This window comes from Magnolia sinica, chromosome 9 (genome assembly GCF_029962835.1).
Source record: "Magnolia sinica isolate HGM2019 chromosome 9, MsV1, whole genome shotgun sequence".
NCBI lineage: Eukaryota > Viridiplantae > Streptophyta > Magnoliopsida > Magnoliales > Magnoliaceae > Magnolia > Magnolia sinica.
This window is the reverse complement of record NC_080581.1, coordinates 19,661,578-19,733,666: the sequence shown is the minus strand read 5'-3', so window position 1 is coordinate 19,733,666 and position 72,089 is coordinate 19,661,578. Positions and strand designations below refer to the sequence as shown.

Genomic DNA, 72,089 nt, shown 5'->3' with positions numbered 1-72,089 from the left:
TCGGACCATCTGATGGACATGATTATTCAAAAATAAGCCATCCATGGTAAGGCCCACCATATGGACAGCCTTCATTGGTTAGTAACCCTTCCACGTGTACCGTACAGATATCTCTACCGTATCATCCCAGCTACTCTTTTTTATGTAGTGCCGGCAGGTTGCAGCGCTTGAGCTCTCACGTGCCGCACACGGATATGTAAGAGACAAAATTCCGTACTCTGACAGAGTGTTGTGGATGATACACAAGCACTTAGAAAACTTTAATAGATAGAATGAATGGCATATGAATTATTTAAATCAAACGGTCCAAATGATCCTTCCCAGTTTAGATGTATTATGGTGCAAATATTACATTTATTGTACTATCTGAGAATCGATTTGGTGGACACCTGTTGTACGGTTGAAAATGAAAATTATCCAACGGTCCTACTTCATCAAATAAGTGTCCACGGATCAGAGGTTGGATGTACTCAACCAATTTTATCTTCTGACCACTAAGTAAAAACAATGAAAGCCACAATTTAGTCGGATTAACATGAGTTAGTATAAGCCACGTGTGCAATTTCTGAGTGCTTGTATATCAATTGTCAGCCAGAGTATCAAATAAAAACACTGCATTTAAACTTTTGAATGGAATTTCTCGGGGAAAACGGATATGTTAGAGACGTAAGACCGGAACATTTAAGTCTTGAAACGCTCAAGATATCTTCGTTGGTGGAGGTTGAATAGATGATTCGCTCCACACGTGCCAAATTGTCTGTAATGTGGAAGATCTAGACCATGAATAGGTGAGAAAAAATATAGAAATGCCGTTTCTCAGGAATAATCCGACTAACAAATCGCTTACCATTCGCATGTACATCGAATATATACCATTGGTGATTGTGTTCCTGTAATTTTCCATTATATAATAAATTAGTGGATAGAATATACGTATTAGGAATTAAATTGATCTAAAAAATATGATTAACGGTTCAGATCTTATAATATTTAGGTATATCGTCGTTTATACCGCGATTCATTTCTTCACTCTCTTCTCATGCGAGTCGTTATGGAACTTCAAATTTAAAGGGCGGGAAGATGATGTGGTTGCCTGACCAACCGTGCTCTGTTAGGGGACGTTGATTATATACACGTACACATTCTCACACGCACGTTTCGTACCTTCACTTAATCTTAACCGTCCAAAATATCAGATCCAGTAAGAATTAGGTACATCCCATAAATCGATTCGTAGCCGTTTGATTAATGGTCATTTCCCATTGAAATGTGAATGTTGGTTTTTTTTTCTTCTTTCAAGCTACGCGTTTGATGAACGGCTGGAGAGTGGTCTGCGAATACGAAGGAGGTCCGCACACCCATCTCCGCATCTATACACGCTGCACGTGACGCATGTGTGGAAGATCCCATCCGTGCGTCGGGTAGGTCACGTTGTGGACATGATCTATCATGAATGAAAAATCAGACTGGTCCACTGATCGAGCAGGTAGTACTTGTACGAAAACCTTGGACGGTTTAAAAGACTTGCTAAAGTTCCACGAAACGAACCGCGCTAGCTCGGCTAGCTCGCTCGACTGGAATCGAGCATCGTCGTCTAGCTCGACTGGAATCGAGCATCGTCGTTTCAACTCGGTTCCATGCTGAGTTCGTGAGAAGTCGAGCTGATTTTTTGAGCTCGAAGATGTGTTAGAGCCGTGTTCAAGCTAGCCCTAGCTCAACTCAGTTGGGATCGAACGGGATCAAACCAATTCAGTGACTCAATTACTTTGATATTGATGTTGCTCACCAAGTGTTAGATGCAATGACTCAACAAAGTGTGGCCGATGGCAAGAAAGGAATTAAGAAATTTTACCCATGTTAGCTTACATAGTCAATCCATCTGGAAGCTATCTTCTCCTACACCATATTACACAGCTAATTGGGAATGAACGAATGGATATTCAACATGTATTTGGCGATCCAAACAATTAAGTTAGTAAATGAATCTTGCAGCTCTCTATCATAAAAATTAGTCATCTCTAATGCTGGCAACAAAAAAACTCCCTCTACCCTCTTTCTTGGTTTTTATGTTGCTCAAAAGGTGTTTGATAAAATACTTGTAAAACTATTATTGTTATTTTACAAAAAGTGAGATTTTAAAAGTGTAGTCCAGGTATTTGTGGAAATGTTGTAAAGGCGAACTCGGCTCGAATTTGGCTCGAGTTGATGAGCGAACCGAGCCGAGCTGACCAATCAAGCTCGAGTATCGAGCCGAGTCGAGTTCGAGCTGAGGTTAGCTAGTGGCCAAGCTGAGTCGAGCTGAGGCCAGCTCAACTCAGTTCAACTCGATGTACACCCCTATCCACGGTTAGGTCAGAGGGATATGAAATCAAAGGTGAAAGTTGGATTACATCTAAAATACTTTTAAGAGTTCATAATTAACATGTGTAGATTATTGATTTATTGGGCACATGGCACACTGATGATGTCTCAAAACAATTAGATTATCAATTGCGTCACTATAATTACTTTAATAAGATGATCTCCAAACAAACATTCCATGTAATTCAATAGTTAAAAATACATGGTTAATTACTCAGATGTGATCTTGTGCTTGTGCCCATCCGAAACTTGGAATTTTATCATTTTAGGGCAGACTATATATTTCAACAGGCTTATTACAATTATTATGTCAAATATTATATACATACACTTATTAGAGATATTAAAACTAATTTAGTAATTAATTCGAACCCCCTTGAATGTACCATGCATAACTACTTTTGGATTACAGTAAATTTTGAATCCTAGGGATTCCAAATACACACTCCCAAATAGGCCTATCCGACCCACCTTCATGATTTATTTATTTTTGCATACCCACACAACAATGAGGCAATCCAAATCTCCGTGGGGTGAATGATCATTAAAAACTTTTTGGATCTAGCTAATAGGTAGGACCTACACCTCTTGTTGCTTTTTTCAAACACACTCACGTGCTCACAATACAATGGGATTCGATAATAATGGGTACTTGAACACATGGACTTGTGTTGAAACTTTTGTGAGTCTACCATTAAAGCATGAGTATCACGTGGACGGCAATGTATTAATCTTCTATCCAGGTCAGTTTTACCTAATCAGCAGTAGATGGCAAATAAACATTATGGTTAGCTTTAGGAAGCTTTCAAGGGTGAGCGTCCAATCACTATCATTTCCTAAGACGTGGTTCCCTTTAGTTTTGGATCTGCTTCAATTTTTGGGAACACCTTCTAAAATGGGCTGGAAAAATGGATGGACGCTTGGAGATATGATAAATCATTAAGGTGGGCCATGCAGTAAGGGTAACACCTAATCCAATCCCAATCGAAGTCCAACGGCACATGCCACGTGTGGACAGCAACCAGCCGATTCTGGAGTGAGTTTTCACTAGCAAGGCTCGCTGCCTACAAGCTCGCACAATCTGCTCGCCCGTTCTGCCCCCACCGTGGGACGATCCAGATCTTTCATATAAAAGATCCCCCAATGTATGGTCCAGATGACAAAGTTCTCACTGATCATATACCCTCGCCATACATAGGCAGGCGAGTTAGAATTTAGAAACCACTTTTCTGGACCGTTGTTTCTATTTTACTTTTAATTTGTCGGTTTGATCGTCGATGAGTGGTATTTTTGCTTCGTGGCCCATCAATGGTGTGATCTTACAGATGAACGGTCTAGATCAGATACGGAGAGGCAGGAGAGGCGAGCCTCTGGGGGCGTGCCCTGCTAGCATCTCTCGGTGAATTGTCTAGTCCGGGAAATAGAAATCTCGGACCAACCTTATCTTGTTCTCCGTGCACCGACCATGAGTGACTTTGGAAGCTCCATTGATAAAGGTTTGATTTTCCACCAACATGACGTGGACATGATCCAGACCTTTTTAAGGCATGGTGGGTCCACCTACAAGATGCGGGCATGACCCACCTTGTTAGCGTAGGACGCGGTTTGGCTAGTGACTCCAGCACCAGCCAGCAAGCTGGTGTCAAAGCTCCGTGGACCCACCACCATGTATGTGTTTTATACACACGGTCCATCTGTTTTGCCAGCTGATTTTAACGTATGAGCCAAAAAAAATGAGGCAGATTCAAATCTCGGGTGAACCACATCACGGGAGAAGTAGGGGATTGAACTTACCTTGAAAACTTTTTGGGAGCTATAGAAGTTTTGGATCAAGTTGATAGTTGTGTTTTTCCTTTATTCAGATTTACTTGACCTTATTAACAAGTTAGATGGCGAATAAATATTATGTTAGATGATCTTATTAACAAGTTTTGAATGGTAGACATTCATTCAACATTGGTTTCGTATGCTTTATTCCACTTCAGATTTACATTTGCCTTATTTTTGGGCTCTTGACCTAAAGTGAGCTGGCAAATTTGTTGGATGGATAATTAAACAAATAGATCATAGTGGGGCCACTTTGACACCAGCTAGCTGGCTGTGGTGAAGTCACTGGCCAACACCATGCCAGTGACTCAAACACATGTTGGTGTGTATGAAATTTAGTTTTTGTGAAATTGTGTTGGAAGCTATGAAGTCTAATCATGGGAGGAAACATAAAAAGTAAGGTGCAAGGAAAGATTGTCCATGTAGGTTTTTATTATTGGGAGGATAACTAGGTGCCGATGCTAGATTACACTCACAAGTGTTTTTTCAAGCTTTCGTGTGTGTTTGTAACTTGGGATATTGCATGTTTGATTTACGGTCATTGCTAGCTAATTACTCATATTTTCTTCATCAAGTAAACCTTAAGAGAATTAATTGGAAGCGATTTCCTGTAATGCCGCAGTTTGCATAATCCAACTCTGTTACTCATTTTCTGAAATCCCTGAGAATTAATCTTTAAACATAGTCTAAATTTCGCACATATTTTTTTAATCCTTTTTCAAGAGTGAACATTTCAACATAAGATAAATAAATAAAACATAAAAGAAAATTTGCACACACATTTAAAATACACGAGCGGCTACCACAGGGCTTGTACAAACCAATGTTTCATTACTAACATTTACGGGAATGAAACAATTTAATGCATGAAAGAAAATAAAATGCAATTAGACTTGAGCTGCAAGATTGCGCAACTTCTTTTGGGCGTAGATACAGTCATACCTCCCTAATATCTATGTTATGCTCCTTATTAATATGAACATCAAGTATCTTTCAAATCATCTGTATCATCTATATGGTTGTGTATTCAAGCATGAGTAGTTAGCTCGTTGAAAATTTTTATCAATATTTCACACCACCGCATTAGTTGAGTATAGTTTAAACAATAAAACATACAAAACAATTCACGATGCGATATTATTAAAACGAATGGATGCATGAATGCACATCAATTTGGAGATGCTTATCCAAGTAACTTTTGGGCAAAACCTACAAATAGGGCGAAACACACATACAAGTGGCTAGTCACTAGCAAAAATACACTAAGTACATGCTAAAAGTAATTAGCTCACACAAATTGGGTCGATTGTTAGTAATGTAGGAGCTAGCGAAGCATACCGTAACATATGATACATGCTACATCATTCAAAATTAGCCACCCATCATCGCCTGTATGTCATGAATGTATGATTAACCCAATCGTTATTATTGAAATTACGAACAACCATTTTTAAAAAGCTCAAAGGTCACTCACTATGAGAGACTTGTCACCTAGCATAAGCCGATAGATCGGGCGTATTGTCCATACCACCATTCCCGACTCACGAGACTCCAATACTAAGATGTTTAATGGTAACTTCTTCACCTAGTGGCCAATCATACTTCAACAAAGTGAAACTTAACATCGTGAGGTTATACGAAAATAATTCATCAAAGCCACGTAGGACAAATATTCCATCAAAGTCACACATGGCAAATAGTCCATCAAATGATGCGATAAAAAATGAATTATCCCTAAAAGCCACATAAGCACAAATGATCTACAAGATGGTAAGTCCACAACAAAATTTCATTTAATTCATTAGACAAAAATGGTCACTAATTCAATGGTCTAGTGTAATCACAATCAATCAAGTTTACATCCCAAATATGAATATGTGCGTGTGCGTGTGTGTGGAGATTTCTACTGATTGATATGGCAATTCAAGCTTCATAAACAATCCTTAAGTATGAAAAATATTCATGTGCAATCATACAAGATAAATGTTGAGCATATGATTTAAGAATCTATTCCAATAACTAACACAAGTAATCATGAAATTAAATTATCAATTATCAATCAAAATTAAAAGAAAAACTATCACTTAAACTAACATGAAAACTGAAAGTTTAAGGAGAAAGATCATCACCTTATGTGTTGAATCGCTTACATTGTCGGTTGGAAGTGTGTGTGCCCTTATTATCAAATCCTATTACGAATTATGAAATTATATGGTTAGATTCAAACTCTACACACTATTTATGGTTAAGATCATAACTTATGGTTTGTATTATTTATATTTAAGGTTTTGATGTATATATTTACAGTAACATATATGATATTCAAATTAGCTTTAATATATCAAATTAGTGTACATATGAGATATTTAATAGATTAATTGTAATAAAATCATTGAAATATATAATTTAACCAAAAATAAAATAAAATTTTGAGCCTTAGGTAGGCTACAAACATAAGGATCACAAACAAGCAACTTGCCAATACTTTTTAACTGTCCACTTAGATGGTCAACCTTTATAGGATTTGGATCATTTTATTGGCATGATTTTAATAATGTAGTTGATATTTGAATAGTTTTGAAGCATCACTAACACGTCATGTATATGGTGGACATGTGTGTAGCGCCACCTTCATTTACTTGTGCTACTCTCAAATGGAGCTTAAAAAGACATCGCTTACAATACCATTATTGGGGGGAAAATATGACAAGTCAGATGAATCGGCTTATGGAGTGAACCAACTATATTGACATGGCTAGAACTCCTCAAGCGCCGACCCCGACTGATGCCCACATGTCTAGAACGCCGAAAAGAGAGACATGGCCAGGACTTACCAGGCGCTGAGCTTACCCGAGACCTACATGTCCCGAGCCAAAGGGCGAGACCTCCACGGAGGCCAATACACCTTTACAGATACTCAAGAGGTCTTTCAGAGGTGACTTCAGACAGACTCTGTACATCGATCGGCTACAAACTGGGCCTTGGCCCTACGTCAGCCTGAACTATCTTGTAGGTGGTCGGCCGTTAGTCAGACGCCCAGTGTAAGCCATCCAAATATATTGATATTCAAGATTAGTGAACGGTCGGCCAAGCCGATCTCGACTATTATTACCTCTTATGGAATTAGAGCCGAGCCAAGAAGGTGATTCAATCTCCCTTCAAGATCTTCGGAGGATAAACTCCAATCCCGAAAATCTAGGGGATTAAAGATCTTAAAATCCTTAAAAGATATCGATCAATCCCTTCATGGAAAGTTCTACATGTCACGTGATTACACTACCTCTATAAATAGAGGATCTACCCACGGTAAAAGGGACGGATACATATCCACTTCTCACCCCAAAATCTTTACCATTAGACCTATATTACAGGCCTAACTTAGGCATCGGTGGGTCCCCTAAACTAGCCAGGGTCTCCTTTATCATCTTCTTGTGCAGGCACCAGGTATTCAAGTGCTGAAAGGGGGGGTGAGTCAAAAACTACATCAACAGTTTGGCGCCGTCTGTGGGAATGACATTGCAAGTCGTGTTCCGCTTTATCAAAGCACTACAACTTGTCATGACAAGAGGAAAGAAGAAAGCCCAAACCCATCCAGAGGCAGTTCCAATCACAACCTTGCCGCCGACAGAACGCGACCCACAAACCGTGGATCGGCCAGAACGACAAGAGAGCTGTCAAGGTTCTCCGGCTCAAAGAGCCACCTCTGGCCCGTCCAGGTATGGACAGCGGGACACCGGAGGGAGCAGGCGATGTGATTCACTGGAAAGAGAAGTCGGAGATATGAGGGCCGATATGAATTACATGAAGCAGATGTTGGAACGAATGCAGCTTCCACAAATGCGGTAGCCCAATTCAGGGGAAGAGCGGTCGAGCGACATCCGACAGTTCGCCAATCCTCAACTGTCTGCTCCCCGGGCCACTCCCCATCTGAGCCAACATCAAGGGCCTCCCAAGCCTGTTTCGACTAACGTCTCAGAAACGGCTCCGCTGCACGCTTCTGACCTTCGACATGAGATAAACTGGAGGAGACTCAACCGATCCCTGGCCGAGGGGACGGCGGATAGCGAAGCACCCTGGAAGGCAGCATTCCTGGCTCTGAAGAAGGAAATTACGGACATGAAGCAAAATCGGACGAACAATGCATCCGGGCTAAAAGAGAAGGAATCACCATTCGTGGCTGATATAATGTGCCCTCGGCTCCCTGATCAATTTTGCTTACCTCAAATTGCCTCTTACAGCGGGAAAGCCGACCCTACTAAACATATAGAGTCCTTCCAGACTTATATGAAGTTACATGATGCCTCGGATGAGGTAAAGTGTCGCGCCTTCTTGCTCACCTTAACCGATGCTGCCCGACTCTGGTTCAAGCAATTGAAACCGAGGTCCATTAGTTTATTCGACGAGCTCAGCGAGGCCTTCGTCGTGAACTTCACAGGGGGCAAGAAAAGACTTAAAGCCTCGGCCCATCTCAACAATGTGGTCTAGAAGGACAGAGAGCTCATCAAAGACTACATTCAACATTTCAACCTTGAGTCATTACAGGTCCGAAAACATTTGGACAAAACGACCCTGAATTCCATTGTGCAGGGGGTAAGAGACAAGCCGTTTCTCTCTTCCCAAGATAAAAATCCTCCATCCACTTTGACCGACTTCATGGCCCGATCGCAGAAGTACTTCAATGTTGAGAAAACTAGAATCTTACGAGAAGTGGCTCAGAACAGAAGCTCCTTGGCTAAGGGGTTGACAAAGAAGGACGTTGAATCAGCTGAAGCAGACAAAAAGTGCAAGGAAGATCGACCTCGAGATGAGCAAAGGTCGAACAAATGACCCGATAGCAAGTTCACCAACTACACGCCTCTCAATAAGCCCAAGGAACAAGTCATGATGGAGATAAAAGGTGAACAATTTATTAACTGGTTGAATAAGCTGCGAGGCAATCCTGACCGACGCAACAAAAATAAATACTGCCACTTCCATCACGATCATGGATACAACATGAGTGACTGCTACACTCTGAAGCAGGAAATCGAAATGCTCATTCGTGAAGGCCATCTCAGTGAACACGTAGACCAAGGAGCCAATAGGACCACCACACCAGAAGAACACCCGAGTGAAAACCGACCAATAGAAGAAATTCGAACCATTGTCGGTGGTCACGAGGGCGGAGGCGACTTAAACAACGCTCGAAAAACCCATGCGAGAAATTTGATCCGACTCGAGTCTGAGATCATGGCCCTGGCTTGGCCCTCGAAGGAAAGGAAACCGGAGAGGTATAGCGTGACCTTTACCGAGGCAGACGCCCGAGGCATCCATCATCCACATGACGATGCTTTGGTCGTCACCGTCACTGTTGCTAATCGCAAACTCTTCAGGGTCTTCGTCGACATAGGGTCGTCTGCTGATGTGCTATTCACCCAAGCATTCAATAAAATGAGCATCGTATGGTCCACATTGCGGCCTGTCCGAACTCCTTTGATTGGATTATTGGGCGGACAAGTCTTGCTTGATGGAATCATTTAGCTCCCACTCACTGCCAGGGACGCGCCGAACCAAGCGACAAATATGATTGACTTCCTGATAGTCGACTAATCTTCGATCTATAACGGTATTCTTAGCCGTCCTTTGCTTTGTCTTCTCCAAGCCATAGTTTCAACATACTACCTTTCTATGAAGTTCCCGACCGAGTCAGGAGTTGGAATCATCAAGGGAGATCTGCACGACGTCCGGAGTTGCTATGCCACCACCCTAAAAGTTCCATCCAAAATAGCAACAATTGAGTCCCTGGACCCGCGCAATGAAACTCCCGAACGAGACTAGCCGATGAAGGACCTCGTCCAGGTCCCTTTGGATGAGTTTGACCTCTCCAGAACCGTTCGAGTTGGCTCGTCCTTGACTCCGCCGCTGAAAGAGAAGTTAGTGGCCTTGCTGCGCCGATATGCCAACGTCTTCGCATGGTCACACGAAGACATGCCTAGGATCGTTCCTTCGATCATCACTCATCGCCTCAACATCGATTCGATCTACAAACCGATCCGACAGAAGTGGCGTGCCCTCGGCCTTGAAAGGTCTGCCATCATCGAGGAGGAGGTCAGCAAGCTCCTCAAGGCTAAATTTGTCGAAGAAGTGTACTACCCTGACTGGGTAGCTAACATCGTATTAGTCGAAAAGGCCAATGGGAAGTGGCGAGTTTGCGTAAATTATACCGACCTTAACAAAACCTGCCCAAAGGATAGTTTTTCTCTTCCTAGGATCGATCAGTTAGTCGACAGTACTGCGAGGTACGAATTACTTAGTTTTATGGATGCCTACTCAGGACATAACCAAATTGTAATGCACCCCTCTGATAAATCGAAAACGACCTTTGTCACCGACAAAGGTCTTTATTATTACCAAGTGATGTCATTTGGTTTAAAGAGTGCAGGAGCGACCTACCAAAGGTTGGACAATAAAATGTTCGCCTAACAAATAGGGTGGATGATGGAAGTATATATTGACGGCATGCTCGTCAAAAGCATCAAAGCAGCCAAGCACATTGTCGACTTTGAAGAGATGTTCCTCATCATCCAGAAATACTAGATGAAGCTGAAGTTAAGCAAGTGTGCCTTCAGCGTAGGCTCGGGTAAGTTTCTCGGCTTTCTGGTCAGCCAACGAGGAATCGAGGCAAATCCAGAGAAGATCCGGGCTCTGCTTGACATGAACTCACCGAAGATGATCAAAGACATTCAGAGGCTGACTGGAAGAGTTGCTGCGCTCAATCGCTTCGTGTCCCGGGCCACAGATAAATGTCTCCCCTTCTTCAAACAGTTGAAGGGTCGGCAGATGGTGAACTAGATAGAAGAATACGAGACAACCTTCCAGCAGTTGAAACAGTACCTGGGATCGCCACTGCTGCTCTCCAAGCCCGAGCCGGGCGAAATACTGCTAATCTACTTGGCAGTATCTGACGCAGCTGTAAGCTCAGCTCTGATTCGTGAGTATGAGGGGAAGCAGTTTCCAGTTTACTGCGTTAGCAAAGCACTTGTCGTGGCAGAAACATGATATCCGACCTTGGAAAAAATGGCCCTAGCGCTGGTTATCTCTTCCTGACGCTTGCGGCCATACTTCCAAGCTCATTTGATTATTGTTCTGACCGACCAACCATTACGGCAGATACTCTAGAAACTAGAAGCATCTGGACGCCTCACCAAATGAGTGATCGAGCTAAGTGAACTCGACATTCAGTACAAGCCCCGAGTCGCAATCAAAGGCCAAGCAGTAGCCGACTTTATCGTTGAAGTCACATAGCAGTCCGAGCCAATCGTGACCGATCCTCACCAAGTCGATCCACCTGAAAGCTCGGCCGATGCTCAGAATTCGGAACAGTCTGATTACCGTGAAACTATATGGTTATGACCGTCTTACTAGGCTTGACAACCATCTCGAAAATCAAGTCCCAATAGTATCCATAAACGCACAACTTGAGCCCGGAGCGAAGTGTGTGAGAAACGCGAATATCTTTAGAAAATGAACTCAAACTTAAGTGAATTGGGCCGTTCACTTGCAGGCCAATTTTAAGGTTTCAGACCGTTAGATTCTGACCCAACTTCACCCTCAGATCAGGAAAGTTTCCGTACACATGTCAGTGCACTTGTGGCCCTGATCGAGAGACGATGACCGTTGAACTGAAACTGATCCTCCGCGGTCGATTTACAAACCCGATCGGATTGAAACTTTAGCTTGACATAAATCCATTGTCAGGGGACTTCCTCTTGACCGTATGCAAAAAATGGGCCTTCAGATGAACTCCGTTGGACCGAAACAACCACTCTTTAGCTATAACCTAAGTATACCATGGCCTTGAGGCCATTTTCATCAGTTCTGGGCCTATATAAGGACCTTTACCCACCTCTCTCTCATTCCATACGAAATTTCTAAACCCTAGGAGAGAGAAGAGAGAAAAGAGGAGAAAAAGGTGAAGAGAAGAAAGAGAGAGTGAGGGATAATTGCTGGGATTCGATCCCACCGCTCTACGTGCTGAATCGCCTCTCCCGTATCGCTATACTAGCGAATCCGATTCCGTTGTTGGGTAAGAAATCCTAACCGTAAGCTGTTCTAGGCATCCAAATTGAGTAAATGGAGCAATAGCTAACCTATTTCATACTATAGATTGCCGTTGTACCGTGGACGAAGACTTAGTGTTCGAACTGAGTTCGATACGAGTTTACCGGCGAAAGGTGCGGACTATAAACGTTTAGGTTATGGTTTTCAAGACTTTCAATGTCAGTTAATGATTTATGACTGACTTGATTGCTATCACATATGCTTAGATGCGATGTTTTCTGCGTATTACATATATATATATGAACTATGTTGAAATTAATGCATTCCATGTGTTTGTTTAAATGTTTGTATGAATGTGAAATTATGATTTGTGCTTGCAATGATTGTTGTTTGGGAATACATGATTGTTGTATACATGACAACTCCCTTGTGAAAGGATTTACTATAAAATATGTTTTAACTAATTTATTACATGCATGTGATATATATAGTCTAAGTGTTTGATTAAATGCCTGAATGAGAAAATGTTTGTTGAAATGTATTTAACGAGGGTGTTGAGATAGGATTCTCAATTCCCTTATCTATAGTTACAGTTTCCTTCATGTAACATATCTTACTACTACATAATGTATGGATGAAATGTCTATGTATAATAACATGTGCACTATGTGTTTGTTGAAATGCTCAAATGAAATTTATATTTAAATTGGTTGTCACATGTTGTCTTTGACTTTCACATGTGAATGCTATTGTTTTGGAGTATGATTGAGGCTACGATGTAGTCTAGACAGTCGGTAATGACTTCCGATCGAGTGGCTGAATTAGTTTAGCCACCATGGACACGTTTGATGAATCCGACTCATACGGTAATTATCGATAGTGGTTAGGCCACAAGGAGTGCGTATGCGCTCCATGCCGATTAATTCAACGTGCGCTCATACCAGTCGAGCTTGTCAAGCAACCTGATTGCCCTAATATATGTTCACCGTGTATGGACATTACTGCTTGAATCTAAGGTACCAACTTACCAATGATAAGCTCGTCTAACCTTGGTACCACAATCCGCTAAGACTCATGAGCCGGACATGACGATATGGGACACCGTGGTTGAGCTATCGGTCTACGTTGGGGCAACGAGCCTCCCCGTAGTGACCAGTGAGCAAATCCAAACTCGTGAGCCAAATACGATGGTATGGGACACTGTATTCGAGCTGTCGGCCTACGATCAGGTGACGAGCCTCTCATAGTGACCTCGAGTATACACTAGGACTACGCTAAGGTGACTAGCCTTTCCTTAGTAACCTCGAGTATAAACTAGGCCTGCGATAATGGTGACGAGCCTCTTAGTAGCGACCTATAACTGCCTATCATATGTGATTAACTACAATTGACGACCCTAGATGGATCATTGTTTGGGTCAATGATATAAAGGGAGGTACCTTAGCTTTCCAAACCTGCTGTATGAATAGGTCTAATTAAGAACTTGACTAATCACGTACATGCACCGCATTGCATGTGCTTTGGCTAGGAAGCACACGTTTACTGGGAGTGTTGCATGCCCGATCATGATATGATGTTGCAGAAGGAGTGCAGACGAGGGCATACATCATTAATACATATCATCCTTACATCAAGCAGAGTACTTGGGAATGCTTGTTATATTGCTTTATCATTACTGCCTGACTGAATTGATAACATGTTAACCTTTATCTTATATCTCCACTGAGTTAATCACTCACTCCCACTATGAGACGGTGTTTTAAAACACTAACCAGACTATATTGTAGTTTTAGGTGATGTCGAGGCCTATAAGGCGGAGCCCGACTTCTACGACGACGAGGAGGAGTTCTCCTATTTGCAACTCTCTTACGGGTCTATGTAGACCTGGAGTTACGTCACCGAGGCTAAAGGGATATGGATTAGATGACATTACACTTTATCATTTTGTATATTTTGAAACCAAACATATAATTATTTAACCTGGTATCATGTTCATACTTTAGGGACTTATAACCACTTACATGTTTTATATACTTATCACAGTCTTCCGCTTGCGTAATTTAACTGTCTCTGGAGTATAATATGCTGATTTAGTGTAATCCCATTCTTGTTTAATGTGCTAATATAGTCAATATTTAATCATCATTATCTATGTTACATAAGTGATGCGTTGGAACTCGGGAGTTGGGCTCCTGCTCAACCCCCGATTTTCAGGGCATTACATCAAGCTTCCAACAATACGACGAAATATGAAGCACTACTCCTCGGACTCCGTTTAGCGGCCAACTTGGGGGTCACTCACCTTGACGTATACAACGACTCACAATTGGTCGTTAATCAGATAACCGATGTCTACCAGACCAGGAAAGAGCGGCTAAAAGCTTACCTCTAAAAAGCAAAGGAACTCGTCAACGGTTTTCAACACTGTACTGTCACTCAGATCCCACGAGTCGAAACGCCAAAGCTGACTTACTGGCTAAGCTCGCAACAGCTGACGAAGATGAGATCCCTAGGTCCGTTTCGATCGAGTACGTCACTAAACCAATCATCGATGAGATTGAGGATGCAACCGTACTCCCAATTGACTCGGGACCCTATTGGGTTGATCTTATCATTCGTTACCTCGAAGCAGACGGGCTACCGGAAGACCGGGTCGAAGCCCAATGACTTAAGATCTGAGTCGCTCGTTACACCTTGCTCACGGGATACTATACAAGAAAGGATATTACGTGCCTCTGCTGAGGTGCTTGCGACCAGACGAGGCCAGCTACGTCCTAAGGGAAATATACAAAGGCATCTACGAAAATCACTCTAGAGGACGATCCTTGGCTCATAAGGTGATACCATGAGGATATTACTGGCCAACCATGCAGCATGATGCGCGGAAGCTCGTCCAGAGTTGTGACAAATGCCAAAGGTTCTCAGCTGTCTCTCGGCAATCACTCGAAGAACTCACCCCTATGGCCGGCCCATGGCCTTTTGCTCAGTGGATGATCGACATCATCGGACCTTTTCCTGCGGGAAAGGGTCAGACAAAGTTCACCGTTGTTGACATAGACTACTTCACCAAGTGGGCAAAAGCTAAACCATTGGTCGAGATAACCAAGCAAAAAAACACTGACTTTGTTTGGAAAAACATCATCTGTCAATTTGGTGTGCCTCAAACTGCGCCATCCTTTGGCGAACGAGCGGGTCGAAGCTGTCAACAGGATCATCAAACAACATCTCCGAACTATGCTCAACCGAGCCAAAGGAGCGTGGGCCGAGAAACTTCCTAAAGTTTTATGGGCCTACCAGACTACAACCCGGACCGCAACAGGGGAGACCCCATTCTCCTTAGCATATGTGTCAAAAGCCATCACCCCGGTTGAGATCGAACTGCCGACTGCCAGAGTAAGCTCGTTCGATGAACAAGACAACGAAGACCTCCTGGAGCCCGACCTCGATCTCTTGGAAGAACGTAGGGAACAAGCTCAGCTTCGGACAATCTTCTGTTAATAGCAAGTGTCACGAGTCTACAATGCCCAAGTTAAAGTAAGAAGATTCCGAGTCAGAGACTTGATCCTTTGAAAGACATTCCAGAACACTAAGGAGGTCAGTGCAGGCACTTTGGGGCCCATTTGGGAAGGACCTTATGTGATTGCAAAGACCATCCGACATGGCACACATTGACTGGAAGACTTAACCAGCCAACTACTGCCTCATCCTTAGAATGTCAAGCATCTCAAGATCTACTAACCCTAAATCGGTCAATAGACAAAGCATCGCTCAAGTTCTATTGATATACATGTAAAAAATTCTCAACCATGTAAGTCAGAAAATTGAATGTGAGAAAAAGTGTATTTATTGATCAGAATAAGATTTACATCGGGAACGCATCATTATATACATCGGTATTACATTAATAGAGAAAGAAAGGCACAAAATGCATAAGTGTCGAGGGTTGGTGACGCCCATGGTTGCAGATGCTCTCGAGCTCGACGTGCTTGAAGTGCTTGAAGTTAAAAAGGAAAGCAGAAATGAATTTTGCTCCGCAAATTCAACTTCATGGCTCGGCCGCCTCATCAAGAGCCAACTCAGGAGCACCCTCGGAAGTTGCCTCGGGATCAACCACGACCACCGAAGGACCAGATGAGGCCGATTCAGCCTCGGGATTAGCATCCCCCTCGGCGGGTCACCGGATCCTGACCCGCTCTTGTCGAAGCCGGAGAGGTCGAGCTGAGGAAAGCTCTCCCTCATCAACTTCACGCACTCATCGTAACCGTCTCGGTAGAGACAATCCCACTCCTCTGCGAAAGATTGGGACGAGAGAAAGGCTTCCACAGCCTCCACCCGTCCCTCCTCCAGCGCCTTATCTTGCGCAATGACAAGAATGGCTTTGGTCTCCGTTTTGATTCGGTTGGCCACCTCACAGACTCGGACGTACTCGGTGTGGCATTTATCGTATGCCGCCCTAGCCTCTTCCAATTGCGAGGCCAGACAAGTATTCTCCGTCGCGGCCTCATCTAGGGACGCCATTGCCGATGCCAGATCGACCGTTACAGTGGCAACACGAGCCTCTACATTATCCGCGCGCTTGTTGGCCTTGGACAGCTCGGCGCGGGCCCTCAGCGCACACGACGTGAACTGCATAAAACAATAACAAAAATAAATTACCATCGGGTAGAGAAGCAGAACGAAGAACAGAAGATTTTGCTCTTACCTCGAGGAGCATCCTCGTCATCTTGGCGAGCGTTCACTCCATGGAGGACTCTAAGAGGCCAGCGAAATCCTCCTCGGTCCTCTGGTAACTCGCCCAATGGAGGATCCCTTCGATGCTCCGAAGGAAGCCCATCCTTTCTCCACTGGGGGGCTTATCCCCTTCCCCTTCCTCTCTCCTCTCAGGGACCTGTTCTACAACAGGTCCTGGATCGGAAACCTCCAGAGGCTCGGTGGAACCGCCTCCGCCACCTCTGCACCCTCATCCGCGACTTATATGACAATCGGAGGAGGAGGGGTAGCCTTCCCCTGACTCTTGGAGACTGTCTTCTGCCTCTTTGAGGGCTGAGTATCGGCCCGAGGTTCGCCACGAGGAGGAGCCTTCATCTTGGAAGGGGGATGAATGATCGACCGAGTCTCAGACATCTCTATGTCAGAAGCATGATAGAACAAGTGTCAGTAAACGAAACAAAAAAAAAAATATGCCAAGTACTAATGCTCAGCTATGGGTCATACCCGTCGGAACCAAGTCCAAGCCTGCCTAAAAAAGGCGCTTTGGTTGGAGAAGTCTTTTACAAGACATCGTCTCCGGATCCAGTGCTCTTAGATCCCTGATTCGAGCCTCCGAGCTCGGTCCAACTCCTGGACGATGCCGGAGGATGACTGAAGGAGCATAAACGGTCAGAGGATACATTAAAGAGGTTCAACTAACTAAGAAGGAAAAATAATAAACGCTAAGTCACCTGACTTAAAAAAAGCCCGGGGAACAAAAGGTATGAATGACTCCGACCCGGCCATCTCCCAGCGACCGTAGGCCCAGAACCACCAATCCCTCTAGTGTTTGTTGGAGGAAAGAGGGTCGGTTATAAGAACTCCTCCTTTCTTCTGCCAAGAGCAGAAGTAATACCAGCTGGGCTGCTGAGGATTTGGCCTCACTTGGTATAGATAGAGGAACTCGTTAATGGTTAGCGTTGGCTGATCCGTCTCAGCCCACAGGACTGCACAACCGAACAAGTCCCTCCACCCGTTCGGAACTATCTGCCCTGGAGCCAAACCAAGAGAGCCTAGAAGATGCTGAGCGATCTCCTGCAGCGGTGAAAGGAGGCCGCACTGCATTGCGACCTGAAAAATCGCGACCGCCCCAAGAGGGGGTCGGTCGGGCAGTTCATTCGGCCAAGGCTGATAAGTCAGGGATATAATATCCAACCCGGATCCAAAGTAAGCCGTCCTTAGTCAAAACTGAGGGTACTGGCCCCTCGATCCTTCCTCAGCAGCGGCTTTTTCAGCCGTGGTTTCATCGGCCTCCTCAGCTTCGTCATCCTCGTCCACGGCAGGAGGGTTGGGCCTGCCTGGAGCAGTTTTTATCACTGCCCCCCGCCCAAAGACGAGTCAGATGCTCTAGCAGATGCCACCGGCCTCTGTGCCGGGGACTCCATCACCCTCTACGAATGCTGGAATGTGGCGTCAGCATCGACCACCGTCTTCGCTATCAACGTGGGTGGTTCTCAAGCGGCCCAGAAGCTGCTCATTCCACCCTCGTCATTGTACACTCCCTCCCAAGGGCTTACGGAGCCTAACATTGTTTAAAATTAAATGAAATGGAGGGAGAAAAATGCTCACTAGAGTTTGTAACGACGGTCGGAAAACGCAAAGAGGGCAGAGAAAGGAAAGGTAGAGAGCAGGAAAAAAGGTGCATGAAAATGGAGTCGATTCGGAGGCTAAGGCATTCCTTTTATAGCTGCGCCATGTAACGCACACATTAAATGAGAAGCCGACTCAACACCTTTTTGGACTCCCCAGTTTGATACGTGGCATCACGCCACACGCCGTACGAATCCGTCATCAGATGCCCTGCCACGCGTCCAACGCTCATTTGCCTCGCCGTTGAGATGACGACCTCTCGCTCGTGCGGCCTCAAAAACTGAACTGACGTGTGTTCAAGACGAGGTAGTCCACTTCGGTATTCGAGCTAGTCGTCATACCAGCAATAAACGCTTCATCATAAGCTTGGACCACGCATAATCCGACCTAACACCGATCTACTCCTCAACCTCTATATGTCGGCACAAGGAGTAGGGGGGCTCACTGTTAGGGGAAAAATATGACAAGTCAGATGAGTTGGCTTATGGAGTGAACCAACTATATTGACATGGCTCGGACTCCTCAGGCGTCGAGCCTAACCGATGCTCACATGTTCAGAACGCCGAAAGGAGAGACATGACCCGGACTTACCAGGCGCCGAGCCTGCCCGGGGCCTACATGTCCGATCTTGCCCGGGGCCTACTGTCCTGAGCCAAAGGGCAAGACCTCCACGGAGGCCAATACACCTTTACAGACGCTCAAGAGGTCTTTTCAGAGGTGACTTCAGGCCGACTCTGTACATCGATCGTCTATAAACCCGGCCTTGGCCCTACGTCAGCCCGAGCTATCTTGTAGGTCGGCTATGGGTCGACCGTCAGTCAGACGCCTAGCGTAAGCCATCCAAATATGTTGATATTCAAGATTAGTGAACGGTCGGCCAAACCGATCTCGACTATTATTACCTCCTATGGAATTAGAGCCGAGATAAGAAGGCGGTTCAATGTCCCTCTAAGATCTTCGGAGGATAAACTCCGATCCCGAAAATCTAGGGGATCAAAGATCTTAAAATCCTTAAAAGATATCGATCAATCCCTTCAGGGAAATTTCTACACGTCACGGGATTACTCTACTTTTATAAATAGAGGATCTACCCATGGTAAAAGGGACGGATACACATCTACTTCTCACCCTAAATCTTTACCATTAGACCCAGATTCCAAGCCTAACTTAGGCATCGAATGGTCCCCTGAACTAGCCAAGGTCTCTTTCACCAGGTATTTGAATGCTGAAAGGGGGGTGAGTCGAAAACTGCATCAACAACCATCTACTTTAATTTCATTTATATACATTTACTTTAATCCAAATACACTTTAAATACCATTCCCCAACTCTCTCCATTTACTTTTATTTACATCTATCATGAAAGAATATCAATCCCATCAAATTTAAGTTTTTAAATAATTCACGAGGCTTAAAAAGAGTCGGGATCCTCTGTTATCAGGTCAACAGAGAATTCCTGTTACCCTAATGGTTTGGCGTCCGAAGCTGTTTTATATTGTTTTTTATGTTTTTAGTGAGCGGTGACATGGACCAATGAGAATTTGGGTATCAGGAATTCCCTGTTGACCAGATAACAGAGGATCCCGACTCGCTTAAAAATAGCCCAACAATAATTAATTCATGCTGCAGAAATAATGACCGGATTAAAATGGTACCATTGTTATCTTACAAGCTTCATTTTAACAAGGTCGAGCGGGGATTGGATATTACCTCTGTAAGAGCCAGACCGTCCTGTCAAGTGATCTATAGGGTCCCGGTAATGTATATTTCATCCACGCTGGTCATCCATTTTTACAGGTTATTTTAGGTAACGAGCCCTTAAATGAGGTAGATCGAAGGCTTAAGTGTACCCCACCATAGGAAGAAGTGGAGATTGAATTCCTACATTTGAAAACTACTTAAAGCCCACCATGACCATGATGGTTGTTTGCCATCCAAACTGTTCATAAGGCCACACAGACCTGTGTCCTTGAAAACATATATCAACTTCATGGAAAACTTCTGTGCCCCAAAAGTTTTCAACGGTATGCTTTTAGTTCTCACTACTTTCTCTGGTGTGGTTCACTTGAGCCTTTAATCTGCCTCTGTTTTTGGCTCATGCCATAGAATAATCTTTCAAACTGGATGGACGGTGAACATATACATATATGTGGGCCCCACAGAACCCTCCTAGATCCGGACCTGGAGGATGACCATCCATGCACGTGTGCCTCGATTCTCGGCGGCACCTCTTCCCCAGTCCACCTCGTTCCCTCGGACGCGACGTGCCTGTGGCTCCGCACACAAGTTCCTATGGTCGGAAGCTATGTGTGGCCCATAGAGATGCCCGTGACAAATCCACTCCGTCCATCAGTTTCAAAACACCCAAATAGGAACGAACCCAAAAATTAGGCACATCCAAGACTCAGGTGGGCCACACCATACTAAACAGCGAGAATAAAAATGTCCACCGTTCAAACCTTCCTTGAGCCGACCATGATGTTGACATACCATCCAAACCGTTCAAATGGTAAATATGACTCAGATAAACCGTAGACGCAAAGATCATCCTGAGAAAGAGCTTCTATGGCGCCTGCAAAGTTTACAATGGTGGGTGTTCAATCCTCACTGGTTAGTGTTGTGGAGCCCACCTGAATCTTGAATCTTCCTGATTTTTATAATTCTGTCCTATTGTGATCTTGAGAAACTGATGGACGGAAGAGATTCGTCATAGTCATCTCTGTGGGCCCCACATAGATTCTGGCCACATGCATTTCTGTGGGCCGAGGGCACAGGCAATTCACGTCCCCTTCCCTCCTAAAACCTAACAAGTCCAAGGCCATCTCCTTCCTCCCCAAAACCCAAAACCCCACCAGATGGCGCTGCAGCTCCGCTCCGGTTGCAGAAAAACCGTACAAATACAAAACCCTAGCCTCTGCCATCTCTTCTCTTCTTCTTCCTCCTCCAATGGCGGAGAAGACGATAAACCTCCATCCGCTTCTTCCTATTTAAGCAGCATCAAAGCCAGCCTCCGCCAATCTCCTCCTCCTCAATCTCGATTTCGAAGCCCTTATCCTCCTCTTCCCCCTCCCAAACCCTCGAAGGTCGCCTCCCTTGAAGAAATCCGCAAAAACCTCTCCGAATTCCGCCGTCGATCCGCTGCCCCACCCCCTTCCGACGGCCGTTATTCCTCCTCCCCTCCCACCATCTCTTTCCAGGATCTCTACAAGAGCAACGTCATCGGCAAGGGCCCCAATGCCAATGCGGACTCTGCCAAGCTGTCCTTCCAGTCGATCCGCGAGAGCATCCGCCAGCTCCGGTCGTCGAATCCGACGGCTGGGACCGATCGGTCGAGGGGGATGCAGGGGGAGATCCGGAGCCCACTGTCTCTGAAGGCCTTGAAGGAGAGCTTGAAGCTGAAGCCGCCGGAGGATTCTGGGATCGGCTCTGGGTCGCTGCCGACGTCGATCTTCGGGCGGGAGATGGGGGAGGTGAAGACGGAGGCGGAATCGCAGGCGGCGAGGATGGAGTTCGTGAGGATGTATAGTTATGGGGAGTTGGGAGAGAAGCTGAAGAAGCTGAGGCCAGCGGAGGCTGGAAGTAAGAAGAAAAAGGAGTGGTTTTCACTGGGGGAGTTGAATGAGAGGCTGAAGAAGCTGAGGGAGATTGACGAGAAGGAGACAGAAGCAGGGATAGGAGGGGTGACGTTTAAAGACCTGAGGGATAGCTTGGTCAGGTTGCAGAATTCCGATGCCAGCACTAAGAGGTCTTCAAGTAAGCTTCATCTCCCCCAATGATTGCAATGTATGAGACATCTCAGATGGGAGATGGCCTGATGATGTGCCCCATTGGATGATCCTAACTATCCAATTGGAGCCCATGAAATGCAGGCCATTGTCTGTAATTGTCTATTTTGCAAGCCACCAATTGGATGGGCTAGGATTATTTGAGAGGGAATAATGCACCTAGAATTACATCAAGGGAGATATTGGGGTATGGCCCATCTTATGAACAGCTTAGATTACTGGAAGAAGGTACCCACCTGTGCCATTGCTGGTACAAGAAAAAATGCCACTCCTTCTATTGCGCATCATGTAATACTTTTCTTCCCTCATTTCTTTTCATTTTTTGAGGCATTTTCATAGATAAACTATGGTTTCTGATGGATTTTTTTTTTCGGTGCTTGGCCCTAATTACCACATTTCTGTTCAGGCATCATTTTGTATTACCTGCACTATTTGGTCCCATCTTTCAGTTGCCCATCTTGTTCATTTCCTTGGCTCCACTGTAGTTGGGCGATGAGCCAAAGATATCGGCTATGGAACAAGTCACCTATCCAATCTATGGATTTTCCATGCTGCATAAGGACTGTTGGCTGCATCTATTTTTCTTCTTCTTTAACTATCCTTTTCAGGCAACCATCCACGACTTCAGTTGTCGGATGAGGGGCTACTTGATGCAAACCCAAAAGGGAAAGCAAATAAATCAATAAGAAAAAGAGATCGTGGGAAAAAGACCCAACAATCCTCTAGCCAAATGCTAGAGATCACGAATGCAAGACCATGAGCAAGCTCAACAGTCCTCTAGTCCCGAACAGCTACCGTAGAGAATAAGAAAATTTCATAAAGAGAATATTAATCAGCTTTTTTTAAAAAAATTCCATAGGACATAGGTCTTATTTATAATCAACATAACAATCTGCAATAAAAGATATGAAATCTAAAAATCTATGAAATAGGAAAGCACCTAAGTAACAAAGCATTCTATAATTAAGAAATTCCTAAATAAGAAGATACTTAGATAAGCAAATATTTAAAATTATTCCCTGCCTAAAAATAAAGATATGAAAGAAAGAGCAGATTTCCTAATTTAGAGATTTGAAAAAAACGGAAAGTGATGATCGCTAAAAAAGGAAGGTGTGCATTTTCTTGTGCACACGTGCGGAGCGTGCTCGCGTGAGATGCGGGCCTTTTCTTCAAATCTTGATCAATCGGCACGTGTGGCCATTTGGCTGCATCACTTCTTCTTAGCATTTGCTCTCTAGTATTGGAATGAATTTAACTACCAGTTTTGGAGTTGGACATGCCTGGGATCTGAAACCGCTTTGACTCACCCTGACTAGGTCTTGTTTGGTCTCAACTTGATCTTGTTTTGGTCCCATATCAATGTGGTGATTTGTATCATTTTGGACTGAAACTGAAACCGCTATGACTCACCCTGACTTGGTCCGATTCGGTTTGACTCGATCTCGTTTTCGTCCCATATCAGTGTGGTGATTTGTATCGTTTTGGACCGGAACTGATATGACTCGGAAGATATTTAGAAGGGAAATTTTCTGTCAAACATCTATATTTGTGGTGTAATTACAGTTATCCACCTCTTAATCATCTAATTACAGTTATGCTCGAAGAATTTTATAATATTTTCTTTTATACACTTTGCTAAAGAGCCATCTATGGAAATTCATTGAAATGACTAAAATATCCTTTTTAATAAAAACTTATTGTGTATAGGGGATTGAAATTGTCTACAATGTGTGTTTTATGTAGCATGTAGAGCACCAAAGCTCTTTGGGGCCAACATTTTGTATATGTGAAATCCACTCTGTACATTAGGTGTTAGCCATTATGTTCACCGTACAAACAAAAGATCAACCGGATAAAAAACTAAGATGGGTGTAACAATGTGGACAATGTAAAATTGCACCTAAGCTCTAAATTAACAGGTTGTGTCCCTCCTGAGTTTTGGACCAGGCTGATTTTTGTATATTCCTTTCATCTTTGTGAGTCACACCTGATGAACAGGTTTGATGACATATAGACACCATGGTGGCCCCACACAAACCTATGGTTGGTGTTCCATACCTATTGTTTCCTATGGTATGGCTTACCTGAGTCTTGGATCTGACTGATTTTTTTTTTTTCGCTCGAGGGCTTAACAATTGAAGAGCACACCTGAATCCTGATGAGCGGAGTGGATTTCATATATACAACAAGGTGGCCCCAAAGAGCACAAGTCAAGTTTTATACATGATTCCTATCGGTTGTGTGAGCGCATTCCGTGTAGGGATTGAAATCATCTGCAAGACGTCAAAACTCCAACTGTTTCGTATAGTTAAAACTCTTGCATGACTTGTGGAGTTATGGGGCGTGCCTTTTCGAACCATTCATTTCGATGAGATCCACACCATCCATCAGGTGCACCATTGTGGGTTTCAAATGAGCCCAAAGATCAGGCCGATTCAAAACTCAAGTGGGCTACACCATGGCAAGCAGTTGAGATAGGGACGCTCCTCCAATCTAATTCATCTGACACAAACCATTGGGATGAAGAAGATGCTCCGAAAATCAGGACATTCCAATGCTCATGTGGGCCACACCACATGAATTTAGAGGTTAGGACATGATTTGACAGCGCTCTTTATGGTGTCGCCCACCTAAGTCCTGGATGGGACTGATTTTCAGGATCATAATGAAAATCTAGTGGCACATCCGATGGACTAGGTGGACTTGATTGCATGTTCCTCCCACGCACCAGTCATCCATTGCAATTCACGCCCACCCTAGGATTGCATAGTCGGGCTAGTGTAATCGTACAACACCCAAGCTCCGTGGGCCTACCATGCTGTCTGTTAGATATCCACTGGGCATAAGGTATGCCCCTCAAAACTTGGCCATGTGGTAAAAAACCAACGGGATCTAGAACTTAGGTGGGCCACACCATAGAGAACAATGGTATAGGACGCCAACCATAGGTATGTTTGTGGGGCTACCTTGGCGTGTATTTCATCTAACCCTTTCATTAGGTGTGTGACCTGTCATGGTTAATGGAAAATACAAAAATTCAGCATAGCGTAAAACTTAGATGGGCCACACGGATTGGATGTTTTAGGCTTCAAATTGAAGGGAATCTAGGTGAGGTTAAGCAATATTTTATTAAAAATGGCATTTTGGCCATTTACATGAATTTCCTTTGTTGGCTTTGATCAAGTCAAGTGTACAAAAGAAAGTATTATGAAATTCTTCGGGTATAACTGTAATTAGATGATGGATAAGTTGATAACTGTATTTGTAACATAAATATAGGGGGGATTTTCTCTATATAAAACCGGGCATAGGTCAGTAAAAGATGGCTCCTACGTGCATGGAGTTTTGGCTGAGGAAGAAAAATAGTGTTGGCTTGAGCTGAGCATCGTGCATTTCCTCATGAGTATATTGATTAATTAGACTCCAAATCGAAGGGAGACTTGAACATGAACAAACTTAAAGAAAACAAAGAGCTCGTAAGAGGAAGGAGGCATTGTTGGTTAGTCTAATTGAAGTGGTGGTAGTGCCAGCGGGGCTCATTTCACTTGAGATCTTGGTAGCAAACCCACCTTCAGGATTTTCTGTAATTAATAATTTGGACTAATTGAACTCCAAATTGAATGGAGAGACTTTAACACAACAAATAGAAAACAAAGAGCTTGTAGAAGGAAGGAGGCAATGTTCATTAGTCCAATTGAAGTGGTGGCAATTGCTGGTGGGGCTAAATTCACTTAAACTACATCTCGGTAGCAAACCCACCTTTAGGATTTTCTCTAATTCACACCCTTGCTTGCTGCTTCTTTGGCTCCGTTGATTCCATCATCAACTCACTAATATTGTACTATTTTTAGGGCCTGTTTGTTAAATCTAAAATCCAAAGTCTGGATTTGAAATCTGAATTTGAAGTCGGAAAACTAATAGTGAATTTAGAAATAACTTGTTTGTTAACTAACGTTTGAAATGTTTGAAATATATTAATTTGACACATTTACCTAGATTGGGGAGGCAGATTGGCTAGTTACCTTGCCACTAGCCAATGTCTATTGGTCAGTGTTCTGTGGGCCCACTATTGTTTTCCTTTGTTGTGGTCCACCTGATATTTAAATGATCTGGAAAAATGGATGAATGGCGTAGATGAAACACATACATCATGGTGGGCCCATAGAGCACTGACCACTAGCCACTGGCCAAACCATGTCCCTAGGTGTGAGCAAGATTTCATGGGAAAGCCTTTCCCAGGAAGTCCACCGCTGGAAATCTAGGTGGGGCCCACCGTGATGTTTGTGTGAAATCCACCCCGTCCATCCATTTTGTGAGATCATTTTAGGACATAGTGCTAAAAATGAGCTGTATGCAATACTCAAATGGGCCGAAAATGTGAGGATTGGACACCCATAATTAAAATATTCGTGCGGCCACAGAAGTTTTCAATTATGCTAATATTTGTGGTTTGAGTTCATCTTATTAGGAATGACAGTATGAACGGTATTGATGGCATGTAAACATCACTGTCGACTAGGGATTTTCCTACCCAACCTTTTCTTTTCCTTTAGTGCAGCCCACTTAAGTCTTGTATCCTCATTTTTTGGTCTCAAGTCTTAAAATGATCTCAAAACACGGATGGACAGATTAGATTTATCACAAACATAACGGTGGGCTCCACCTAAGATTCCAGCGCAGGAACTTCCTGCGAAAGGAATTTGCACATAATTCGCACTCCAAATCTGGGAGGGGATTGCGTATTATCCCATCAAGATCTACCTAAATATGGACAATTAAGGGCTTTGTGAGGCCTACCATGATATATATGTTTTGTCCATATCGTCCATTCATTTTTTTTTTTTTAGAAATTAAGACAAAAAACAAGACAAATCTAAGGCTTAAGTGGGCCACAGTACAAGAAATTGTGGGAATTGCGTGCCTATCATTGAAAACTTCTTTGGGCCACATAAGTCTCTAATCAAGCAGATTTTTGTGTTTTTCCTTCATCCAGGTCTTTGTGACCTTATAAAGAGATTTGATGGCAAATAAGCTTCATGGTGGACATCAGGAAGGTTTTAACTGTAGTCATTCCTGTCCCACTACTTTATGTGGTGTGGTTGACTTGAGCTTTGAATGTGCATATTTTTTCGGATCATGCTTTAGAATGATATAGAAAAGTTGATGGACGGTGTGGATCTAACACATAAATCATGTGAGCTCAGAGAAGTGCCCCATGTTAAAAGTTGGGATGTGTATAACACAAGGGAGAAAATCTTTGTTGCAAAGGACAATTTTGGATTTAAAAAAATAATCACGGAGTGCATTCTTGATTCCCCATTAAGCTAGACTCCTATCATGGAAAAATTTCGGCATAAAATGGTGGAATGCTTTCCTTCTTCCGCATTAACAAACACCACTAAACATGGAACATTTTCCAAAGTATAAAAATTCAGCATTAACAAACAGGCCCTTAGTCTTGTCACTCTTTTATCTAAAGGAGTCATTGCAACCAACATTCTGGAACACAATCACAGAGTTGTCTCTAAATGGTATAGAACCTTTATGATTGATATTATGCTATACTATTTTTAGATGGTTTATAAATCCTAGGTGCTCTTGCATCTATATGTTGTTGAGAATTGTTGGTCACCTATTTCATCTTTCACTCAGAGTCTTGCAGTCTTGCTTTCTACTACAATGCAGTGATCTCGTAAACCTGTTTAGCAATCATTTGTTAAAAAAAGAAAAAGAAAAAGAAAGTAGCCATATGATTCAATGTTGGTGGGATGTAATGGAGCCTTGAGGGTGAGTATAATAGTAGGGTTAATGGGAGGATTGACTACTGGTGCAACCCGGATATTGAGCCAATGAGATCTCGATACCAAAAATATACCCACAAGAATAATGGAGTAGTGAGGGAGATTACTTTATCGATTTAACCCTCTCTTACAAAAACTTTAAGATCCTAAATGGATCTTTAGTTAAAATCCCCTCAACTAAGAGAATAATTTTAAATCAATCAATCATAATTTATTTCAAACCAATCTAATCCTCTTTAATATGGTAAAAGCCTGATAATAAAAAGCAAACACGGAAAGTAATCGTGTTTCTAAATTTAGCCTATATCTTCAATCATATCAATTACATCCCCTTCATATCTTCAATTACATATTTAAATTACCCCCCCCCCCCCCCCCCCAAATATCTTCCAAAAATAGTAAATTATAATCGTTGATTTAGGCCTCCAAATATGTAAATAAATAACACATGTAGCACCTACGATGGGTTATCAGCTTACGTCATGTAGGGCTATACAATGGGCCTAAGTGGGTTGGGGCCTATAGTGGGTCTCGTGGGCCAACATCATTCCTTCCAGGTTGGAAAGAACTTGACTCTGATGAGTTAGACGCTTAATACAAGTAGTAGAGGTTCGGATATAATCTTTTCAATTCATCACCCATGATTCATGTGCATTTAGAATAGGGCTTGTTCTTTCATTTCACCAAGTATTGCCTGTATTGGCTCCGTTCAGTGTTCGTAGTTTTCATTCGCAAAACTTGTTCAACTTTTTCCTTCTTTTTCTTTGGGTGTTGTTTATCCATATCGGTAATGGCTTCATCTTGCACATTAGATGCCTTGCCATAGTACTCGAATAAATCTGCCACATTGAGTGTTCTAGTAACTCAATTTTCTATTTTTTTTTAGAGAGAACAAAATTTATTGAAAAACCGGCCAAAAGACACGAAAAGAATACAACGCCAACAGGAAGCACAAACAAAAGAGGCAGCCGAACACTGCCATAGAAGCAATCACCTCGCGAGTGGATGAACTCTTGATATGAAAACACCGCGCATTCCTCTCTTTCCAAACTACCCAGAACATTGCCATAGCAATGAGCCTTCACAAAACTTTATCAGTCTTCCCACTTCCTCCCCCATGCCAAGCCAGATTTTTTTTTTTTTGAAAATTATCAAAAGATTTCATCAAAACTTGCGAGGAGCGAGCAAAAAAGAAAAGAACAAAAGCACTAAACAATTAAAAATGAAACAGAGAATGAAGCTGCGTAGTGACTATCATATTTACATAATTAGCCCATCCCAAAACAGACAGATTGACATCGAAAGCTCCCTATTGTTAAAACAACGATCATTTCGAGCTTTCCATATAACCTAAAATATCGCCATGATAAGTAATCGCCACGTTGCCTTTGTTGATTTACCCATCCCACCACCATGCCAAGCCAAAAGAAGAGCAAAGACAGAACTGGGCATTACCCATTCCATACCAGGAACGACAAAATAATGTTCCCAGATTCGTCTTGCATAAATATAGTGGATGAATAAATGATCGATTGATTTTGCATCCCCCATACACATCAAACATACGTTTGGAATAATGAGAGATCATCTTTGTAAGTCGTCCACTGTTAAAATCCACTTTTTACCCACCAACCAGACAAAAGCGGCCACTCGAGGAGGGGGGGCACCATAATACCATAAGTGAGAAGGGAAGCCTGATTGGTGAACACATGATGGATCTTATAACATTGTATAGGAGGAGTGAACCGAAAATTGTCCCGACGTGTGAGTGGACCAAACCATTATTGAATCACAGTGAGAAGGGAAGCCAGATTGGTGAACACATGATGGATCTTATAACATTGTATAGGAGTGAACTGAAAATCGTCCCGACGTGTGAGCGGACCAAACCATTATTGAATCACAATCCATAGGAGTGGGAACTGCAGTATCAAGGCGAGAGATTAATAATGCCTATTCTTCAGTCTCATCATCCTTTAAATTCTGTCGACAAGGAGGTGCCCAAACCGCCTGAACGTTTATAGAGGAATAACATCGATCCACTGTAATATATCCATCCACCACTACCTGAGCCAATCTAGGAAAATCTTCAGTAAGAGGTCGTTTGCTACACCACTTATCATCTCAGAAATGAATTCTAGAATCTAAACCAAGGGAAAAAGAAACTCCTTGATGAAACAAGTGCTCGATCGAACTGATTGCTTTCCAAATGCGAGAAGCCCGATATTGCGTTGAATGTTTATCACCCCATCCACCTGTTTGAAGACCATATTTGCTAATGACAAGGGTCCACCATAGTGTTCCCTCTTCACATCCTAGACACCATTACCATTTACCAATAAGAGCTATATTCATGAGACTCAATTTCCTAACCCAAGCCACATTAGAAGCCGTGAGAAAGAAATCCCACACTTCCTGAACAAATGCGCAGTGGATTTCATATGCATTGTTACCCAACTTCCTCTTGACTCGTCATAGACCAATTTTCTTGGACTTGAGCTTCCCCTTGGAAACCTTTCTTTGCGTAGATAGACTATAACCAAGTCCCCTTCTTAATACATCATCTCACGCCAAGTCACTCATTGCTTCTTGGTACCTGGCATTGCTGTCTTCGATCTTCTTATTTATTTGAGCTTACAAGTCTTGGACGTGCTTGGCGAAAGCATCAACATCTTCGCTCGCTTGATCTTGTACTGGTAATGGTACTCAGTCAAATACGTGATGTGGACTTCTTTCATTTACGATCTCAAATGGAGATTTTCAGGTAGTACAATTTATTGAGTTGTTGTAGGCAAACTCGACTTGAGATAAAACGATAAAACCAACCACGCCCCCCCCCCCCCCCCACACACACACACACACAAAAGGTTGCAGCATTTGCATGGTTGGTGGGGAGGAACCTGGTGCTAACAATTGATAATCTCCAAAAGAGATTGATGGTTTCCTTATTGTTATGTGATGTGCATATGAGAAGTGGAGATGGTGGACCATTTGTCTATTCATTGCTCTCAGAAGGTGTGGTAGAGAGTTTTGGCGGCTCTGGGAATGTCATGGGTCTTGCCGGGGACCATGGCAAGCCTCTTGTTTGCATGGCACGAGGGAAGGGATGGGAAGAAGGAGAGAGTGATTTGCAGAGTTCATGGAACAAATGTGAGTCGGAATGGGATGTGTCTATAAGAGAGCTAGACTTGATGTAAGTTGGGCTTCCTGTCTTAAGGACTTTGGCCAATAAGATTGGCCCATGCTTTTTGGTCTTAAAAAGTGATATTTAGAGTCAAAATCTCAAAAAGAAAAGCTTTTTTTAAAAAAAAAAAAAAAGAAGCAAAAGCCACACAGGCCCTGATTCTTTGTTGATGTTTCTCAAAACATTTCTCACAAAGTCGGTAGGTCTAAAATCTCTAGGATTGTCAGTCCCTTTTTGGCCACCTACATAACAGAAAGATATGCCTTTTATGGAACTGCAACAACGCACCCACTAGCAGTGTTTGAGTTGGTGTGGAAAGGCCAGTGTGGGACTATTCTTGTTAGGGTCCTTATTTCAAGCTACACCAAAAACCGCCTCTCCGAGTCTTCTTTGCAGAAACTTCACTCTAAAATCCCGTCCCTATCTTCCAATATTTGTCAAACGGTAAGCCATTTAGTGTGAGCTTCTACCATGTATTGATTAAAAAAAGGCTTTATGGCATGTCTGGTTCCGTAGTCCGTGTAAAAGTGGAAGGTTGATATCTGGGGGGCAGCTGGTCATAAAACTTTTGCCAATTTACATTTAAAAGCTGATCCCAAATTTGTAGGAGAAGGCCGCGATGATGGCGGTGGTGTTGGTGATGTTTCAAACACTTTTCTAAGTGAATTATATGGTTGGAAACATAATTCATTCCTGCTAGGTGTTCTTGCTAGCGAGTCTAATGATGTTGCTGAGTCTTTTTCTAGATATGTAAGGATGACAACTTTATGAACTTCTGCTGATATAATCTGTACAGTTAAATTAACAAGGAGGAAATGATTCAGTACTGCATTGAGATGTTGGAAAGCACAGCGGTTTTGTATGAACAAGTGGCCAACAAAATTTTAACGGTGAACAACCTTAGGAAGTGAAATTTTATATTACTGAATAGATGCATGAAAGAAGAAACAATCGACTACCTTTTTATTCATTTTGTTACAGCTAAATAGATCTGGACGTTTCTCGTGAAGTTTGATATTCATTGGGTTCTTTAACACATCAGTCGGATAGGTGCTGCTGGAATGGATTGATTGACCTTTTTAAAGGTCATAAAAATGGTCATGGATTCTTATTTTCTTCAGGATTCTATGGGGGATTTGAAAGGAAATAAATGACAGGATTTGCAATAGTAAACTTGTGTTTGGCGCTGCTTTAAGAAGCAAATTAATGTCCATGATCATCGGTTGGGCACTTGCAAGGCCAGATTTCAGTAGCCTCCTTTTTCTACTTTCTCATGGATTTGGATTTCAGCCATCCGGGCTAGTCTGTCCAGTTTCTGCGTCCTCTTTTATTTCCTAGCTTCTACTGAGGAGGTGACAAGAGGTTCACCCCTTGCCTTGCTGATATTGTTGTATCCTTTTGTTCTTGTATTTCCTAGCTTCTACGGAGGAGGTAATGAGAGGTTCACCTCCGGGCTAGTCTGTCCAGTTTCTACGCCCTCTTTTATTTCCTAGCTTCTACTGAGGAGGTGACAAGGGGTTCACCTCTTGCCTTGCTGATATTGCTGTATCCTTTTGTCCTTTTATTTCCTAGCTTCTACCGAGGAGGTAATGAGAGGTTCCAACCACCCCCCCCCCCAACACACACACAGAAAAAAAAGGTCTTTCAGGTATTGTTTCTCACATGTATAAAACCTAGTGTAATCTTTTGTTTTATAAATTTGTCTTTGGACTGATTGCATTACCTCCCTCCCCTTTATCTTGTTTGTTCTCCACATAGATTAAATATTTTTGTGCTGCATGATAGTGCATGCAAAATTTGGGTTTCTGATTTAGTTTGTTTTATTTTTTCTGTTAGCTGTGCAGAGATTGGCTATTTTGGGCCAGCTTGGTGGGCAAGTTACCTCAACCTTTATGTTATCACCTCCTAAGGAACAATTGGTTGAAAAAGTAAGCGATCTTTGATTTGTTTCCATATGCTATTTCTTTTGTATGAACATTTGACTTTTTATTTCCATATTGGTACTTCTGCATTGCTTTAAGACCTAGTGATGCTTAATTCAAGGGCTAGCTAGGTACATTGATATAATATTTAGATGGGAAGTTCAGAGTTGTGGTTATCTATGTAGTTTTGTGGGAAGATTGAAGTGCCGACCATAGTGACAAATCTCGTTCTCGGCAGTTTCTCAGCATGGGAATTTCTTGGGACATTTTCAGATTTTGATGTTTCTCTTTTGATATTATCATGAAAATATAGGTGAAAATAAAATATTAAAAATATTTAGTATAAATTATAAATTAATAAATACTTTTAAATTTTAAAATAAATGTGAAAATATTGTTCTATGAATTTTCTTGATAATATTGTTTGATGAATTTTCTGCGAAAGTATCGCAAGATTTTTTAAATCTCGGCGATATTTGTCACAGTGGTTCTGACTGGATAAAAGTAGAAAACTCTCTCTCTAGATTCACAGCAAGTCTGCAAACTTTTGTAAGGTTTACATTGTCTTTCAGAGGATAAGGCATCTACAGTTCAGTTGCTAATGCTTATTGTATGATATTTGTGGTGGTTTTCCCTCTTATTACAGAATACATTAATTTGATCAACCTCATAATGAGCTGTTATAATTATTCTAAGTCTGGATTTTTCAGTATTTCCACCCAGATAACATGTCTTCAGCAGAAAAGCTGAAGCTGGAGCTTAAAAGGGTTAGAGATGAGTTTAAAATGTCAGAATCAGATTGTGGATCTTCACGTGTTCAAGGTAAAGACCTTTTGTCTTCCATCTCTTTCTGTTTTCCCATCATTGGGTAGATTTCTTAATTAATTAATTTTTTACTCATGCTAATAATTGAAGAGAATGCTTAACAGATGGTTTTCCTTTTTCCATCTGATATGCTGTTTTGATTGTATCCTACCTGCATCTAAATTTTCCATCTCTATGTTTGTTTTACTATGTTGGTTTGTTTCCTAGGAATAAATAATTAAGATCATCAGGCAACTAAAATTGGATCTGTTGTCCTTAAGCTGGTCCTTCGTCTAATAAGAGGATTGTGAGGTTTTTTCCCCCTCCCCATAAGGCGTAGTTAAAAACGTTCTTTTCCAAGTATAAGTATACACAAAACTTATTAAATGAAAAATTCCCAAGCAAGTCCAAACTGATTAAGTTCAAGAGCTATTATACAAGGGATATATGGTGCCAACCCCTTCATGAATTATGACCTACTCTGGACCTTGCAAATTAATTTGCCTGACAATTGGCTTCTTGATAACATTCAGAAGAAAAAAAAAGCGATGATTGGCTACTTAATTATTGCTTCGAATATGCCCTGATGAATGGTCGAGGGCATGCTTTCCCTCCCAAAATCTAAGTAAACAAATGTTGACAAGTGTTCCCCGTTAATGATCTGATTGTATTTTAAGAGTCACACATGACCCAAATTCTAGCTTGATAGAGACGGGCAAGTCCAAATTGTTCTCAAGTAAATAAATAATTGTGGGTGAGTAACTTTGCTCGAAATATTTTGAGGACTGATATTCAGTCCATTGTCTGCATCGCTTGTTGGTGGTGGATCTACAAGCCATTTCCTCAAGCAATTTTGCAGCCATTGCTTGCTTTGAAACATCCTACCCTGCTGTCATCATCATTGATCGGTGGCATATTTAAGGCCTCCTGACTACTACTTTTCTTCTCCAGTTTGTTTTCCTAGTTTTGCTGCTTCAATGTGTTTTCTCGTTATCTCCTATATTTGTTTGAGGACGACATCATCTGCTAGGAACCCTTTTACCATGGTTCTGAATGACGGTATCGGCCCTGTGGAAAAATGATACGATACGACATTGCGTATCGGTATTGGGGCCATATCGGTTTGCATTGGTCAGAAATTTTTTTTTTTTTGAAGCCAAAAAATATAAAAATATATCAAAAATAGGAAAAAAAAATGAGATATTCATGAATCTATCAATTTATTATTATTATTTTTTTTAATTTTTAATTTTGTGTTTTGACTATGTATTCAATGGTGTATCGGACCATTCTTTGGTAAAAATTTTGTCCTGACAGGTTGAACTACTATAAGGTGTGGTGTTGATTTTTTTTTTATTTTTATTATTACATATATATATATATATATATATATATATATATATATATATATATATGTTAGAAATTGATATTATATATTGCTGATACAATTATCTATCAATTAATATAATTTTAAAAAAAAATTATTTTAAAAACTGAAAATGTCCAAAAATTAACTTGAAAATAGAAAAAATAGAAAATATTTTTTTTTAATCAATGCATGTCTAAAATCATTAAATCCATAGTCTTTTAATACTTCTCAAACATCATAACAAGAATTAAAAAAACAATTTTCAAATTTTCTTATGATTTTTTAGAAAATACATTGAGGACAATTAACCACTTGCTCTAAAAGCTCGAACTGATAGAGCATGACGAATTAATCCATTTATCTCATAGCCCAGGTCCTACATCGCATGGGTTAGGACCTCGGCCGAACTCCCCTCGTGGGCCCCACATCACATGGGTACCGCCTCACACGAGCCACCCGCTTTACATGGGTGGGGCACGTCTCATACGAGCCACCCTCCCCGAGTGTATCCCTGCATCCCATAGGCAACCCCACTCGAGCCCGGTGTGAAGATGCCCCTGCATTAATCACCCCTGGTGAGGAGTCTTGAACACAAGACCTCCCGCTCTAATACCACTTTGATGTAGGACAATTAACCACTTGCTCTAAAAGTTCGAACTGATAGAGCATGGCGAATTAATCCCCACACGAGCAACCCACCTTATACGGGTCGCCCACCTCGAGTGTGTCCTTGCATCCCACAGGCAACCTCACTCGAGCTCATAGCCTAGGCCCCACATCGCATGGGTTAGGACATAGGTTGAACTCCCATTGTGGGCTCCACATCACATGAGTACCGCCTCACATGAGCCACCTGCCTCACACGGGTGGGGCCTGCCTCACACAAGCCACCCGCCTCACATGGGCCGCTTACCTCGAGTGTGTCCCTGCATCCCATAGGCAACCCCACATCACATGGGTACTGCCTCACATGAGCCACCCGCCTCACACGGGTGGGGCCCGCCTCTCACGAGCCACCCACCCCAAGTGTGTCCCCGTATCCTATAGGCAACCCCACTTGAGCTAGGTATGAAAATGCCCCTGCATTAATCACCCTTGGTGAGGAGTCTCAAACATGAGACCTCCCACTTTGATACTAATTTGATGCAGGACAATTAACCACTTGCTCTAAAAGCTCGAACTGTTAGAGCATGGTGAATCAATCCCTTTAACTCATAGCCCAGGCCCCACATCTCATGGGTTAGGACCTCGGCCGAACCCTCTCGTGGGCCCCAAATCACATGAATACCACCTCACACGAGCCACCAGCCTCACATGGGCCGCCCACCCCGAGTGTGTCCCTGCATCCCACAGGCAACCCCACTTGAGCCCGGTGTGAAAATCCCCCTGCATTTTACATGTGTAAATAAAAAAGAAATAAAAAACCCAAATTTCAACAAATTAATAGATGCACATTCTAATACTCCTTAAGAATCATAAAAATATAAAAGAAAACTAATTTAAAATTATTTTTGAAAATTTCAGAAAATACCTGCGTAAATAAAAAAAACCCCTAAAAATCTTCAACAAACCAGTAAATCCATAGTCTTTTACTACTCAAGCATCATGACAAAAATCAATAAAAAAAATTAATTGAAAAGCTTTTTCCTAAAAATGTCAGAAAATACTTGTGTAAATAAATAAAAAAAAAAAAAAAAAAAAGAAAACACCCCAAATCTAGATCAAATCAACCAAGATCTGATTGAAATAGTTTATATTGTTGTTTTGATGGGATTCCAGATCGAACCAGCAAAAAGAAATATTTTTTTACCATTTTTTTTTCCCCGATTTTTGCAAAACCGGACCTGAGAGCTTTGATTCTTCGATTTGATGCAAAAAACAAGTTTCGATCTTCAAATCTGATCTAGATCTAGTTGGAAATGCATTTAAAACAGTCCCTCTCCACAAAGAAATTAAAAGGAGGAGAAAAACTAGCCGTATCGGTTGAAACCGATATGTGCCTAAGAAATATTAGTACCGATACGGTACTGATTTTTCATAACGGGCCGATACTGACCCTATCGTGTATCGTATCTGGCTGATATGGATGCAATACAGTCATATCGGCCGATACAATATCGATATTCTGGTCCATGCCTTTCCCCCCGCCTTTTCTTAGGTAACTTTCCAAAAACCAGGGTCCTGCAACACTTATTGTTATTACACTTTACATTTGGCTAACATTCCCAAAACATGGTCTGGACTGATTATTACGCTGTACACAATGCTTCTCACTTCTCAATCATTTCCATTAATGCAATCACTAGTTTTCAATGACAACCGAGAGAAAAAAAAAAAAAGTTGTGAGTTGTGACTGCATGCTTAGAAACATGCAAAACTATGCAAGACAGAGATGCATCAAGTTGTCTTTTGTCCTTTTGTGGCAATGGGCTCAAGTGTACAACATTGAGTCTTGGTGTCTACCTCCAGCCCAATAAGATTAGGTTTTTTCTTTTTTTTTTCAACTTAGACATTGTCATGGGGATGTTCTTCTGTTTTATGGTTCTCCGTGTTCGAAGGAGTGAGGGGTTCTTCCTTTTGAAAAACAGACTGATAATACTGGGTCAAACAGGTACTGGGTTCTTTTTTCTTTTTTCCTTTTTCTTGAAAGGTTCTGAACATTGTTTTATGGAGTTGTAAGCACATAGCTGCAATCAGACTGATAATGCTGGGTCAAACAGGCACTAGGTTCTTTTCTTTTTCTTTTTCCCCGAAAGGTTCTGAACATTGTTTTTTGAGGAGTTAGGGCGCATTTATTTTTAATCATTGGTGGTTGATGACATTTTGGTTTGTGGATGACACTCGTGAGAAATGCCTTGGTTTATCAGATGGACAGTTAACCATGCTTTGGATGTTTGTTCATAATTCATGTCATGTTTGCTATCATCTCTAAGCTTTTCTTTTTTTTTTTTTTTTTTTATTTTTTCTTTTTTTAATTAAATAAATGGCATTAGGGTTCAATCATACCTTTCTTTTCTTCATTTTGCAGTGGCACAACTTACAACAAAAATCAAGCATCTGTCATCACATCTGCATAAAAAGGTAACCACGGCCCCATTTAGATTATCTTGATGTTCTGTCATAAAAAGGTACTCACCTTTCCTGTTGACGTGGATTTTCAGAAGCAAATCACTTGGCTGATTCATTGTGTTTCTAGAGTCCCACTTTGTAGGGAAATTTTGCCTCCATTTTAATTTGCTGCTCGTCTTTAGTAGTGTTACTAATTATCAGAAGGGAAAAAGTCCTAGAAGTTGGCAGATCAAGTTAAATATCTTGAGCAACTTTATGAGTTTTTGATTTGTTGCTCAGGTCATGTAGCACGAAGAACAAACTTGGATCAAGATAAACTAGAACCCTAAACAACGAATTGACTCCTTACCCTCAAAACCATTAGCTTTGTTGAAGTTCAAATCGGATTCCATGATAGAGTTGGACTAGATTCAATTACTCAGTTATTTAATTCCTTTACAGATACAGAAGAGTATCATGAGTCCTTAAAACCCAGCTAGATCAAGGTACTGGTGATCTGGGTAAGGAAAGCCATTCAAAATATTGAATCACAGTTTTCGAGAGGTATCCCATTTGAGATTGGGAACAGTCCTAATGTTTGCTTTTGGGAGGACAAGTGGCATAGTGAGGGGCCCTTTTGCTTGACTTTTCATCCTTTTACAACTTTGGGCCAATAAAAGATGTAAAGATTGGTCAGTTGACTCAGTTCTTCCATAGGGAGGGTGCTTACGTAGTTTTTTGCTCTTAGGAGGATCTTAAGGGATGAGGAAATGGAGGAGCTGGTCAATCTAATGGGGATATGGGTGGGTGTTCTTCTCATTCAAAGTGAGAATAATAAGAGATCTGGTTGTCGGATCCCTTGGGGCAATTTTCTATTAGATCATTCTATGAGCACTTGTTGGAAGAAAAGAATGAAATGGCCCTAACAGCGTGGCTGTGGTTAGTTAACGTGTGCCATCTGAGGGTCATTTTTTGGTTCGGTGATGGGATGTGGCAAGGATAAGGTGCTAATGAGTAAACCACCACAGAAATAGGCAGGAAATTATATAAATGGAAAAAGAAACAAAGAAAAGAAGGATGCTGAACAATAACTAGTGTTTTGGACGCTGAACAATAACTGTGATATGTAAATTGGACATTGAGAAAGCTTACGACCATGTTGATTGGAGCTTCTTACAATACATGATGCGGAGAATGGGCTTTGGAAGCAAATGGTGTGGGTGGATTGGGGAATGTCTGAATGCGGCCCACTTTTCGGTCCTTCTAAATGGATCTCCGAAGGGATTCTTTAAGGGATCCCGCGGCCTGCAGCAGGGAGACCCGCTCTTGCCCTTTCTGTTTCTAATTATAGGGGAGGCCCTATCTCAGATGCTCCTTAAAGGTCAACAGGTAGGTATTATCAGCGGCATCACCATGAAAGGTATCCATAAGCCTCTCACGCATATCCAATTTGCTGATGATACCCTCATATTCTCTGAAGCTAATGCAGAAAAAAATCAACAATCTTCGTTTTGCTCTCCGCTGTTTTGAGGTTGTCTCGGGTATGCGTGTTAACTTAGCAAAATCCAAGTTTTTCGGGATCAATCTGGGCAATGAAGAGACTACTAGGCTGGCAGATATTCTTGACTGTTCAGTAGGCTCTCTACCTGCTTCATTTGTGGGCCTCCCATTATGCATTGGCCCCCCCTCAGTCTCAGTGGAACAAGATCGTATCCAGGTTTCAGGCGTACTTGGCCAGATGGAGATGTAGATACTTAACTATGGCTGGGCGCCTTACCCTCATCAAGGCAACCCTATCTAACCTCCCTCTATACTTTATGTCTATTTTCAGATGCCCAGTGGAGGTGTTGTCTTCTCTAGACAAGATAAGGAGGGACTTTCTGTGGCACGGCAAGGAGGACAAGAAACAATTCTACCTTGTCAACTGGAAGGAGGTGTGCTGCCAGATTGAAATGGGAGGTGCAAGGGTCAAAGACTTAAAACTCATGAACCAAGCTCTCCTAGGAAAGTGGACTTGGAAGACAGAACCTTGTGGAATCTCATTATCAAAGGTAAATACGGCAGATCGCAGAATGGATGGTGGACTAAAGACATGGCTACGGGTAACGCATCATACATTTGGAGGGGCATTTCAAAACCAAAAAGGGTTGTCCTTAACAGCATTGGTTATGCTTTGGGCAATGGGGAGAGAATTCGATTCTGGATTGATCCCTGGAGAGGAGAACAACCGCTGAAGGTTTTGTTCCCTAACATCTTCCGGCTAGCTCCAGTCAGAGACATCTCCGTGGCTAGCTGTTACAATGTGGCTGAAGGTAAGCTGGTGTGGAACATTATGTGCAGACGTAATCTGAATGACTGGGAAATAAAGGAATACACGGAGCTGCTTTTGCTTATTCATACCTCGTCCCCTACCCAATCTGAAGTTGATTCCATTATCTGGAAAGTGGAAAAATCAAGCAAATTTACAGTTCGCTCCTTGTACAACCTGCTGCTCAACAGCAAGACTCAATCAGTCAGTCGTCCCCCCCCACCTCTACTGGAAATATCCTGTGCCTCCTAAATTCTCGGCTTTCGGCTGGATAGTTAGCAAAAAGAAAGTCCTTACTGTTGATAACCTGAGAAAAAGAGGTATGCCCCTCCCCAATATTTGCATATGTTGCATGCGGGATGAAGAAACAGTCGACCATCTGCTGCTTCACTGCCCTTTCATTTCAGAAATCTGGTCGGATTTCCTCTCCCGTTTCAACATCAATTGGTGTCATCCTAGATTGGTTGACCTCTTGCTATTTGCCTGGCACGGGATTTTGATTGCCAAGCCTATTACAAGACTATGGAGGATGGCTCTCCTAGCGATATGGTGGTCCGTGTGGGAAGAACGGAATGGTAGATGTTTTAGGGACTCATCCAACTCAGCTCGGTTTGTTTCGTCCAGGGCCAAGCGCGGCTTATTGGAATGGGCCTCCAATGACGGCAAGCTGAAAGACTTCAATCTGTTGTTCCTTGAGATTTAGTTTTCCCTCTCTCTTTCTTTTGTTTTTTTGCTAGTTTGGTGCTGTCTGCCCCCTCGGCAGACTTCTCTGTTTTGTTTGTTTCTTTTTTAGCTCTTTAATGAATTTGCGTTATCTTTCAAAAAAAAAAAAAAAAACTAGTGTTTTCGAGGCGTGGTTTTTGGTTCACGAGACTGTAAAGGTGGGACTATGAAATTTGAGCTTCTTAGCAGTGATTTGGTCTATTTGGTAGGAAAAGAAACTAGGGAACATTAAGGGGTCGTTTGAATTCCTGTAAAATTGTCAAGTGGTAATTACTTTAGATGTATGGGTCGTTTGGATGCTTGTAAAATTGTAAGTTCTAAACTGTTTACATTCTGTCATGTTTGGTTTAAGTGGTTGAGTGTTTTCATGTAAACAATTGTGTTTACCAAGTGGTAAGTCGGTATTCACACCTTCTAAAGCTTGGAATGGTAAATCTCACTAAAATCTTCAAATCATATGAAAGGGTTTGATATAAGATATGTCATGGGGTTGAGCCCATCTTGATAAGGTCTTATTATGCTCCTTAGGCTAAACTAATCATAACCTAGGTTTTTATATTTTATAGCATATATGTTAGTGAAACCTAGGTTTTTAGGTATAAAAAGGGAGAATTTTGATGTAAACACTTTACATCATCCAAACAAAGTATTTTTGTGGCTCACTAAATTGTTGGTTTAGCCTAAGGATGGACTAAGGCTTTATCAGTATGGGCTTAAACTGAATGTCATATCTTATATCGAGCCCCTTATGTGATTTGAAGATTTTGCCGGGATTTATTTTTCCAAGCTCTATTTAGCGTGACCATGTAAACACCCACTTTCTACTTGGTAAACACTTTACAAGTTACCAAATATAGAGAACTGTTTACCTTTTAACACTTTATGACTTAAAAGCCAAACATGACATAATATAATAAGTTTACCTGTCAAACTCTTTGCAAGTTTAATGTGTTTACAACTTGACAAGCATCCAAACAACCCCTTAGTGATTAAAGTTAAGAGTTCGAGTCGGGTTGGTTTGGTGATCAATATGGAAGGAGAACAACCAGGTATTATGAAATAAATTAGAAAGAAATACTCAGCTGAAAGATAGGGATCAAGACAAGATCATCTGTTGGGCTTTGGTGTTTACGGAATTTGAGTGAATCCCTCATGACGCTCTCAGAAGATGATGCAGAAGAAAGAAATCCGAGCTTTAATAATGATTAGCTTGTACCAATTAGAATCAAATTGTCCTTCTAGATGTTACATGATCGAATAAAGCTCCAACATAATGGACTGTGGTAGCAGTTTCCCTTAGTCTTTTAGTTTATCCAACTAGAAAGATGGGATTAGAGCAATTAATTTGAGGTTGAAAGCAAAACATGCTTAAGAAAATAACTTGTGTTCAAGCAATAATGAAAATATCATTCATAAACGAGACTTTGTATATTTATATACTTTTTCTCAATGCGAAAGTAATACTAATATAATTGTGACCATGCGTTGCCTCTAACGCTAACCATCTATTTCAACAAAATATTTTGAATGACTAAAATATCCCTAAATTCTGTCATGCTTTCCATAAATCAGCTGTTGGCCCCTCACATGATATTAGAGTTGCATGATCTTTAGAACAATTGAAAGCTAACTCTATGGAGTTTGAAATGGCACCAATTTTGTGTCCTCCAAACATTGTTTAATACTTGAGAAGTGGCCTTTGCACTAAGTAATGAAAATACTGAAGAAAAACTTGTTAAAAAAGTTACAGCTTGTTCAAGAAGTCATGGTTAACTCTGAATCTAACAACTAATTAAATATTAAATCCTACAGACTTGTGGACCCCCACATTTCAATCTGACCTTTGGCCTCATCCAGAATACCATCATGATTCTTGATATGGTCCTGATCTTCCATCAGATCGATCTTGCAGGTCATATGATTGAAATCTTAAACTGGGATAGTTAGATTTGTCACATCTTTAATTGAGACCCTGGGATAGACTTGATTCGTGTCTGATATACAATCTGATGACCCAATCATCATTCGACCTGCAACAGGACCACTTTGTGCCTGTCCATTCTATGATCTAACCATCTTGCACCAGAAGAGGTTGGTTGGAAGTTATTGTGGACGTTATATGCCCTTTTGTAACTCACATAGTCTAGGTTGCTTCAAAAGTGGAAGCTTAACTTCGATGACAACTGTAGGGGAAACTTAGGTGAGGTAGGGATCGTGGAATCATTTGTGATAATCAGGGAAGGAATAAGGCACAATTGAAGGGGACTCCTTTTCTGGAATTGAAAGAACTTATCTGCCGGCATATCCTCACCTCAATAAACAAAGGCAACTCCACCAATTCCATTTATTGGCCGCCTTCACAGAAAGCCATCTGTGGAGATGGTCAAGATGGCTTGAGGAAATAAGGGAATTGAAGGAGACTATTTTGGTATCCTTCACTTAACTCTCATAGGGAGCTAAATGATGCAGTGGATGGTCTGACAAGGAGGGAATCTCGTCTCTAATTTCTTTTGATTGGAGATTTCCTCCCTCTATCACAATCTGTCTTCTTTAATTAGTATATTTTTTAAAATCCTATGTTAGATAAAAGAAAGTCCAAGTTAGGTGATCGATAGAGTGAGGAACAGATTTCCTATTGGGGTGTTGTCCTTAAGGAGTTTATGTGGTTTATTAAAAAAGCTATGAAACTAGAATTTATATGTTGAATAGGGATGATTTCTTTTGAAGCTTTGGTGGTATTAAAGGGCATAATTTGAAACTTAAATATGTCTGAAATTTGATGGACATTTATCTAGATTCAACATATTTTATTATTATGAGAAATCATGATCATCATCATCTAAGCCTTATCCCAACTAATTGTGGTCGGCTACCCGAATCCTGTTCTGTCATTTCATTCTATCAAGGACCATATCATCAATAAAACCACAAGTGATCAAGTCTTTTCTTATGACTTCACCCACGTCCTTTTGGTCCTTTCCCTTCACTTCTAGAGCCTTTAACTTGTACCAATTCACTCCTAACTGGCACAATTCTTGGTCTTTGTTCCACATGGCCAAACCATCCAAATCACATGGTTACTGTAGCAAAGTTACTGTAGCACGGCGGAAGTATTGACAGACAAAATGAGCATACTATGCTTTTTTAGTAAAACACTGACATAAATATGCTAAAAGGAAAATAAGTAAACAAAAACTAAATCCTAATGCTGCTATAATGGATGGCGGAGACATTGTAAAGATGGGAGTTGATGCGGGTGTAAATAAATTGTGTGAGGAAAAAGAGTAACAAAAACAATATCTATAATTAGTCTAAAACGGGAAACATGAAAAGAAGATAATTTGCTAACACGGAGTCTGAATTTAAAGCACACTTTATTTCTGATAAGCATAAGTGAAAAACTACTTAAGCATAAAAGAGAAACTATTATTTTACAATGGTACGAAAAACTTCTCAAGGACTTTTCTAACTTATCCAACTTATGAAAATACAACGGGAGAGTGATCTATTTATAGATGGAGATCTGCCACTGTGACGGACGCGATTGCTTTCTTCAATCTTTAAAGTCTCATCTCTTTGGGAGTTGTTGATCCTTATCGCTTCTGTGACAGCAATACGGAGGACAGGTGGCTGCAGTTAGAGGCAGCTGCGGAGAAGGGCCTGGAAGAGCGCATGACACGTAGGGTACGTGATTGCAGTGGTTGAGACAGGTAGTATGCAAGAGCAGTGTCCATCTTTAGAGATGTAGCAGGGTAGTTACACCTGGAGGGTGAGGGTAGATCTGATGGTGATGTGAGAGAGATGTTCACTATTTATGAAAGGGAGTGATGGTGACATCACAAGACTCTGCATGTGGTGCTTTGAGTTTTCTTGTAAAACTTGATCAAGTGTCACTTTCAGAGGAGTGGTCGCTTTCAAATGAAGAGGGAGAAGAGGGAGCCATGAGGGTTTCCATATTTCTCTCTATGAATGTCAGGAAGTGGTCCAAACATAAGTCACTGTTGACTGTAGTGATCGGATGCAGGCAGATGGAGCTTGGAATATTGGCAACTTGGATGTTGTTTAGATCACACATATATCGCTTGAACAGATGAAATGTGCCGGCATTGGCCTGCCAAAGATTTGCCAGATTGAAATTTTTGTAACCACAGATGACAACTTGACCAATAACAAATGGGACATAGTAGCTATCACCATTTTCCATTGGGATAAGATCTCTGGGATTCCGAAAAGAGATTTCAACAAATTCACTGGGATGATCGGAGAGTTGTGAATGCCAAACTTCAAGTGGATGAAACTTCCCGAGAAAATGCATCAGATTTTTGTTGGTCCGAGTCAGCTGATTGTAATGGGTAGCACGTTCCCACTGGATGCGAGCAAAGTATGCATGGAGTTTTGCTAGTTCGAATATGAACATCGCAGTCCATTTTTCAATGAGATAGTAGAGGAAGCAGAAGGCTTCGTTGGGCAAGTAAAACAGATCTCGTAAGGATATGGGTGTCAGGAAGGGGTAGTGAGGATGTGGTATATGCCGAAAAATAGGTGCATTATTTCGAGGAAGGTTTTGAGGTTATGTGATGGTCTGTTGGCAATATACATGGAGTAGATCATGGATTTGATATCTGGAGGAAGGTTTGCAATTCTTTCAAGGGGAAAGATGTTGGGAATGGAGAGTTCATAGAAAACAATGGGTGAAAGGCTCTTTGGAGGGAGTTGAGAGGGAAGACGGGAGAGGAAATCTGCAAGGATGTTATCCTTTCCTTTGATCTTTCTTACTGGAAGTTGTACCAAACTATGCGACACACCAAAGATCATCGAGCTTGCTAGGTTAAGCTTATCCAGATCATACATCTTTCATGCTTCCATCATCCATGTCTTCTTCGTCTAATAGTCTGCCTCTTGGGTCTTATAGCGGTCATAAGTTTGATCATTTATATGAAATAGAATATACAAATGATAATAAGGTTCAAGCTACTGAAAACCCCGTTTCTAATCCCTACCTGACGTATTTAGAGAGAAATATGGAAACCCTCATGACTCCCCCTTCTCCCTCTTCATTTGAAAGCGACCACTCCTTTGAAAGTGACACTTGATCAAGTTTTATAAGAAACTCAAAGCACCACATGCAGAGTCTTGTGATGTCACCATCACTCCCTTTCATAAATAGTGAACATCTCTCTCACATCACCATCAGATCTACCCTCACCCTCCAGGTGTAACTACCCTGCTACATCTCTAAAGATGGACACTGCTATTGCATACTACCTGTCTTAACCACTGCAATCACATACCCTACGTGTCATGCGCTCTTCCAGGCCCTTCTCCGCAGCTGCCTCTAACTGCAGCCTCCTGTCCTCCGTATTGCTGTCACAGAAGCGATAAGGATCAACAACTCCCAAAGAGATGAGACTTTAAAGATTGAAGAAAGCAATCGCGTTCGTCATAGTGGCAGATCTCCATCTATAAATAGATCACTCTCCCGTTGTATTTTCATAAGTTGGATAAGTTAGAAAAGTCCTTGAGAAGTTTTTCGTACCATTGTAAAATAATAGTTTCTTTTTTATGCTTAAGTAGTTTTTCACTTATGCTTATCAGAAATAAAGTGTGTTTTAAATTCAGACTCCGTGTTAGCAAATTATCTTCTTTTCATGTTTCCCGTTTTAGACTAATTACAGATATTGTTTTTGTTACCACACGTCTCTCTCTCTCTCTCTCTCTCTCTCTCTCTCTCTCTCTCTCTGCACATACACGATGTGGTACACTCTGATTTTATTGTTTCCATCCTTTGTATACTCAGATAAACAAATTAGGAATATCTATGTTCTTTTGTCTTTAAACAAATTAGAAGTACTTGCATATCTATGTTATCTTGTCTTTTTTCGGCAACCTCTCCTTGCCAACCATGCACTCCAAGGATTGAGCTCCCTTTGTTTGCAATCAGTGGTCAGCACATATTGGGTTTACTGTGCTCCAGAAGATGGGTAGAAAATTCGAAATGGTCTCGAGGAATGATCACATGTCCGAATGGATGGTAATTACCGTATGCTAAAGCTGTGCAGGGTCCACTCGTGATACACGTGGAATCAGAATTCAGAACTATGAATCTGTGTGAGTGCCCATGCGACTGCACATCCCAAGAACAATCTCTATAAAGGGTGTAGCGTACAATGATGCCTGCAGCCCATATATTTCACTTTCTTGTAGAATGGCTTGAGTTTTGGTGTGACCCATGATCCTCGTGGGGTGCAATCGATGCCAGATAGACAACACAGTCGACCCCACATTCCATCTGGAAGTTTCTATAGTGGGCGTCCCCTGCCCAATGTTCCTCATTTTCCCCACTGGTGTGACCCACCTAAGTTATGGATTGGGCTGGATTTTGGGATCTAAGCCCAACATTGGCGTGCATCTAATGGACAGGTTGGATTACACACTTCATGGCGGGCGCCATAAAGCTCGAATGTATGGCAGTAACGATTTGTTTGAATGAATGTGATCATTCCTGATGATCTCTCTAGCCTCTAATATTTCTGATGCAGGACAATTAACCACTAACTTTAAAAGCTCGAACTGATAGAGCATGGCGAATTAATCCCGTTATCTCATAGCCCAACCCCCACATCCATGGGTTAGGTCCTCGGCCGAACCCTCCTTGTGGCCCCAAATCCATGGGTTCCGCCCCCTCGTGGGCCCCAAATCACATGGGTTCCGCATCACACGGTCCCCAAATCACATGGGTTATGTGGGCCGCTCACCCCGATTGTGCCCCCGCATCCCACAGGCCACCCCACTCGAGCCCAGTGTGAAAATGCCCCTGCATTAATTTCTATCTTGGGTTTTACTTTTATCACTCTGATTTGGTATTTGCTTTGCATACTCTTTTTTCCCTATTGGAATCATTATATAGACAACTGTTTTAATTAGATTTTTTGTATGGTAATGGCCTTCGGTGTGTGTCTGGATGTGCCCAGAATTGCAACTGGAAAGGATATTTTGGCGGATCTGTTGCCTATCATTATGCTGTAACTCTGTGGAGTTGTTGAAACACCACATTAAATGGGATATCACTTCTCCACCGTTCTGTTGCCCACTCATTAAACAGAATGCTTCTGGTTGTATATGAAGCATTCTGGATGTTGATTTTGGGCGGCAAAGTCAAAGCCTGCACATTGGACTTCTTCAGGACATCCAAACACGGCCTTGGTTACCTCCTGGTGGTGAGTGGGCCATTGAATCCTTCTGAAGGATGTATGCATGGTAAATAACTAAGCATTGCATTGATTGAAACCGTGCAGGATAAGCACTCCCGGAAGGGTCTTCAAGAAATGATCCAAAGGAGGAAGAAGCTGCTCAAATACCTTCGCAGGACCGACTGGGATTCGTATTGCCTTGTTCTTTCCAAGCTTGGGCTTAGGGACAATCCGGATTACAAGAACTAGAGAATTCAGCACCTGCGATTGATTATCAGTCACTGGATCCTACATGTTGTCCTTGGATGAGCTTAATTGAGGCTAGCAATCCATTGAGTGTAAGTGGATCCAGACTCAACTGAAAGTTGAGATGTATTGAGAATTTTCAGCTTTTATTTTTCTACTTTTGTCAGTGTTGTTATCTATGCTAATCATTGATCCTTGTTACTCCTATGTGGACGATTTTCCCATTTTTTTTTATGGGTCCACAAAAGAAGAAAAAAATCGTTTGGTGAGGCTGAATTCTCCAGACTGTTAAAAGTTGCATTTTTGTCCTTTTTAGTTTTATTTTTTAATTTTCTATAATCCTGTTTTCAAGTATTTGTACCGTCTATTTCCAGGGGGATTATGTTTCAAGTGGCGCTACTGTATGGAAGAAAGCTACCGAGCAGTCTTAGCTGTGTGGCTGTAAACATGATCCCACACGATCTGGACCGTTCGTCATGTGGGGTCTACATGTGTATTACTACCACATGGGGCTTCATTTATTCCTTCTATTTTCTGCTTTCGTAGATTTTTTAAATGGGGCTCGACCCCCATGTTGGTTTTGCACACGGGCAATCCAGACAAGTCCAAATCATCGACCCTATTGTTGGTGGGGGCATAACCCAAAAAAAAAAAAAAACGAAAAAAAAAAAAAAAACACTAATATGATACTAACCAAATGATTTTTCCCTTGGGCCAAATGCTATTTTACTCTAACCATCCATTTGAAAGCCTTAATTGGATGGTTAGGATTGCTTGATCAATTTGATTTTAGAGATATGCCATCCTCAATGGGACTCACAATCTCGATGGCTTGGATAGGCTGTGCACGGATGCCACTTATGAAGAGGATGAGTCGCATCCATTCTCAAAATTTTGCAAACTATCATAGGAGTATGGCCCCTTGCAAGGGATCTTCTTGGCTAGGGTTGTCATTGATCCGGGCCTGAGGTTAGTTTCATACCTGATTTAATGCTGGGCCTGATAGGCTGGCCCTATCAAAATTTTGATAGCCAGGGCCCTGCCCATCGACAGCCCCAGTCTTGGTTTTTCTCTTTTCAAGGGCCTGTTTGGGCAAAAAGGGTAAACCGGGGAAGCATTTGATTTAAAAAAAGTTCACCTGATGTGATGTCTTAAATGATAAAATTGAAGGTGCGATGTTTTAAATGACAAAATTGAAGGGGAAAAGGTCTCCTTATGTGGTATTCCCAAATATTATGTTTTTAAATTCATTGTTTGATAATAAAAAATAAAAATAAAAAATTCTTGACATTTAGCGGACTATCACACGACAAATATGGGACGCCTGAAGAATGAAGATTGTCAATGGCACGTGTAGGTACTTAAGCTTAATGGTATCACCCAAACATATGAGGGGTGCTTGTAGTTGTATGGTGGCATCTATGAACCAAGCAACAAATTAGCACATTTGACACATATGGGCACTTGAAGGTAGAGGTTGTCATATGCACATTGGCAAATGTTGCACGTATAGAGTGACTAAAGATGCCTGGCATATTGGTATATTTGGGGTTCAAAAGATGGATGGTAGCACATGTAGCAAAGTGGCACATGAACGGGATAACACAAGATGGACAATGGAAAGTTGGTGCATGCGGCACATGTGAGGTGCCTTGTACATATGGGGCCAAGTAAAGGTGGATGGTGGTAAATGTGCAACACAATAGAAGATGGACAATGGAAAGTAGGTACATGTGACACATTTGAGGTACTTAGTACATGTGGGGCTGAAGTGAGGATGGATGGTGGCACATATGCATAATGGCACGTGTGTGACACAATAGAAGATGGATGCTGGAACATTTGCACGTGGCGCATGTGAGACTGTTGGAGTTCGGACCCAATACATGTGTGTAACTTTTTGAGAAATTCATTTTCCTTTAGTTGTGGAAAATGTCTTCCTTAATGAGAGATGTGGGAAAATAAATTTATTAATTTTCCTAAACAAAGCCAGGAGATGAGATATGATGTTTCTCACTAATTTTCACAAAAAGTCTTCACAAGCATTTGAAAATTAGTTTAATGGAAAATTGTATTTTCTTTCAATTTCTTTCCATGAATCAATAGGCCATAGATAAAGGTAAAGTGTTTTCCATAAATAAAGGTAAATTATTTTCCAGGACTTTTATTTAAAGAGTCATTTAGATGCTTGTAAAATCTTGTAAGTTATAAAGGATTTACAAGGCTTATTTAGATATTCGAAATTTCATATAAAAGCTTTATAGGTTGTAAAGACATTACAATTTTTGCCTATAATTTTAATCTTGCCTTAAAGTCAAGTTTTAACTTACCTACAATCTGATTTCATATAATGGTTTTATTTATTTTTTATAGATTTATTTATGAAGGAAGTGTAGATACCCCCACTCAGAACAAACTACTCTCAAAACTTCAACTGGACATTGATAAAACTCTGTGTGAATTGAAAAGCATTAACCAAGTTGAATAGAAAAGGGCCTGATGCCCCTCACAAACAACCAACAAACCAAATTGGCAAAATTGAAACCCGACGAATTTGATATTAGTAGATCGTCCAAACTCTCCGAAAACCCTAATTATGCCTTACTTCAATAAATTTGTCTCTGTGCGATTCGGAAAGCATTAACAATCCGAATATTTGAATAAAAAGGGTCCTCGACACCCATCGGAAACAACCAATAGACCCAATCAACAAATTCCAAGATCAGTAAATTAGATCTTAGCTGATCATCTAGAATGCTAGAGTATTGTACACTCATTGAGCACCAGACAATGTATGTAGGAAAAAAAAGATAGACCATAGGTCATGGGATGACCGATGGTTTGGACAACACGTGTACTTTCTTGATCATGCTTGACACCTATCTGTAGTAAATTATTAAAAAAAAAAAAACTTGATATTTAATTGTCAATCCTAGAGGAACCAACAGTAGAATGCCCATAAAAGCAGCATGGTAGGTGCCATCGGGGGGGGGGGGTGTGGTTTAGGGTCCTTGAATAGTCCAAAATTTTCTAACAGTGCAGACAGGCTGTTGTTCCAAGGGAGGCAAAACCGCTAGCAGAAAAAGCCATTGGAGCCTAGAGTAGAGTCAGAATTTGGGATATTCGATCATCACTTTTGTAGAAAAGGGCGTCTGATCTCCCATTTTCCCTCTCACATCTCAATTAATTCAGATCATTACACTTTTTCATGACATTATTGTGAAAATCTCAAATTCAAACAGTGACATCAGTATATTTTGGTGATGATTTGATATTAAAGTAAAAAAAAAAGTTATTGTTATGATTTTACTTCTGATAAACCAAACACACGAATCGGTGGTCAAATGCATATATTATCGAGAGACAAGTAAAGTAATTTGTAATCACCGCACATTTTCTTTACCATGGTAATTGGTGAAACAAATTGGCTTTAATTGATTTTGTAATAGTTTATGTTTAACTGTTTATATTTAGTCGTTACTCCTCATAAGAGGTCATTTAAATGAATGAAGCTACTTCTATACTTAAATGCTTTTTTTAATTTAAGGATTGACCCGATGCTTTATTGAGATGGGCTCAACCCAATAATCCATTTTAAATGAAGCTTTTATATGTTATTTAAATTTTTATAGAAATTTACCTCTCCAAGCTTTGTTGGGCATGAATATTCAATTACATGCTATAAAAACTTTATAGGTTATCTAACACATAAACAATTATTTACTTGTAAATATATTACAATTTAAACACAAATATGACAAGCAATAAATACTTTACACCTTTATGTTGGTGTTGTGCCTCAAAAAACTAATGTACCCCAATCAATTGGTTATGTGGATGTGATTGGATTAATCCGAGTCATAGATCTTGATGACCATGAGTCCTTTTGAATATGTGCGTTATGACTTGATTATATATGGCATTGCCTTAAACTAATTATTATATAGGTTATCTATGAATTAAAACCTCTGGTCCTTAAAAACATAAGATTGGATAGAGTGGTCATTGACCAAAGAGAGTTGTGTTTTATGGATCTCCGCACTCTGATATTACATGACCAACATGACTTAAGTCAGGATGGAAAGTCTCCACCATTAGGAACCAACTTGGTGTTATTTATGCCTTGCCCTTACCCTATACGGGAGTGTAAGTGATTCATAGATATATGATTTTGATGTAAACCATTAGACACTTATATTGAAAGGATCAAATTTATGTCAATAGTCTTGGGGCCCATTAGCTTAAACTATGATCATTGTAATCGTAGACTTAGCGCATGAAAATTGATTAAATCTCTAGACTTGAGGATGTTAAGGGTTGTAGTCTTGATTGAGTGGCTTTTGCTCACTTTACGAGGTCATTACATGGCCACTAAAATGGATGATGTTGGGTTCGTCAACTAAGAATCATTGATTCTTGCTTAGGCCAACATGGGATTCACTGGGTTTACCTAGTATTTGCTTTATGGTTAGATCTCTTAAATAAGAGAATCATCAAGTTGATTTACTGGAGGGCTATGCACTCAAAATATTTGAATTAAATTTTACGAAGGTTTTCAGCTATTAAAGTTTTGTTTTAATCATTAAGATGTTTTTATCGAACTTGATGATGACCCAATAGCCCAGACCTGATGGTCAACCACTTGATTGGCACAGATCATGATCAATGGTGGATGACCATGGCAGTGGAAGGATTGAATTACAAGTGCATGCATGCATGAGATAGCTTGACAAACTTCCCTTATAATAGGATACAAAGAAGTCTGTAGGGTGGGGAGTATCACATGGTGTGAACCCCTGAAACTCCAGCCTCCTTCCTAGTTAGGATCCTATTGCAGAGAGGAGAGGGCACTCAAGAAAGAGAATCCTGAACATCCCCTCCCATTGGGTATCACCAATAGAAAGAAGGGAAGTATTTATGTGGAATTTCTCCATATTTCTTCTTCTCTCATTTTCTTTTACACGTCCACACGTGTCCACTTGGGTGGATGGTTTGTGTTGATCCTGACCCCTGCCAAATATCTATTCATTGGGATTCTCATCTCCTCTAACCATAATAGATCGAGGTAAAACTCATTCACTTGGGAGATTGGCATTGACAAATCTACATCGTGGAATTTATTACATGATTGATCGCGTAGATGTAAGGTATAAATCATTTCCTTTCGGTTATTAATCTATGAAAATATGAGATTTTTACATTGAAGATCTTATAGGAAATAAGTTTACACATGATGGAACTTTGAAAACCGATGAATCCACTCCATCAAACGAATTGAAATCAATTATTATAATCTAATCATGTTATGCCTCTAGATCCGACATTGAAATCTGACGCCCAAATATACCGGACCCCAATACCACACACAATGACACAACTCAGAAATTTTAAGTTCTATTCATACTCTCATAATAATCATTCCAACCATCTACTTTTAAAATTTAAATAAAGTAATTCAATTTTAGTCTATTCCATCCACATATTTAAATAAGGTTCTATACCATTTCAAATACAATTTTAATTTTAAAACATCTATAACTTTAAGTTCATAAAATAAAATAAATATCCAAATAACAATATAATTTGTGCAGATTTTGCATTGTCTTGCTCTAACAAGGTCCCTATCTTGAAATTTACAAATCCTAATAGTGTGAGCTGCAAAGCCTATTGAGTATATCCTACACAAGTTTGAAAACAAAAAACATATGCATCTTATATATATATATCGTTAGAAAACTATGTACAAAAGACAAAATATCAAATTAAAACATTTGAATAATGGATGATGCAATGCATGAATTATATTCATAATATTCTCTCTTCTTTTTTTTTTTATGCACACACCCTTACACTCACACCCACACGCAATACAATGGGTACTTGAACCCATGTCCTTAGTGTTGAAACTCTTGTGAGTTTACCACTAAGCCATGAGTAAGGACCCCCAGTATTCCGTATAGTTGTTTTATTTAAACACTAGGGCTACTTTACACTAGCTAGCCTAAACTTTCTGAATAAATCCACACGACTTGTGTAAGTGATCTATTGCACTTGAACATGCTCACCAACTTGGCTTCGATCAATGGAGGTTCAAAAAGGTACCAATTGAGATTTAGGGGTTTTCAACCCAGTGGTCTCGATCATCCTACCTATATACGTTTTAGAGATTCTTAACCAAACAGACTCGCTCTCCTACCTATTTTTTGATATTGTATATTGAACTAATAAGTTTATAAGTATGACTTTTGTTATGGGTGAAAATGAACTGACCAGGCTAACTCAGGATGGGAGCACGACTTCCATTAAAAGGCTTGTTAAACTGTGACTCACTCGACCTTAAAGTCAACTTGGATTCAACCATCCTCAACTATAGCCTCAGCTCAAGTAGGTCCCAACCTTGACCTCGGTCTGTCCGATCTCGAGCTCGATCTCAACTTCGGCACGTCTGAGTTCGAGGTCCTCAACCTTACACCCTGGCTTAGTTAATCGTCCACCACCTGGGAGTCTACTAGAAGATCCTCTGGATTTTCTCTAAGAATCTCGCAGGAACAACCGCGCATCCTCAAAATTAGAATCCTAGTACGAGACGGTATCGGATGGCGGATTCATTGTCATACCCGACCCACCTCCATATATATATATATATATATACACACACACACACACACACACACACACATATGCCCCTCCTGCAAAGAAAGTTACACACAATCCTACACCCTAAAAACCTTACGTTCCACTAGACTTAGCTTGTCTGTTTAACTTTGGTATCGGAGGGTCTCCATCTTTGTCTTATCTTGTAGATCCCAAGCGGTTTGAGGACGACCAGAAATCTACATCAACAACTTTCGTTAAAAATCAGTATTTGTATAAACAAGTCTTCTTTAAATTCACTAAATGTCCAATTTTAATGACAATTTTTGGCCATTCAACGGTTCGAAATCCAATCATATCCTTGGATCATCCAAGGGTCCTTAAATTAGGCCAGATTTTAAGGTCAATCATGGCACAAATTTTGGACACTTGCACATGCCACAAAAATCCAACAGTAGGCCTTATAATTATCTAGCAATAGATAATTTTATGGACAATTCAAGGGTCCAAAAATTTGTCCAGTATCACATAAATAAATGATCCAACAATGGATCGTTTAATAGTCCCTTAATAGGTTGTTTATGGGTCCATAATGTAGTCCAAAAACAAAACACTTAGCAGTAAAAAAAATTCAATTCGGAGGTTGATTTGTAAACTACAAATGTTCCAACTTCCAAATATGGGTCCCCTAAAAAAATCCAGCAACATATCTGTTTCTTGGGCAATTTTTCGGTCCACAAACAATCCCAAGTTGTTGTCGTTTAAGGGGTCCAACAACATACTCTTTAAATGTTCAATAAAAGTCTTTTTTGTATGCTATTTAACGGTTCACAAGAGGTCCAATCTGTGAGTTTTTCAAAGGTTCGACAATGGATTATAACTGAGTTAGATTTTTGGGCACCAAATAGCTCACTTTTGAGTCATAATTTGGATTGTTTGAAGGTCTAACAAGGGTTTGGTTTTGGATGGTCTCATGGTCCTCAAAATAGAGAAAATTTTAGGCTTTAGAATGGCCCAAATGTGGATAGTTTGCTAGTTTGATTTGAGTCCAAAAAATGGTTCGTTTTAATGTTAAAATAGTTTATTTTGTTGGGCCATATCCTAGTTCAAAAGGGTCAATCTTTTAGTTTAATTTCAGTGAATCTTAAAAGCCAAAAGTGAGCTGTACCTGAGATATTTAGAAGTCTAAAGAAGATAGCTTTCTAGGACATCATATAGTCCAACAATAGGTAATTTACGCGGGCCTTAAAGTGGGCCAAAGGTGGATGGTTTGCCAGCCCATCGAATGATCCAATTTTGGGTCTGATTCCAAAAATATTTAAGATATGATTTAATTTAGATTTGAAACCCTTAAATGGGCAAAAAGTGGGCTAGACTGCTGCCCCTTTTATGATAAGAAAAGTGAATACATTGTAGGGTCCTTTTTATGGTCCAAAATGGGCTAATTTGGAGCTGATTTAGGGTCTCGTTTAGGCCACCATCGAGGGGGGTTCGGACTTAGCCAAGTTTTAGGCCATCGAATTATTTATAATTTAAACAAATTTGATGGTCCAGATCTACCCATTTTGGGGGTTGATTGACGGTCCAAACTTAACAAATTTTTAGACCATCAAACATCCCCAATCGAAACAATTTTTCAGGTTGTCCATTAATCCATGTTTATAAGATTCTAGAGTTGTTTAAGAGCCTCAATTCGGTCAGATTTATGGTCCAGTAGATGGTCTAAATGGGGTCCAGTTTAAACTAGTCAATCACCTAACAAAATGTAGAAGTTTAGACGTCTGATCGGACAATAAATGAGTTATTTTGGATGTCTAATCATAAAGCAAAATGAGTAGATTTGAACGCCTGATTTATGGTCCAAAATGGACAATTTTGGATGCCAAATTAATGGCTATTCGATGTAAAAATTTGGACACCCATAGTTGTCCAATTTGTACATGCATCCAACCATTCATTTTTAATATGATCGGATGATGTAAACTGTCCATCCTTACAATCATGCCTAATGATCTAATCAGTATAATAAAATAACAAATTATGATGCATAGTTTCAAACAAGCATATAAAAATCAAGTAATCTGGTCGATATAATAAAATAACAAATTATAAATTATAATTTTTAAAGAAATATGATATAGTCACATGCATGTTAATAAAATAAATAATGTAATAAAAAAAATGAACATGTGTAGAATAACTTACTTATGAATGTATGATAGTGGGTCATCCTTTCTCTTCTCCCCCCTCTCCCTCCTAGGATGTGGAAGGGAGAGATAAGGAAGGATGGTTATAGATTTAAAATAAAATTAAAATTCAAAAAAATATTAGGTGGTTATGGATTTGGATTTAAAAATTAAAATTTTGAAATTCAAGTTAAAAATTAAATGAGAAAAAATTGTGCTATAATCATTTTAATTAAACTCTCAACCATTTTCACGGCAACACAAGTCTTAGCCACTTATCTAACTAATCACTTATATTAAAGTATAAAAAAATATATATAACTAATGTAAAAGTGTAATGCATATTTCGAGTGTAGAGGGTCAGGAATTTTAGGATCGTTACAAATTATCTATAATTCCTTTCCAACTTATAGATTTTACAAGCATCTAAAATGACCCCTAACAAAATAAAAAAATCAAAGTGTAAATGTTTTGCTTTTCTTAGCTCTCATGTTACTTTACCATCTATTCATGTCATGATTTTTCTTTCCGTTGCATTTCCTTAGGTAATTCTAATCTAATGAAATTTATCTTTTATCAAATAAATTTTCTTAAACTACATGATAGATATATACTTTTAATAAGTGGAACCTATAGCTTCGTAATCCAAACTATAGATTTGTTGTAACCCACCACCAATGGACCATACCTTAAAATTGTCCTTGATTAGGCAATCCCTACAAAGATATTATTAATAATAAGAATACAACAAAAGTCGATGCCAAACTAGAAAAAAGTTCCTAATATTGGTTTCCAGGAACATTCGATCTTGGTAATTCATTTGGACATTCTTCATCTAAGATATATGTATAAAACAGAATCATTTTCTTCGTTCTCCTTCACTAAATACTGACTATTGACAAATTTTCTTAACTGAATTCACTAAAAAAGTTATTCAGATGGTCATGGTGATCTCATTCATGTATCAATCGATCCTAGTAATTCATTTTGTCATTCTCCATCAAGGTTGCTATTGCAAATGACTTATGCCTAAAAAAGAATAATTTTCTTAGTTTTCATGCATTAAACGTTGGTTGTTAACAAGTTTTCTTGACTGCTTCCATTTCAAAAGTCGTCTTTGAGATGGTTATGGTCATCCCATCCATGTATATCTTGACCCATTTGCCATCCATCGCATGGTCTACTACATAAACAACTTGGATTGAGACATCACCCTCTACTATAAAGAGAGTATGAATTGCCTACCAACAGGAAGTTCCTATAGGTGGAAGTTGTGTCCGGCCCACCGAAATGTCTATAAAATTTTTGTTTCATCCATTATTTTGCAAGCCCACATTTGAATAGGAGTATGAAATGAGGTTGATCCAAAACTCAACTTGGCCACACCACACAAAATAGAGGGGATTAAATGGCCATTATTGGAAACTTCATGAGGGCCTTAGAAGTTCTCAATCAGGATGATATTTATGCTTTCAGTTTATCACAATGGGAGTTGTTTATACCATTTTCAGTGCACTGGCGTAGATCAATGAGAAGTCGCCACATGTCATCACTACGGTTTGGTATTAATATAATCGTACTCACGCACGAAGATATCTTTTGCTAATCTTATTTCGGTGATACTAATTTCGCTACTAATGCAATCGCATAAAACCATAAGCATGCCTTTAGGAGATTGAAACATTACATGTCACATTGCCATGATTAGGATGTCATTTTAATGAGACAGGTGTAATCAGCACGACTATAAAAGACCTACCGAGGGAAGAATCTTATTACTAATTTGGTTATGATACACTCGGTAAAGTTGTCTCTCGCAATCCTTATAAAATGGGAGATCTTTTCAAAAACGTTCAGAGGTTTTGTGGTGATCATGAAGATTCTGAATATCTAAAAATCAGATCAATATCTAAACAGACTGGTTGCAACATGGACCCAAATCAGGAGAGGGTGACACCAGCATATCGAGTCCCTATCCGTACATCAATCGAAAATAAAAGAATAAGAAAGCTTGATATGCTGGATCCGGCCCCATCAGTTCTACAACCAGACGGGAACGAGATCATAGAAAGGTGGACAACACTGACTGGGTCATTTAGATGCAATGATAACCTGATCAATTTAAGATCTGAGATGAACGATGGAGATTGATCTGGTCGATCATAAATCTAGATGCAGTAGGGTCCTGAAGGTCGCTAATATGAGACAATCTATATAAAAGTAGAGATGAAAATAAATAATTTTAGATGTACAAAGATCTCCCTATTTAGAATGCATGCTATAGATGCAAAGGATCTTGTATCAGCAAGGAAACCCAGTGGGGGTTTTGCCATCTCAACAAACTATAAAAGGAGCACACGATGAAGAGCTCAAGGCCCACGCCAAACACAATTTATCTTCTTTACATTTATCTTAGCATAAATCGCTATTGTCTGGCGCCACTGTTATAATACGTATGATTAAATTAAGCATCCACGATGCTAAGTTATTGGATCTTGATCAATCGAGTCCTTACTTAGATAATCATCTTTCTAATCACATCCTGTTGGCCATCTACCTTGATCATCTGTTTTTATAGACATATCAAGTATTTATCTCTCATTTTATTTTGTTTCTCTAGTTCATTCGATACTCTGTCGATTGTAATGAGTTTCATTCAAATGTTAATAAAATCGACATTATTTTAACCTTATTTTATTTATTTATCTACCTTTATTCCTTCGATAAATACATTGACTGTGATTATCGATGAAAGAACAAGTCCTTAAACACAAGGCAAAAACAATCCATCAGGAATGACTCACTCCTACCTTTTTCGCAAATTGCTTAATCGCTGATCACAACCGGTGGTTGGCTTGATGGCTGGATTCTCGAATCCAATCTTACTCAATCGTTTTAGTGATGGGGTCACTATCGTTCAATCAAACATTGAGTCAAGTATGACTTTGGCACGCTCACACTTTCTAATTATACATGTAAACCAAATACAAGCCCTTGATCAAACATGTGGCCTTGTGTTTGATTGAATTGCGTGAACAAGAGTAACCTTTTGAACAGTTTAGATAGCATATAAACATCATGTTGGGCTCCGGGAAGGTTTTAATGATGAGTGTTTCTAATCTCATTGTTTCCCATCATGTGGCCCACCTAAATTTTGAATTACTTCAATTTTGGAATATTGTACTATTATGAGCTTGTGAAACTGATGAATGGGAGGAGTTCTCACGGCTTGTTAGTATATATAATGGTGGTCATACGGATCACCGTAGGACTCACATACTATGTCGGTATCACATACCATTTTTTTGTATATTTTTCCTTGTATGTATTATTTTTCCTTATTACAAATTAATAGAAGAGGGGATGGAATGATAATCCTAAGAAATCCATAAACCTATATAGTATCAAAAATAGCATCTGATATGAGCCATAGATTTGTGATGTCTAATCATATCTTACTATTGTTTCTCTTCGGCATTGAATGATTGAATCCAACATCAATCCAACAATAGTGGCCCATGCCAGTCTAGCCTCTAGTAGCGTGGATCTGTGTTGAAAGCTCTTCATAAATGTTGTTAAAAGATGTCTTTAATCTTGGATTTTCGAGATGCTCGACTAATCGAGGGACTGGCTTGACTAGTCGAAGGTCCTTTCGACTGGTCGAAACCCTGTCTCAACTAGTCGAGGGTTATGCAGACGGTGCGCGGTTTGTGCGTGGACTACGTAAATGTGAGGCAGTTTCCTCATCTATAAATACGAGTCCCTAGGGACATTCTAAGATATTCTAAGGCTTCTTAAAGGTATTCCAAAGGTTTCTAAAAGGGTTCTGAGGTTATCAAAGGGTGTAGCAAGGGTGAGATTCAAGCTTGTTTGAATCGGGTAAGTCTTCTTCTCTTTGTAATTTTTGCTTTCATAATAAAGATCTGTCGCTTTGTGCCGTAATTTTTTCGCGAAAGGATTTTTCACGTTAAATCTTTGTGTTTATCTTGTGATTGCTTGGCGTTATTGGATTGCTATCCTAGATCCAAATCTATGTGATTCTGCAACACAAATTCCAATAATAAAATCCTATGCAAAAAGGGACGGTCACACAGTAATTAGTCACCAACGAAATACACCAAAGGTACATGCTCACAATGGCTAGGCACCCGATAACGCCCCATGAACATTCGTACAATGGACTAGTCACCAACTAAAATACAACACACACGTGCTCATAATGACTAACCACCTGATAATGCCCATCTGCCATATATGTGTTTATAAATCCTTTCAACTAGTGGCCTTCCCAAATCAATAATAATATAATAATCAATTTATCTTTTCCACCGTAAGTCCAATTATGTACACAATAAATGGTTTAACCCAGCAAATCCAACTAAGAAATCAAGTCCATTCAAGGACACAAATAAATGATTCATTCCATAAGTCGCTTAGGGTAATCAAGTCCATTTAAGGACACAACAAAATAAGTTTAATTCAACAAGCTACTTTGGGCACAAATATCACATGGATGAAATTCATTGATCAAGTTTATATAACATTCACATGATAAAGGCCACTAGTTCAAGATATAATGTTATGTGTGTGACCACAACTATTCAAATTCATATTTTCATGAATCTAAGCATATTAACATGTGTTACTTATACCAAAACATGATAAAATCCATATGCAAGTGAATCACTCAAAATCAGAGTTGTATCCAAGTGATTTGGAGGTTTCATACGGGTACACATATGTAAATTATTGTAAGCAAGAAAGTTAACATATGAATAAATACCTACTCATATCATTTAATTACACTAGAATTACGCATGTAAAGATGAATTTCAAGAGCAACGACGTGATTTTACATATCAATTTAGTAGCACAATCCGAATATGAAACTAACACTAGGCTAAACATGCTGGCTAAAGCTTGAGGATTCTTAAATTCGAGTGCACCCTGGTTATAGGATTTGAGAAAATTTCGATACCTATTGACGATTTCAAATTCAGTTCATTTAGACATATGTTAATTTCTAATTGAACTTTGAATAGTAGGAATTGGGGATGGACTCACATCTCATAATTGTAAATTTAGTGACTCAACTAGGCATAAATATGAGTTTCTCACGAAGCTAATCCCGCTCACAGCACCTGCATGTATATGGGCCGCTCCTAATGCTAGTAAGGACCTTAAGAACCTGACATGCACAAATCCCCCAAGTCAGAACTTCGAGATATGGTAGGATAAGGAAGATGGCTCACCTAGAGGGCTCTACCCTACCCAAATTGCTGGAAGCTAAAGGAATACTCGCATGCACCTAGGGGGGAACTTACCTAGCTAATTGAAGGATTGTCCGGCCCACACTTGAAGATCTTTGGTTGCAGAGCCCTAGGAGAACTCACTTGCCCAAAACTCGATGTAGAACAACCAAGACACCTTGAGAAGGGTGCATGCAACTGATAAAATCAAACCAACGGCCCCCACTCACTATCTTTTCTTCTCTCTTGAACGTACAACAGGATATGAACACCACAATGCTTGACGAAACATGACCTACAACGATCCAAAGCCGTGAGACCTGATCCCTGTCACTCATCTATCTTTCTATCTCTCTCAATTTTGAAAATCTGAAAGGAAGAAACAAAATAGGCTTTTATAGCCTCCAAATTCTTGGTGGGTAGTTTGTGGGTCCCCAACCCACAGGTGTCTGTCGATCGGACCAACATAACATGAATTCATCTCGTGTTCAGTTATACATAGTTGGTCGAATTGATAGAGCACTAACTTGTCTTGCAAATGATTTTTTTCACTATTCTTGGGTCTTAAGGGTTTATTAATGTAATTCCATTGGTTTGGTTTGCTCATATGCAAAGGCTTATAGAGTTTCGGATTTTCGGACATAGGGTTTTACTTATAATCTCTAAGTTTTCCGAGTTTGAGATGGGTGTGTATGCATGTGTGATTATATAATTATTCAAAAAATTTCTAATTGTTACCCGAGAACATCCAATACCCAAGTATTGGAAGGCCGATGTGTTACAAAGCAACCTGACAATGCTCGTACTCCGGTACAATTTCATCAAAAATTGTCAAACGTATGTCTAATTGTATAAATCCTGATAAATATGAAAATCATTAGAAAACTCTAAATCCATCATTGTCATCTTGGGCCAGATGGCCACATTATTATTGTACAATGCCTAAATACTTTTATTGTACTAGAAAAGATGTACCAAATCCTGTTTTAAACGAAAAAGATGAGCTTCATTGTTTTATTAGTATATTACCCATAAATGATCCCACATAGCCTTAGTCGTACGATTGGAATCAATCCAACAACAATATATTTCTCAATTAAATCCAAAATTTAGGTCGTTATTCGATCATTTTTCATCTCCCAATTAGTCAGTTTCTTAACATCCACTAATTTTAAGATATGAACAGACCCATTTATCGCTCTCAAAGATCACGACCCTTCAGAAAATGCCTGAAAGTGGAGAGACTGATGCCCATAATTGGTACCATCAAAGATACACTGGGTAACATCATTGTAAATTTTTTTCTCCATAATCACAAAATATAAATGCATACCAAGATTGAAGACCACAATACGAAATCACTAACCAATAGATCGCGCAACACACAACAGCTCCAACTATTTACCAGATTTTTTTAAACATAGGTACAACCAAATCCGTACAACCGAACATAATTTTTTGAGACTTGATCTGCATGATCATATGACACCTAACAACACTAGAAGGGAACTGCAAAATCCCAAAAAAGGACTTACCACCAGATAATGATCTAACTGTGAATAACATCATATTTGATCTTCTTATATCGTCCTCTTTGATACCAAGATAGGTTTTGGAGAAAACTAAGAGAAATGATATAATAGGTTTTGGAAAAAACCAAGAGAACTCCAGATTGGTGAGGTTTGCCCTAATACTAAACCCTCAAAGAAATCAATAATATATATTAACCTTAAAAAGATAACAATGTACATGAATACTCTTATATAAACATAGCAACCCAACATGGGGCCATGGATATAAGAGAAAAAATATATTACAAGCAATAATACAACTATAATATAAATATGTGAGGGGACAAACCTTTCCACCACAGCCATCTAGCTATACGGCCCAGCCACGTGTGACATGGGCAATCATATATGTCTAATAGACACATTCTCCCTTGTTGTCAAGATGAGCTTAATTCGAGTTATACTCTCTATTGATACTTATAGACGCTGCCTACTTCATCAATTAAATGTTAAAAATGCATTTCTCCATGGAGACCTTCATGAAGAAATCTACATGCAATTTGCCTTTGGGATTTCATCCTTAGGTCAATGAGGGAATGGTGCATCGATTGAGGAAAGTATTATATGGCCTCAAACAATTCACACATACTTGGTTTGAGTGATTTAATTAATTTATCTTATATTTTAGATTTTGGCGATGTTTTGTTGACTATTCTGTATTTGTAAAAAAAAAAGAGGGACCTCCATCACGATTATTGTAATAGATGTTGATGATATTATGGTGACGGGCGATAATTCTGAAGAAATTGCATTGGTCAAGCATTTTCTTGCTATATTTTTTGAAATTAAAGATTTAAGACCTTTACAATATTTCCTTTTACATTGAATTTGCATAGTCTACCCAAGGGATATTTATTTCTCAAAGAAAATATATATTTTATCTTCTTGATAGTAATGGCATGATGGGTTGTCGCCCCTCGAATACGCAAATTAAAGCTAATCATTAGCCTTTTTCATTCACTTATTTCCTCATGATGATCCAACATGATATCGTCGTCTCATTGGGAAACTTATCTATCTAAATATCATTGACATAGACATTGCTTATGTTGATGAAAAAAATCATGCTCCCATCATCTTAAGGCAGTACATTATATTCTTCGTTACCTCAAGTGTGCCCTAGAAAAGAAATTATGTACTCAAATTATGCTCATCTTGGCATTCATGCCTACTGTGATGCTGACTTGGCTGGGTGTACCTCTGATCGACGGTTTGTATTCGACTATTGTACTTTTGTCAGTAGGAATTTGGTAACCTATAAAAGGAAGAAATAATATGTCATTGCGCACTTGACTACTTAGGCTAAGTACAGATCCACGAGACATTGCATAAGTGAGATTCTCTGCCTTCGTTCATTACTTCATAAACTTGGCATTGATACTTCAACCCCCGTCCCTTTATTTTGCAACAATCAAGCAAATCATACACATCGCTTATAACCCAGTATTCCATGAGCGTACTGAATACATTAATGTTGATTGTCATTTTGTGTGGAAAAAGTTTTTTTTTTTTTGCTAGCATGTTAGTAAACACCTCGTTGGGGAATCAATGCCAATATCTTAGTGTTGAAACGAGGTTATTCTCACTCGGTCTACCACTTGAGATATGGATCGGTGTGTTGTGCGGAAAAAGTTATCTAGTGGTGTTCTTTATACTTCTTACCTATTGTCTAAAGGCTCATTGATATCTTTACCAAATGAGTTTTAGAGTCTGGCCTATTTGACATTATATCCAAGCTCGATATAATTGACATTCATGCTCCAACTTGAGGAGAGTGTTAGTATATGTATATTGGTGGTCTTGCGGACCACGGTAGGATTCACGTAACATGTTTGTATCACATACCATTTTTATATATTCTTCCTTATGTGTACCATTTTTTCTTATTATAAATTAGTAGAAGACGAGAATGAATGATAATTCTAAGAATTCTATTCAATTACATGGATATTACGGTGAGCCCCATATAGCTTAGGGGTTGTTTGGCACCGTGGATTGGAGGGGATTTGAGGGGGTTTCAAATCCCCTGATTGTTTGGCAGCATAAAGCAACCAGGGGTTTCAAATCCAGAGGGTTTTCAATCCCCTCTTTGAGTGGGTTTGTAATCCATGGTGAGAGCTTGGATTACACCTAAAATCATTTCAATAGTTGTAGGTGTAACATGTGTGTCACTATATACTATCATTCTATTGGGCACATGGCCCACTAATGATGATCAGCACCGTCCAAACATTGTCCATGTAAATCAGCACTGTCTAAACATTGTCCAGCACCATCCAAACATTGTCCATATAAATCAACGATTAAAAATCGTTGGTTAGTCACTTAGACATGATCTTGTGCTTGTGGCCCATCCGAGACTTGGAATTTCATCATTTTCGGGCAAAGCATATATTTCAGCAGGCTTATCACAACCATTGTGTCAAAAATTACATATCTCACTAATTAGAGATATTAAAGTTGATTTAGTAATTAAATTCAAACTCCTGTAAATATACCATGGATAGGTACTTCTGGATTAAAGTTGATTCACACTCCAGGGTGCCAAACACATAGGGAGGATTGCAAATCCAGGGGGTTTCTAATCTTGGGGGTTCTGAATCCAGGGGGTTCCAAATCCATGCTCTCAAACAGGCCCTTATGCTACTGGACTTATTGTTCGAGGGGATCTGTCATACACTAATGATGATATGTGGGTCTCACTATTGATGGCAAATGATCCGAACCACCTGCTGAGGCCCAACCTCTATGTGTTGGGTGACTAGGCCCATTAGGACTCGGGACACTGCATGACATGCATAACAGCAATGAGAAATGATAGGGCAATTAAGAGAAAAAATGAGGGTCATTTGAGAGCGTGTATTTGGATTGGAATACATGTGACTTGGAATCGCTAATTGCGTTTGGTAGCTTGCAAATTTGATAATCAGAAACACCAAATTGTGTTTAACTCTCTGTATTTAAAAGAGAGAGTGAGAGAGATGATTATGACCTATGAATTGGTGTTTATTAGAATCCATGTGAAATCAAATAACATGTTTTGCTATTATTTTAAAAAGTGGCTTTGAATCAGACACTCCTCCCAAACGTTCCAATTACTACCAATTCACTTCGATTCAAACGGCCAAATGAACCCTAAAAGCAACCATCTGCTGCATATATACTTACATGCAAGATATCATGTTAAGCCCCAAACTCAGAAACCGAGCTCACGAGAACCCTGATCGGCGAATTCGGTGCCAATAGCCTCCGTAGCACCCCATTCTAGGCTCCCAGCGCCTATACGCCATATTCCGATCCTGGGATCCTACAAGGAGGATTTTTTTTTGTACATTTATCTCGTAGTAAGCATAACCACAAGTATACCTAAATCATAAAGGCAACATCGTCATCATATATCTACTAATATAAAAAGTTGAATACAGTGCTGAAAGGGAAATACATATGTCAAAAATCAAAGCTCCGGAGGTCCGCTGCATGCTCCAAGCTCAATGCTGCTGCAACCTAACGCCACCTGCACGCATCTATCGTGCATAAGCTTATAGAAAGCTTAGTGGGTGGTGAAAGTGTGTGCACAAGGTAAGTGCCAAGTATTCAACGCAAAACCATAATTATACAATGTCGAAATAGGCGCAAGATCATGAATCATACGTTATTAGAGTAAGCGAAAATACTGACAAGTCCATGAGTTAAACAATATCAGAATACGTAATACAAATCAACTATACAAATGAGGAGTCATAAAGAGTAAAATATCAGATACCGTATCTAGACCATATAAATACAGAAACACAGGTAACCCAAAATGCCATATGCCGTGGATGTAATGCAATTATGCGGTGCGAATGAAATGACTATGCTGAAGTGTGAAGTCGGGATGATAGTACGTAGTATCGCAGGCTATGGGGTCCATCACAATGGACTTCTATCCACCAGGCTCATACCTAAATTTGGATAGTAAGACTCAATGTGGTAAACTCCTTATCTCAGGTTAGTCGTGCGTCTCAACCGAAATCCTAGCCATTGCAGAGGTATACGTAACAAATAGTTGCGCACCACCAACCTGAGTGGATAGTGAATGAAATGAATGCATGAGTATACAACTCCTACCCAATAAGTCCACATATCGGTACGGTTCCTCTCTGGGAAATCACCGGGGTCTATTACACTCCACACCAGATTGCCGCCCCATCGCGTGCAACAAGGTGAGTGGAAGATACCACACTATCCGCCTGCCAATATCGGACTCGGCTCGTCGTTAGCCAACCCATTCCTCGAGCTGGTCAGACTCAGCCTAGCATTGCCCCCTCCTCTCGGGCAGGTAAGGCCATACCCCCTTCCAACTGACCACGACACAGTGGGAGACACGGCCTAATGGTATACGACTCTCATGCACTCATACATCCACTCGGTCTACACGTTGGAACAACCTCTTGAACCAAGAGGGTTTATGGACTTTCACCTACGGATATCTATAGCACCCCATGTAGAACAGATTTTCGGTGTCCCATCTGGCCATCCACGAAATACCTATGGAGGCTACGACCCTGATGTCGCTAGTGCGTACAATAATCACAACACACAATGCAATATGCATGAGTCATACAATCCAGTCATGCATCAATCCTGCGCATACTGTGTGCTCATGTGAATAACCTCCACCTATCAGGGAGTCTCATAACAACCTGCCTAATGACGTATGCAATGGTCAACCACATCGCATGACAAACATGCAGATGATGCGTATTGGCATGTATCATAATGTTATGTTGTCACATACTCATAAATCAGTATCAATAACCGGCATCGACAATCGACCTCGACAATGTGAACCTTTAACCAACATTGCCCCCAAGGAATGACCCACATAGAGGCTAACATATAGGGCCAATATATAACACCATGGGCCTCACTCAAGAGCTTAATATACATCACGATGGGCCTTTCACATGAGCCTAACATACATCACAATGGGCTTCATTGCCTGGCCCTCAAATGCATCACAATGGGCCTCATCACATAGGCCTCATATACATCACATTGGGCCTTAAACACGGGCTGAATACACATCACAACGACCTCAAATACGGGCCGTATATACATCACATTGGGCCTCAAACACGGGCCGAATGTACATTACAATGGGCCTCAAATACGGGTCGCATATGCATCTCATTGGGTGTCGACAATCGAAATCGGCATCTACAATCGAAATCGGTATCGACAATCGGAATCGAAATCGGCCTCGATAATTGGCCTTGACAATCGGAATCAGAATCAGCCTCAACAATCAGCCTCCACAATCAATCGATAATCAGAATTGACAAATCGGGCACGTTAATCGGAATCAACAATTGGTCACGACAATCAGAATTGATCGATAATCAGAATCGACAAATCGGTCATGTCAATCGGAATCGCCAATCGGTCACGACAATCGAAATCGATCGATAATCAAAATCGACAAATCGGTCACATCAATCGGTATCAGCAATCGGTTATGACAATCGGAATCAATCGATAATCAGAATCGGCAGATCGGTCACGTCAATCAGTATCGGCAATCGGTCATGACAATCGGAATCAATCGATAATCAGAATCGGCAAATCGGCCACGTCAATCGGAACTAGCAATCGGTCGTGACAATCGAAATCGATCAATAATCAAAATTGACAAATCGATCACGTCAATCGGAATCGGCAATCGGTCGTGACAATCCGAATCGATCGATAATCAAAATCGATAAATCGGTCACGTCAATCGGAATCGGCAATCGGTCGTGACAATTGGAATCGATCGATAATCAGAATCCGCAAATCGGTTACGTCAATCGGAGTTGGTAATCGGTCATGACAATCGGAATCGATCGATAATCAGAATCGGCAAATCGGTCACGTCAACCGGAATCGGCAATCGGTCGTGACAATCGGAATCGATCGATATCAGAATCGGTAAATTGGTTACGTCAATTGGAATCGACAATCGGTTGTGACAATCGAAATTGATCGATAATCAGAATCGGCAAATCGGTAACGTCAATCGGAATCGACTATCGGTTGTGACAATCGGAATCGATCGATAATCAGAATCAGCAAATCGGTCACGTCAATCAGAATCAGCAATCAGTCATGACAATCGGAATCGATCGATAATTAGAATCTGCAAATCGGTCACATCAATCGGAATCGGCAATCGATCGTGACAATTGGAATCGATCAATAATCAGAATCGACAAATTGGTCACATCAATCGGAATCGGCAATTGATCGTGACAATAAAAATCGATCGATAATCAGAATCGAAAAATCGGTCACGTCAATCGAAATCGACAATCGGAATCGATCAATAATCAGAATCGGTAAATCGGTCTCGTTAATCGGAATCGGCAATCGGTCGTGACAATAGGAATCGATCGATAATCAGAATCGACAAATTGGTCACGCCAATCGAAATCAGAATTGGCCTAAGGGAAGGTCACAATGTGGACATTAAACCAACATTGCCCAACAATTTGGCGATTTAACCAATATTGCTCCCAAGGAGTGGCCCATACAAGGAATTCATACATAACGTAGTGGCCACACATACATCACATTGGGCTTCATACAAGGGCCTCAAGTATAACACAATGGGTCACGCCCATTGGCCTTGAATACATCACAATGGTCTACGCCCATGGGCCTCGGATATATCACAATGGGCCACGTCCCATGGGCCTTCAACCTATCACAATGGGCCTCATTAAATTGGCCGTAGATGCATCACCATGGGCCTCATATGTGGGCCTCGTATACAATAAGTGGGCCGCACTACTTGGGCCTCGTATGCATCAAATGGGCCACGTGTCCGGGCCCGACAATACAAACAGGTGGACCCCACACATGGGCAAAAAATACATCATGATGGGCCGCACCAGATGGGCCCCAATATGTCAAATGGGCTGAAAATACATCTCAATAGGTCGTAGGACATGGGCCTCGAATATATTACACTGGACCACGACCATGGGCCTTTCATGCATCACATCGGGCCTTACAATCTGGGCCAGAAATACATTACAATGGGCCACGACCCTCGGGCTTCGAATACGCAACAGGTGGGCCCTGCATATGGGCCTCAAATACATCACCTGGGCCGCATCAATGGGTCGGCATAGATATACAATACATGCATCACTGCGGCCGCACAAATGGACAAACGATGTGTATAAAACACATACATCATGATCGGCCCACACATATATGCATCGATGTGGGTCCCACCCATCCCGGACGGACAGCGGGGATACACAATACATATATCAAGGTGGGTCCCATCCCACACGTACGACACGTGTGGGGTGGGCCCCATGCCATTAAAAATGGATCGACAGTATGTATGAAATACATACATCATGGCAGGCATCCCACCGTGCCAATCCAGTTGGACCGTGCGGATATAAAATACACACATTAAGGTGGGGTCTACGTCCCCAAATGGGCGGATGATGTGCATATAGAATAGGTACAGCAAGGTGGGTCCCATCCCACACGTACAGCACG

The 72,089-nt window shown here is 40.6% G+C and overlaps 1 protein-coding gene and 1 long non-coding RNA gene across 2 annotated transcripts; both read left to right on the top strand.

The window, feature by feature from the left end:
- The first annotated feature begins 21,383 nt into the window (after positions 1–21,383).
- On the top strand, positions 21,384–49,216 carry LOC131257027 (uncharacterized). Its single transcript, XM_058258192.1, has 5 exons — positions 21,384–22,320; positions 33,174–33,265; positions 33,970–34,081; positions 38,461–38,513; positions 48,807–49,216. The coding sequence occupies exons 1-5, from the start codon at positions 21,423–21,425 to the stop codon at positions 48,948–48,950; spliced, it is 1,299 nt and encodes a 432-aa protein (XP_058114175.1). The 5' UTR covers positions 21,384–21,422; the 3' UTR covers positions 48,951–49,216.
- LOC131257028 (uncharacterized) lies at positions 24,287–26,172 on the top strand. The gene is made up of 3 exons (XR_009177053.1): positions 24,287–24,395; positions 24,478–25,308; positions 25,411–26,172. It is a non-coding gene; the product is annotated as an uncharacterized LOC131257028 (long non-coding RNA).
- Positions 49,217–72,089: the final 22,873 nt, after the last annotated feature.

Coding starts and splice junctions, on each gene's coding strand:
- LOC131257027 (XM_058258192.1), top strand. CDS start 21,423: ATGGCGCTGCAGCTCCGCTCCGGTTGCAGAAAAACCGTACAAATACAA. Junction 22,321..33,173: donor CAGCACTAAGAGGTCTTCAA/GTAAGCTTCATC, acceptor TTTTTCTGTTAG/CTGTGCAGAGATTGGCTATT. Junction 33,266..33,969: donor AGGAACAATTGGTTGAAAAA/GTAAGCGATCTT, acceptor TGGATTTTTCAG/TATTTCCACCCAGATAACAT.